Below are 69,368 nucleotides of genomic sequence, written 5' to 3' on the forward strand. Positions count from 1 at the left end.
CCTTCCCTGATTCTCTGACCTCCCCCAACCCAGGCCCTGGGGGCAGAGAAAAGGAGGAACCACTCCACACCTCACAGCACACATGCTCACATGTATACATCATGTACACATGTGCAACACAGCCACAAAAACACACACCACAGGCCAGGTGCGGTGGCTCACGCCTGTAATCACAGTACATTGGGAAGCCGAGGCGGGCGGATCTCAAGGTCAGGAGATCAAGACCATCCTGGCCAACATGGTGAAACCCTGTCTCTACTGAAAATACAGAAATTAGCTGGGCGTGGTGGTGCACGCCTGTAATCCCAGCTACTCAGGAGGCTGAGGCAGGAGAATTGGGAGAACTGCTTGAACCCAGGAGGCAGAGGTTGCAATGAGCCAAGATCGCACCACTGCACTCTAGCCTGGTAACAGAATGAGACTCTGTCTCAAAAAAAAAAAAAAAAAAGAAACCACATGTACATCTTTATGCATAGACACATGTAGAAGGTACATGCCACACACACACACACACACACACACCTGTGCACCACCTCACACACCATGACTCACAAACACACTAGTAACAGTCACCATCCACTGTGCCCTTCCTTTTTCTGTGCCAGGCTCTGTAACATGGTCTTTGCACACATCATGTCACACCACCAAAAGTGACCGCCATCTCCACTGTGATAGACAGATAAAGACCATACCCCGTCAGGAAAAATTTGGCTGCATGTAACAGAAAACTGGACCACGAGAGACTTAAACAAATAAGCATTTAATTTTCGTACAGAACCAGATGCTGGAGGGAATAGCTGTGGATGATTGTCTTGGCCTTTCCTTCATGGTAGCAAGGTGGCTGCCCCAGATCCAGCCATCACACCCACATTTACAGCAGGAAGATGGGGAGTGGGCTGCATGCAAAACCTTCCCCCAGAAACATCTCTATTGGATTTGCTTAGTTCCCTCTGGCCAGAGCTGGTCCCATGGTAGCCCCTAACAGCAAGGGAGGCTGGGAAATGAGCAAAAAGGATCATCACAATTGGCTGGGACCCATTATGCTCCATCATCTGGGCCCTGGCATGCTGAGGCTCCAAACAAAATCGGGTCCTGTTAGCAAGGGCTGGGGAGCAAGGAGCTTTGGGAGACTGGTTGGCAACAACAGCAGGTGCTGCAGACCCTGGATTCTGCCATCATTCCACCCGTGTCCCTTCAGGAACTCGGGACACAGATGAGGGAGGCAGGAGTGGGCGGCCCAGCGCTTGAGCCCCAGGGGAATGACTGAGAGACATTAGCCAGGGCCAACGGCCATGTCACTGCCTAAAGGGTTAGGACCCCTGAGCCCCAGCCCAGCTCAAGTGCCCCCTGCCCTTTTTCAATTCAGCCTCCTGAGGGAGTCTAGCCCTTGGAGCCTCTCTGGCCACCACCTGGTCCATCTGGTCCCCTGGGCTGTCTAACTCACCTCCCAGGGCCTGGGGTGCCTTCAGTGCCAATTGCCACTCAGATCCTGGGCTTGCCAACCACCCGAAGGCCCTGCCAGGGACTGCCTATCACAAGACACTTGCCAGGGACCCACAGTGCCACCTTGGGAGCCAAGGCACACCCAGAAGTCTCTGCCCAACCTTTGCCCAGCAGTTCAGGGTTCATCGGGCACCCAGCTGGGGACACCAGGGTGTATCTGGATAGACGAGACAGTGCAGGGAGCGAAACCTGCAGAGAGACCAGAAAAGGACAGGATGGTCACCCCCACTTCTGCTCTCTGCCCACTCTCCTAGGTGGACACATGCCACAGAGATGGTTTGGAGCAGGGTTTCTCTACCTCAACACCACTAACACTTAGGGCCAGAGAATTCTTTGTTGTGGAGCTGTCCTGTGCCTTGCGAGATATTTAACAGCATTCCTGGACTCTACCCACAAGATTCCAGTAGCATCTTCCTGAATCATAATAATCAAAAATGTCTCTGACATTGCCAGATGTCCCCTAGGAGACAAATCACCCCCACTTGAGAACCGCTAGTTTGGAGAAACTTCAAAAGCCAGAAAGGCCATAAAGAGACCTCAGCTGAGGCCAATCATCTAATTACATGCATCTGAATCTCTAGGTGGCTCCAGACCCATTTGGCAGTAATCTATGACTTCTAGAATCTTCGGGCTTTAAGGAAATTTAAGGAAATTAAACCTCTTGTCAGTATAGCTATGGCTTACACACTTCTGCTGATGGGAAGCTCATCCTATTAGAAGGCAGCTTCGTTCATCTTGGAATTTTGAATTTTTGTCCCTATATCAAGCCAAATTCTGTTTCCTTGTAATATCCAACTTGTTCAACGCAGCCTTGGCCGCAAGGGCCCTCAGCATCATAGGAGCCCTCTGCCCCAGGACAGGCAGCACTGAAGAACATCAGGGCCAGGGGCCCTGGTTCCTCCAAGCATCACAAGCATCCAGACAGAGCCTACAAAGGCCTTGGAGAGGCCCTTGCCATGTCCCCAACCAAATTTGACACCATTCCCTCCTCTTCTCCACATTCCGGTCACACAGTCTCCTTTTCCTACCTTGAGCAGGTCAAGGCCTGTCTCCTGCTATCGGGCCTTTGTATATGCTGTCCCCTCTGCGGGAGCGATCTGCCACCTGCTCTTCTCCTAGCGACCTCCGGCTAGCCCTTCAGGTCCTTCACGTTACCTCCTCAGAGAAGCCTTCCCCGGCCAGCCCCTACACCCCAGTCAACATCAGGGCTCTGACTTACTCTCCTATAACAGCCTATACTTGCATACTCACCCTCATCCCCTACACACACAGTGTCCTGTACTCCCCGTACCCCAGGACTCCCTCTGGACAAGTCTCTGTCACTCAAGTGGGCCCAGAGTTCACCCCATGCCCTCCTCTACTCGTTACTTCCCTGAGTCCCTGCTCAGTCCCCAAAGGCAGGAGCAGGGCTCCTTCCCCAGTTCCCAGACCCATTGCATGTCACTACAAGGAGCAGAAATGGAAATAGAAGGGTTGGGGCTAGTCCAGCTGCCCAGAGGTAGAACAGACTGCCACAGGAGGGAGGAACTCCCCGTGGCTGCAGGCATGCAAGGTGAAGCCAGCCTATCAGTTGGCAGAGATGCTGGGAGGGGGTCAAGCATCAGTTCTGGGGTTGGACTGATAGGCCCAGAGTCCATGTGTCCCCTCCCCCAACTCCTCTCCACCCCCATCCCGCCACCCCTGGCCAGAATCACAAGCCATAGCTGGGCCGGGGGCAGTGGCTCATGCCTGTAATCCTAGCACTTTGGGAGGTCGAGGCAGGCGGATCACTTGAGGTCAGGAGTTCGAAACCTGCCTGGCCAACATGGTGAAACCCCGCCTCCACTAAAAACACAAAAACTAGCCAGGCATGGTGGCAGGCGCCTGTAATCCCAGCTACTCGGAGGCTGAGGCAGGAGAATCGTTTGAACCCAGGGGGCAGAGGTTGCAGTGAGTCGAGATTGTGCCACTGCACTCCAGCCTGAGCAACAGAGTGAGACTCCATCTCAAAAAAAAAAAAAAAAAAAAAAAAAAGCCACAGCTGGCAGGTGCTGGTGTGTGGAAAGGAAGCTGCATATCACAGGCTATGCTCCAAGACTACTCTAAACCAGTCAGGAGCAGATTTGGGTGGCCCACCTCCCCGTGGCCAGTTCTGGGCAGAACTAGAAGGCATTATTCCAACCCTTTACCTGCCTAAAAGAAGCATTTAAGAGTATCAAAGAAACAATGAGTCCAAAAAAGATAAAATAAAAATTCCCCACCAGAGCCTGAAGTTCCACCATGAGAGCGTTGCCTGTGCTGAGGGAAGGCATTTCAGCCTTCCAGGGTCTCCCAAAGAACCCAAGGATTGAGGCTGGGAAAGCTCTTCAGATCCATCATGGCCAGCCTCCAGGTGTTACTAATGGGAGACTGAGTCCCAGAGAGGGCAAGACACTTGCCCAAGGTCACACAGCAAGCCAGTGGCAGGGTCAGAAACTGAAATCCACTCCCTCCACTCCTAGCTCTGTGCTGTCAGCCACCAAAGCCTGTCCCACTCCGCTCCCTCCCAGCTCCCCCATGTTTGGATGCCTGGACCCAGCCCCACTCTTCCCATCCAAGGTTCCAGTCCCCAGACCCACCTGGAGGGGTCCTCCTCTGGGGAGAAGGGGCCCTGTAGCTTAATGACGTTGAGTTTCCCCTCAAAGACACCGTAGCTGAGGGTGACCTGGGCAGGGAGACAGAAGAGTGTTGGGGCGTCACACTGGGGATCCCCACAAGGGGGCAGCATCCTGGTACAGGTGGAGGAGGGGTTTTAAGCTGCAGGGAAAGCTGCCAGGGAACCTGAAATTCCCCGCTGGTGGTGGGAGCTTCACTAAGGAGCCCACCCCACGCCCCAAGGCACTTCACAGCTGGAAGAGCACTGCCATGCCCTTAATCCCATTTGCTCCCTCGAGAGTTGAGCTCCCCTGAGAAGCTGGAACAATACCCCCATCTACAGATTTGGAAACTGAGGCTCAACAGGAAAAGGCAGCTTTCCAGGAAGCTGCATGCCTGGACTAGAATGGAGGTTTTCTGAGACTCACTGGAGGGCCTTGACACATCCCTCTTCACCCGGAGCCTCTACTCCACCAGGCAGTGACAACATGGATCATGATTTCAGCTCAGAGGCTGTAGAGCACAGTGGTTAAAGACTGTGGGCATAGGGACCACCCAGCTAGGGTTCCAGTGCCCCTCTGCCCCATATTAGCTGTGTGCCGTGGTCAGTTCAGCTCGCTGGGTCTCATTTTCCCCATCTATAGAATGGGGAGAATGTTAGTACTCACCTCATGTGAATATTGTGAGGAACCAGAAAGTTAAACAAGGGTGGCTGGGTGCGGTGGCTCATGCCTGTAATCCCAGCACTTTGGAAGGCTGAGGCAGGTGAATTACTTGAGGTCAGGAGTTCGAGACCAGCCTGGCCAACATGGTGAAACCCTGTCTCTACTAAAAATAGCCAGGCATGGTGGCGGGTGCCTGTAGTCCCACCTACTCAGGAGGCTGAGGCAGGAGAATCACTTGAACCCAGGAGGTGGAGGTTGCAGTGAGCCAAAATCGTGCCATTGTACTCCAACCTGGGCAACAGAGCAAGACTCTATCTCAAAAAATAAAAAGAAGGGAAGGATCCCAGCGTGGTGCCTGGCATTGTGGGTACTCAGGATACCCTAACCATTAGGGTGCCCTGGTTTGGGCTGCCTCAAATCTGCCTCTCTTTCCTGGTTTCAGGCCCTGCCATCCCAATGGGACCAACCTCAACACCCCAGTTCCAGGCCTAGCCAATCAACACTAACTCCAGGTGCTGGTAGGAGATGGGTCACGTGACCCAAGCCCAGTCATCAAATCAATGAACGCCAGCCCTGGGATCTGAAGAAAGGAGGCGCTCTCCTCCAATAGTGGGGGGAAAGCTGGGGCTGCCATCTTGCCAACATGAGGGCTGAGTCCGCCTGAGGATGGGCCAACTTGGGGGAGAGCTCCTCAGTTACGTGAGCCAACCATTTCCTTTTCAGGTTAGCCAGTCCATGTTGAGTTTCTGTCACACTGTTGGGCAGGAGATCCTGGGGACGCTCCCAGCCAGGACCATCTACAGCGTGAGAGGGCAGCCTCTCCGAGGCAGAGCCAGTTGGACTGTATCACCTGCCAGGTGGTGGGATGGGGTCCCCCTCCTCCCCCAGCATAACATAATGCTGAGCATCCCCCCGAAGACCCATTCCAAGCCGGTAACCTCAGGGTTGGCAGGAACAGCACTGAGCAATGGATAGGGGAGTTTTGATGAAGGAGGGGGCTCCCAACGGGTAAAACTAGAAGGGCCAGCTGGGCTCCCCGGGAGGAATGTGGGGAGGATGGAAGACTGAGTAGAAGTATGGGTGGGGAGCAGGGTGGTGGGAACCTGAAGACAAGCTCATCTCATTTGTTCAGGTCCTTCCCGGCATTTGAGGACCAGATCAAAGAATTTCAGCTTCACAAATGCTAATCCTTGAGGGTTAGAGGTGAAGGGATTGAGTCCCTGTGTACCCTTAGGGGGTCCTTTGCCACCCTAGGCCTCAGTTTCCCCATCAATAGGGAACAGCCAAGACCCATAATCTGGAGTTCCAGGTTTCTTTCAAATGCCAGGAGGGAGGGTTGGGGGGACCTCATGTTCCTTTGGTTCCCCATTCCCATTTGCCACCTGCCCCAAGGCCAGCTCACCTGTTCTGGGAGCTGCGCAGTCCTCAGCAGCTGCAGGGTCTCCAGGTGGGAGTGGAAGAGGGGGCTGGGCTGCAGGCGGCCGCCCAGCTTGCACTCAATGATATAGCCCATGGTGCAGTCATCAGGCAGCCGGATGAGAGCAGATGTGTCCATGAAACGGGAGCCACTGAGGGACAGAGCCAGACTGTAGACACTGGCCCAGGCCCTCCACACCCAGAGCCGTGGGCCACCCCACAAAGGCCCTCCACTGGGACAAGCTGGCAGAGCAGAGCACCTGCCTCCTGCATACTGTATGACCTTGAGCAAGTCAGGAACCTTGGGCAGCCTCAGCCTCAGTCTCCTGTTCTATGAAATGGGGATGCTAATGGCTGTATCTTCATGGGGTTGTTGTGAGGATTAAACAGGGAATGGGAAGGTGATGCCCTTTATAAATGTAGCCTTTCCTTCTTTCCCTGTCTTGTCATTCATTCATTCACTCATTTATTCATTGCTGGTGCCAGATACCATGCTAGGGCTGAGGAAACAGAGATAAGAAAGAAATGCTTCCTGCCCTCAACAGCAGCCGCTGTTATGGAGGGAGACAGAGCAGGTCTTTCAAAAAGTGGTGCTAAGTCAGAGGGAAGCACGCTGCCTGGGGGTATAGGGAGAATCAGGCAGGCTTCCCAGAGGAGGTGGCAGCTTTTTTGTGTTTGTTAGTTTGTTTTTGAGACTAAGTCTCCCTTCGTTGCCCAGGCTGGAGTGCAGTGGCACAATCTCGGCTCATTGCAATCTCTGCCTCCCGGGTTTAAGCGATTCTCCTGTCTCAGCCTCCCGAGTAGCTGGGACTACAGGTGCCCGCTGCCATACCCGGCTAATTTTTGTATTTTTAGTAGAGATAGGGTTTCACCATGTTGGCCAGGCTGGTCTCAAATTCCTGACCTCAAGTGATTCACCCACCTCAGCCTCCCAAAGTGCTGGGATTACAGGCATGAGCCACCTAAACAGAGTCTTGCAGGATGGGCTGGAGTCAGCCAATGCTGAGAAGAGAGAGGAACAGAGTCCCAGGCAAGGACTTCAACTGGCTGCACACACCCCATTAATGCCAGTGCCCCGAATGCCTGGCCAAGGGGCAAGTGGGTACGGAAATCCAGCCTGTACTCCCCTCCCCAGCCTGCACTCCCCTCCCCAGCCTGCACTCCCCTCCTCAGCCTGCACTCCCCTCCCCAGCCTGCGTGCCCTCAAGCTGCACCTGCAGGAGTTGGAGGGAGGGGGCTTTTTCTAATTCACACAAAGGTAATTTAAAGGTGGGCAGAAGTCTGGGTGGGGGCACCCCAGGCACACAGATGACCCTGGTCATGTGTACACACACAGTTCTGTGGACATGCCCCAGGACAATGAGCCCGCTCTTGTTCAGTATGAATCACCTGGGGGGCCCCTCCCAGCCAGGGCAAGGCAGGGCAGGCTTGGGTAGTAGCAAGGCTTGCAGACCTTGGAGCCAAACCCAGCAGCTGAGTGACCTTGAACCTGGCTGACCTCAGACTGGCTTAATCTCAGCGCCTCAGTTGCCTGAGATCTAGAAACAAGGCTAACGCCACCTTCTCCCCCAGGTGTTGTGATCCTCTTGATGGAGCACAGAACTGGCTCAGAGTCAGTCCTCGATACAAGGGAGTGGCTGCTGATGGTGCTGTTAATAATAATAACAGCCCGGAAAGACCTCCAGAGGCCAGGCCTTGCCACTTCTAGAACACCAGTGTCCCACCCCCAACCACACTTCGGCCTCCACTACCCCTGAGATCCCCTTATAATATTAGGAGTAATATTATCTCTCTTAGATGGCCCAGTGTATACTGGACTGTCCCAGCTCAAATACCACCTCTTCCTGGAAGCCTTCCCTTCTTCCTTCACCCAGAAGACCCTTCTCCCTCCTCTGAAGACCCTTACTTTTGGCCTTCACCTCCCCTATGGCATTGACCAGTCAGAAAAAGGCAGCAAATAGCAACTACCAGGGCAGCCCAGACATTTTCTCATTTAACCCTTACCACACCATTGGCCACTGTATTATCAGGTCCATGTGCAGACGGGGGGACTGGGGTTCTTGGAGATGACATGACTTGCCTGTGAGTGGCATGTCATGCACTCGGTCGTGCAGCCCCTGAGGGCAGGTGGCAGGTGGCTTGTTCACCACTAACTGCCGCTCTGTGACACACGCGAATGAGGAGCAGCTTCTCTTGAGCTCACTCTCAAAGTCCTTCCTGCTGCAAAGGCCCCTCCTGTACCCCAGCCGCCACCCCCTCCCCGCCCTCCTGCCCATCCCTGGGTCTCCGCTTACCTGGCCCACGGAGCCATCTTCAAAGCCAGTTTGCGATTGATGCAGAAGCCAGCACCCCCAGTGGCAAACCAGAACTGTACCAGCCTCTGAGGGAGAGGAGGACCAAGGGGCAGAGTGAGCCTGGTGGCAGTTGTGGGGAAAAGGGACAGCCAGGCCACCCTTCACCCCCAACCAGCATGGCTTAAAAGCCCTTTATTTTGAATCTCACGAGAGTCTTGCTACAACCTGGCATTATTGTGCCCATTCTATAGATAAGAAAACAGAGGCCCGAAGTCACATAGTTCATTATGAGTGGTGAGGTCACTGATCAGACTCAAGTCCAGCTGAATTCCAGTTAAAGGGAATAGGTGTTGTTTTACTCACCCGGCCACCGTGCCCCTTTCCCCTAAGAAAGGTCTCTACCTCACTCCATGTGGGTTGGGAGGGGCTGCCAAACATGGCACCTGCTCTCCTGGGCCACAGAGGTGGGCCTAGGTTAATGGGGCCTGAGTGTGCATAGGAAAGATATGGCTGGGAAACAAAGGTCGGGCTGTGTCCACTACAAATACACTAACACTTTTTTTTTTTTTTTAGAGACAGAGTCTTGCTCTGTTGCCCAGGCTCAAGTGCAGTGGCACCATCTCTGCTCACTGCAACCTCCGCCTCCCGGGTTCAAGCGATTCTCCAGCCTCAGCTTCCCAAATAGCTGGAACTACAGACGTGCACCACCACGCCCAACTAATTTTCGTATTTTTTTAGTAGAGACAGGGTTTAACTATTTGTTGGTCAGGCTGGTCTCAAACTCCTGACCTCAGGTGATTCACTCACCTTGGCCTCCCAAAGTGCTGGGATTACAGACATAAGCCACCGCGCCCGGCCTCAGATCACTAACACTTTCTAGTGTTGACTTCGTGCCAGGTCTCATTCCAAGGACTTGGAGAGATGACCTCATTTCATTCTTTCTTCTGTGTTCACAACCACTCTTTGAGTAGGGGCTGTTATTACCCATTTCACAGGTTAGGAAACTGAGGCACAGAGAGGTGAGGTGACCTCAATCAAGGTCACAAAACCAGGAGGTGGCAGGGCTGCCGTGTAAACCCAGGGAGTCAGGCTCCAGCGCGCAGTTCTCCACCCCAGAGGCAAACTGCTTAGGCAGAGGTGAGTGGCCAGCAGCGAAGTGGTGTGAGAGCCTGGGGGACCTCCTGGCTCCCCTGGAATCACTCATACACAGAGCCCTAGGGCCCAGAAGAATTTAATTAAGGCTCAGAGGCTGATTAGCTACTGATAATTAAGGCTGTGTGTTTTCTGCTCTTGGTTTTCCTAATGAAGCAGATGGTGACCTGGGAAGGGAGGTTGAGCCCCGCTGTGTGCCCAGCTCCTGCACCAGGCGCTGCCTCTAGAGAGGGACCTCCCGACCCGCCTTTTTCCTGGAGCCAAGGGAGCCCTAGGGCCTGGACCACTCTAACACCTGATGCCCAGGGGGCCCTGGGGACAGGGAGAGAACCATGCAATATTTGGGACATATTATACTAAAAATTTCCTCATTATTTATTGGAAAGTCAAGTTTAACTGGATGTAGTGGTTTTTGATTTATTTGTTTAATGAATCTGGCAACCCAAATCAGTGTCCATCCAGGTCAGGAACTGAGGCGGGTACAGAGCCCCCTGTTGTGCCAGGTGTCAACTCTTCAGTCACAGGCTAGTGGAGGTGTCTGGAGAGAGAGGGTGCCCAAGGAGGGGAACGTGGGGAAGGGTTCTAGGGCTCAGGCAGCAGCAATCAATCACCCAGCCCCACAGTATTCAGCAATTTTTTTTTTTTTGACGGAGGAACGGAGTCTCGCTCTGCCGCCCAGGCTGGAGTGCAGTGGCGCAATCTCAGCTCACTGCAACCTCCACCTCCCGGGTTCAAGCGATTCTCTTCTCTCAGCCTCCTGACTAGCTGGGACTACAGGCGCCTGCCATCATGCCCGGCTAATTTTTATATTTTTAGTAGAGACGGGGTTTCACCATATTGGTCAGGCTGGTCTCAAACTCTTGACCTCAGGTGAACCACCCACATCAGCCTCCCAAAGTGCTGGGATTACAGGCATGAGCCACTGCCCCTGGCCATTCCAGCATTTTAACAACCTGCACACCTACATGGTGACACCAGGTGGCTGGGAGCCCTGCTGTGGTGTGATGCAGCCTCAGCTCACCTGGATGCTCCCTGAGTGACCAGGACAAGCCGTGGTTCCTGGGGGACGGAGGCCTCACTATGTACTGTGTCTGTGCCATGACTGCATGATCTCAGTCTCCCCATTTCACAGAGGAAGAGACTGAGGGTCAAAGAGGGGAAGCTACCAGCCCAAACCCACATGGGGCCAAACCTGAAACCCAGAACCCCTCTCACCTCTCTAGCACACCCCCACCACCAGGACCGGCCCGGCCCGGCCCTGGGATCAGCAGGCCAAGGGGCAAAGGAGGAGGAGAGGGACCCACCGTGCGGTTGTGAGGCTGTGGCTCTGAGGCGTGGATGGGCCGGTTCAGGCTGGGCCTTCCCACGTAGACATCGCGGGCCAGCGGGAAGGTTCTCAGCAGCTGCAGCAGCGCCCTTGGGTTCACATAGTTGTCATCGTCCACGTGGCAGAACCACCTGTAGGGATGAAACGGGGACAGTGAACTTGTTGGGGAGGGTTCCAAGCCAGGGTCCTCAAGCACCCCCACAGTCGGTCAACAGTGACAGAATGGGGGTAGGGGTGGGAGAGGCTGACATTTAAGGTATCTGTTTTGTGCCAAGTTGCATATTGTGTAAGCTCGTGAGGAGGGTGCCCACTTCACAGTTGAGGACCAAGACTGAGAGGTTAAGACACTCGCCCTGGCCAGGTGTGGTGGCTCACGCCTGTAAGCCCAGCACTTTAGAAGGCCAAGGTGGGTGAATCACCTGAGGTCAGGAGTTCGAGACCAGCCTGGCCGACATGGTGAAACCCCGTCTCTACTAAAATTACAAAAGTCAGCCGGGCATGATGGTGGGCATCTGTCATCCCAGCTACTTGGGAGGCTGAGGCAGGAGAATCGCTTGAATCCGGGAGGCGGAGGTTGCAATGAGCCGAGACCGCACCATTTGCACTCCAGCCTGGGCAAGAAGAGCGAAACTCTGTCTCAAAAAAAAAAAAGTCATTTTCCCAAGGTCACATACCCAATCCTGAATGTCAGGACTGGAACCCAGCTGGACTTCCCGGCCATCTGCCCACGGCCTGCTAGAGGAGTGCGGGCTGAAGTCGGACCCCAGGAGGCCCAGGGGTTATTTTCACTGGGCCCAGACCACACCTATCCCCAGAGACCCAGGAACACTTACCTAAGCCCACTGGCCAAGAAGGTGTCGAACTCAGCAGCCATCTTGCAGGACAGAGCTGGGTGGCTGTGTTCCGCGGAGCAGTTGGTGACCACAAGGTGGGACCCTGGAGAAGTGAGGAGGAGTCAGGGGACCCTGCCCAGGTCCCCCCTTCATAGCCCTGAACACAGAATACAGAGCAAGGCTGGGCTACAGGGAGGCTGGAGCAGCCCACCTACTCCCATTTTACATATGGTAACACTGAGACCTGGGGAAGGCAGACCTGCCCAGGACCACAGAGCTAGTGGACAGCAGGCTGGGCTGGGACTCAGGTGTCCAGGGCCTTGTCCAGCACAGCTCCTCCCCATACCCACACCCACACCAGTTTCCAGGGAAGAGGCCCACTTCCCTCCTGGGCAAAGGGGAATCTCCACATACCAAGGGTGGGCAGCCCATTTCCTGGGAACCCTCAGGCCAGGGCACAGCCACCCCAGCTTTCCTGGGCAACAGCTAAAGTCCCCCACCCCACCCAGGCCGGGCAGAGTTACCCAGTCTCTCCTGGAGGCCTTTGTCTGGGCTGTCGGTGAAGACGAATGTCTAGGAAGGAGAAGAAGGGGTCAGGACTCACGTCGGCCCAAGGGGCACCCCAGACCAATCCACAGCCCACCACCACCAGGCCCCTGGAGGGGTCTGGACTCTGTACAGGACTCTGTACTCCTCCAGTGACAGACACACCCCTCTCATGGTCACACGCTCCTTTAGGACAACATACAACACATACAACCCAGCTTTTGTAGACACACAACTTCAGGGTGTACACAGCCCACAGTCTAAACACATACATTCACCCCCTTTCCGGAGCAGCACCACAGGGACCCAACCACAGCCACACACCTGGGCAGCATCTCACCCTCTTCTATCACACACACACACAATCACACACACACACACACACACACACACACACACAATCACAGCTGCACTCGGCTCCTCCACAATCACATAACACAACCTTAAACCCATTATCAGGACACAAACTCTATGTGAACAGACCCACGCCCACACCCTGGGACACCACGCCACTAGGGAGACGTCACACCTTCACAGCCACACAAACCCCCTGTGCAAGCCGTCTCGGAAATGCTGCCTCACAACCCAGTCCAGCTCTCCCAGGCTGGACATGTACTTTCCTCCAATGACCCTCAAACCTCACAAGGCAGGCGTTGTCATCTGTTCCCTTCCCAGACGACAAAAAGGAGGCTGAGTGATGGACCAGGATTGGCAAGTGCCAGGCTGAGATTCAAACCTGCAGGACCTGGACCTCTCCCCACTGCCTCCCAGGCAGCTAAAGCTGCTCAGCCCCTACATAATCCAAACTCAAACTCTGAATGAGAGGTAGAGGAAGTACATGGATGCGACAAAGACAAGCCAGGCTGGGGACTGGTGTCCTTCCCATTCCACGCCCAGCCCAACATGGCAGAGCTTCTCAGCTGCCCAAGTGGGTCCTCTCATCCAGTGAGCACATCAACGGCCTTTGAGGGCCTCCCCGGCCCTGGGACTGCCCGGCCCAGGACTCAGGACAATTCTGGACCCCTTCCAAGTGTCCCACCTCTTTAAAGCCCCCAGACTCTCTCAGCCCCCACTGGGGCCACACTCGTGGCTTAACCCTGTCCTCCCTTGACGCTCAGGGCCTCCAACTGCAATGCTCCCCTCTGCTTACCCACAATCCCCTCCCTCCTTTCCAGGAATTAACCCTTCAGGTCAGAACAGTCCCCGCCTTGATCCTCAGTTTACCCATCTACAAAAGGGGGATAGTAGTGACTGTGAGAATAAAACAAGATTGTGTGTAAAAGAGCAAGGAAGAGTTGACAGTGAAGTCAGGCTCAACTACTTGTATTTCAGGGGAAACTGAGGCATAGGAGGCCAGGAGGCCAGGTTTGACACAGGAAGGGGCAGGAGGGAGCCAGGCTGTCTCCCAAGGCCCGTGGCCACAGCCCTGCTTCTAAGCCACTATCACCTCTCACTGGACTATTGCTAGACTCTGCCTCATTCCCTCAGATATGTTTCCCTGCCAGGACCAGAATCGGATAACACCCACCTCCACCACCAGCCACTAACACCTTCCATGGCTCCCTACTACTCTTGGGATAAAGGCCAGCCTCCCTAAGTGTGGCCTGTGAGGGGCCACCTGGCCACCCTGCCTGATGTAGTCTGATCTCATTACTACCTGTCTACCCCTGGGGCTTCTCTGTCTCTCTGTCTCTCTCTCTCACACACACGCACGCACGCACGCGCGCACGACTCTGAGCCTCTGCACACGCTATGCCCTCTTTCCACCCTCTAGCTCCCAGCTCAGGCATCACCTCCCCCAGGAAGCCTTCCCTGACACCCCTGCAGCTACTTTAGGGGCCCCTGCTATGTGTTCCTCAGCCCTCTGTTTCTCCTGTCACTAACAGCAGTTAGCAAAACTCCCTGGTTACAGAAATTTCTCTCCCCGTCTCTTCCACCAGACGATGGCATCCTGGAGGCCACAGGCTGGGTCCAATTTGTCTCCTTGTTCCAGCACCTGGCTCTCCTCAGGAAGGCCTGGGCAGCATCCACCCTCTGAGCCTCTCTCCCTGGGGTCTGTCTCCCACCGTCAGATTTAGCGAATGCTGGAGGTCTCTGGATTTCCGCAGGGGGAAATGTTGGTGGTCCAAGCCTAGGCCCTGGTCTGCTTCTCCATGAAGCCCACTCCGTCGGTGACGCCATGCAGCCTCTCAGCTTTAAATACCATCATGGAGCTGGAGACTCGTGGACACCACCAGCCCTAGCCTCTCCCTGAGCTCCAAACTGTCAAATCCCCTGAAACCATGACGTCTCCTGGGGACTTAACACATCAAGACTGAGCCCCCATTCTCCCCAAGACCTGTTCCTCCCTCTCACTGGTTGGGACCCAAAACCTCAGACTCCCCGCTCCTCCTCTCTTCCTCTCACACCTCTCCCCGAGCCTATCATCAATTCTGCTCACCAGCTTCCAAATCGTCTGGGATGCTGCTCTTCCCTCCAGCCCGCCCGGCCACCTAGTCCCCGCCACTGTCGTCACCTGCTGCCCACTTTGCTGCAGGCCCTCCTCCCTGGCCCCCCTGCTCCCTGCCCCCACCCCAAGTCTGTTTTCAACACAGCCTCAAGGGATCCTATAAAAGAAGCCAGGCCTTTCCTGCCCTGCCCTCGACAAACTTTTGCCACCAAACAGCCACCAGATAGTGAAGCACTCTCAAGCTTGGAGCATGGCCAAATGGGCTGAGGACCATTTCCCAGTGAAGATCTAGTAAGCCTGAATAAAGCAAGAGAACAGGCACTTTGGGAGGCCAAGGCAGGTGGATCATTTGAGGCCAGGAGTTCAAGACCAGCCTGGCCAACATGGCAAAACCCCATCTCTACTAAAAATAGAAAAATTAGCCGGGCGTGGTACGCATGCCTGTAGTCCCAGCTACTCAGGAAGCTGAGGATCGCTTGAAACCAGGAGGCGGGGGTTGCAGTGAGCCAGGATCGCGCCACTGCACTCCAGCCTGGGCAACAGAGTGAGACTCTGTCTCAAAAAAACAAAACAAAACAAAACACCAGCAGCCATGAACAGAGTGAGGGAGACAGCCGAGAAGGGGAGTCCAGGTCCAGAGGGGGCGGGGGCACAGGAGAGGGCAGTGAGGCTGGTGCTTTCAGTCCCTGGGAATCCTAAGATTGGCACAGAGCGATGGGCAGAGTTTCTTCAGAGCCAAGGGCTGCATTTGACTTGTTTAAGGAGGGGACCTGACAATGGTGAAAACTTCACAGGCAGCCGCGGGAAACAAAGGGACACACAGCCTGCTGGGGCAGGGGAGGGGTGGCCGGGGACCATCTGCTGCAGAGGAGGGGAGTGGTGGGGCTGCTGCCACCTCTCCCCACAATGAGGGGACCGTAGGGAGGAGAAAGGCTCCCCTTGAGCACAAAACCCGCCTCCCCCAGCCCACCCCCTCAGCCCAGGACAAAGGCCAGCACACGAGTCCCAGCCCCTGCCACAAGGCCCACCTGCCACCCGACCGCCCTTAACCAGCCAGGCGGGCGCCCAGCGCTGCAGTTAACCAGCTCAGGCCTGGTCCAGACACTCCTGCCCTGTGCAGATGGGAAAACTGCGGGCCGAAAGGGCAGGGCCTTGGCTGAGGTCACAGAGAGAACTGAGCCAAAGGGTGAGAGACGTGGGGTAGCGAGCGAGGGCCTCCCTGTCCTCCCACCTCCTCCTCCATCTCAGCATCCTTCCTTCTTTCAACTTCAAGGACAAGATTTCTAGAGTCTGCCCCTCGCCCCTTGGGTCCGGCTGACTGGATTCATCTTCCACTTCGGCCAAACCCTGCTTAGTGTTTGCACTGTAAGGCAGGAACATCACAGCCATCACAGCCGATCTCTGGGGCTTACTGTGGGGGTGAAACAAGCAACTCGCCTGGTCTACAGCCCTGAGCGGCGGCATAGCTGCCAGCACACCCACTCCCACCCCATCGCCTGATTCACATGTGGGATCGAGCTTGGGACATGGAAGGGGTTGTTCTTGCCTGCCTCTGCTGGCCTGGTACTGCCAGGCACAGCCGCCCAGGCTGAAGGCCAAGGACCCTCTCCTGTAGCCCAGTGACCCAGGCCTCACAGGGCTCCCAAGTCTCAGCAGGGGAGAAAAGCACCCAGCCAGGAGCAACGTTCTAGGTCCCACTGGGCTCTGTCCCCTCAGGCCTTCTGCGTGACACCACGCCAGCCAGCACTTCCCCCTCTCTGGCCTCAGTTTCCTCATCCGGGGCAAGGGCGCCACCGCGGTGATGGAGACAAGACAGGAAAGGGCCGTGGGCCACGTGAGGCCACGCTCCCGGGTACACAGACGCATAAACAGGAAGGCCTGCGGGAGGGCCCGCCTTGGCGGCTTCCGCAGGAAGAACCAGGATCTCCCCAAGATGAGAAGCCGTGTGGGGCCCAGAGAAGAGCTGGGGTGCTGGGGGCCAGCTGGGGAAGAGTTAATCCCGAGTACAAGGGCAGAAATCAGGGCAGGGTGCCCCTCCCCAGGAGGGCCTGGCCTCTGCCAGCCATCCTCTCCGCCTCCTTTTGGTCTTCCAGGAGGCCTCAACTATCTCCAAAGACTCAGTCACTTCCTCCCACTGAGCCAGCCGCCAAAGAGGGGATGGGTGTGTGTGTGTGTGTGTGTGTGTGTGTGTGTGTGTGTGTGTGTGTGTGTGTGTGTGTGTGTACCCGTTCTCCACCTCCCCCATCAACGGTCCCTAACACCGACATCACTAACTTTGCTTAAGGAAGATACTGGATGCGAGGAGGGGAAGGGCTGGAAGGGACTTGGCTCGCCGGAGCCGCACAGCCATGTGACAGACATGCCTCTTGTCACACACATCTAGCACACTCCAGCTCCGTGCGTGTGAGCACACGCGCACACACACAATCCCACATGCCAGGCAGGCCTCCCCGACCTCTGGCCCACCACTGCCTCAGCCGCCACCCTCATGGCATGCGCTCTCCTTCCCTCCCTCAGAAGCAACCTGCAGGAAGCCAACGCAGGAGGCCAGACATGGCGGCCTCGGCACACCCGGGGCAACAGAGACACAGCGGCAGGGGCTATTGGGAAGGCCAAAGGGATGCCTCCCCCAAGGACAGACCCCACCTAGACATTCTCCCCCCATCCTCCATCCTCAGAGCCTGGGCAGGACAGCACCTAGGGCCTGGGTGGGACAGCCTGGCCTGGGCACGGGTCAGGGCCAGGACCTCTTGGAGGTCTCCACCCCAGCTGCCCAACACCCCCATTACCCCTGATGCCAGGCTGGGCCTGGGTGGCTAGGAGTGAAGCCCCCACGGGAGAAGCTAGGAATAGAATAATCCCCAGGAGGGACCCGGGAGCCTGGAGCAGGGGCCGAGCCTGGCCCCCAAAAGTGGTGGAGCAGTAGGACCTGGGCGCACCTGGAGTCAGGACCAGTACAGGGCACAGGCAGGGCCGCAGGCAGCCCCTAAAGCCCGGAAGAAGGAGAGAGGAAGAGGATCCCAGATTAGGCAGGTATTGGGCAGCTTTTCCCATGAGGCAGTCAGGGACCCCAGCCCAGTAGAAAGCCCTCTGAGAACCCCTTAGGCCAGGGGCCACTCCCAGGGCCCAATGTCACCCACTTGTCACCTGTTCCCTGGTCCTGGAAACCCACGTGTCAAGCAGCAGCTCCAGGCGCAAGCGGTGGAAAGCCCGGGTTGTCTTCACTGCAATGAAGACATCGTGTAGCTGTAGCTCAGGGGTCCCCAGGGTCGGCTGGCTCAGCTCGGGGGTCTCCTGTACCTGCTGCGGGGACAGGTTCAAGTGGTACCGCAGACACAGGAGCCCTATGCACAGGAGGGTGAGGAGGGCTCCAGCCAGGCCCCGCGGGAGCCGGCACTGCATTGGTTGGCCCTGGGACCCCAGACAGCTCAGCCCCCAAATCCCAACCAGATAGGGAGGGGAAGCTGGTCAGGCAGGGGCTCCAGCAGAGGCAAAAGCCTGGCAGGCATCAGGGGCTGGCAAGGAGGGAAGAGGTAGGAGCTGAGGCTCTGGACCCAGAGGCTGAGCCATGGCAGCACGATCTTGACTGCCGCCAGCCCTCCACCTGCTCCTGCGGTCCGGCCTGCCGCAGCCTCCGGGGCCGCCTGGCCCCGCCCCGCTTAGCCCGAGGGGCGGGGCCAGACTAAGGGAACCCCAGACAGAGGCGGCTGAAAGGAGGCACCAGCAGAAAGGGCAGCCCTGGCTGTGCCAGCTGCTGCGGTGGGAGGAAGTCACAACAGACCCTCCATGCCCGGTGGAAGGGAGGGTCCTCCAGCACCGTCCGGCCCATTCAACACCCATTACTTTGGTGTCCTGCTTCATCCAGCCCCCAGCTTTTGCTCACAGGTTTCCTCCGGGGTGCTCTCCCATCTTCCACCAGCCTCACCCACATTCCCTCCACTAGGCTGAATTCTATCTGGACTTCAAAGCTTAAGGGTTCCCTTCTCCAGGAAGGCTTCCGTGATAACCTCTTAACCTCTGGGGCTCCCACAGTTATTCGCCCAGTTCCTGTAGTCTTCACAACAGCACTGGGACTGTCATTCCCAGTTTACAGCTGAAGACATAAGGCACAAAGGCACAGAATGAGCAAAAACGATCCAACAACTCAGCTGCAGAGCTGGCAGAACCCAGGTCTCTGGTCCTCATCTAGTTCACAGGAGGTCCCCTGAGGGCACCTGTCCAGCTGTGCCCCAGCCCATACCCGACCTCACTCCGCAGTCTCTGGAGCTGCCTCTCTCCCAGCACCTGACCAGTGCACAGACAGAGGGCCTTCTCCAGCCACCACCTCCATCTTGTTTCGCACAAGCTCACTCACACCTCCTCCCTCCTCCGCTCAGAGCCTGCACTGGCTCCCATTTTCTTCAGAACAAAGCCAAAAAGCACACAGCAGCCATAAGGCTCTGCGTGAGCTGGCCCCCAAGTTACTCCCACCCCATCTCCTGCTACTCACCCTGCTGCACTCCAGACCCTGGGACCCCGGCTGGCCGAGGCACGTGGCGGCCGCAGGACCTTGGCACTTGCTGTTCCCACCTGGGCCCCTCCCTAGAGACCTGCACGTCTCACTCCCCACTCCCTTCTGGTCTTTACACAAAGGTCACCATCTCTGTGAGGCCTTCCCTGACCACGTTATTAACATTGCAACCCCTCACCGCCTCCTTCCCAGCCCCCCAGGCCTGTCCCTCTCAAGCCACTTCACTGTTTTCTTCATCACGCTTTTCATCTTCCAACATTCTGTATGTTTAACTTAGTTTCTTTCCTCCTCATGAGAATATCAGGGCAGGATTTATTTTTTGATCACTGAGTCCCTAATCCCCAGTGCCTAGAACAGTGACCGGCAGACAAGAACTCAATCAATGTTAATTCAACACAACAAAGTACCAGGTGGCTGGCGAAGGGAACTGGCCCTGCCAGGCTCAACCCTGCATGAGGACATCTGGGGGAGAGGAAGGGGAAACCAACCCTTTGAATGACCCTCTCATGGGCCAGCCCCTAGCCAGGCCGCTTCACAGGCCATATTCTCAGAATGGTGATGATGCCAGCCTTGGTGATGATCCCAGACTCTGTACCCCACAGACCAGGTTTAAATCCTGACTGGGGGCTGGGCGCCGTGGCTCACGCCTGTAATCCCAGCACTTCGGGAGGCCAAGGCAGGCAGATCACTTGAGGTCAGGAGTTCAAGACCAGCCTGGCCAACATGGTGAAACCCCGTCTCTACCAAAAATACAAAAATTAGCTAGGCATTGTGGAAGGCGCCTGTAATCCCAGCTCCTAGGGAGGCTGAGGCAGGAGAATCACTTGAACCCGGAAGGCAGAGGTTGCAGTGAGCCGAGATGGCGCTACTGCACTCCAGCCTAGGCAACAAGAGTGAAACTCCATCTCAAAAAAAAAAAAAAAAAAATCCCAACTGGGCCATTCACTGGCTGTGTGACTCTAGGCAAGTTACCTTCATCATTTCTAAAATGGGGACAAAAATATGACTTGGCGACGATTACAGGATGAGTGGGCTTCTCCACCCCACAGAAAGGATGCTTGACACAGGGAACAGGCAAAGGCAGCCAAGTCACAGGGCCCCTGCCTTTCCCCAGGCCAAGCACTGGGCCAGGCTCACTGTGGGGCAGGGGGAGGTTCATGTACCCAAATGCACACAGCCCAGTTTCCATGCCCAGGAAGCCACAGACATCGAGAGATAGCCACACAGACACCCTCGTCCTGCCACAAGGCAGAACATGGCACGGGCCAGGAGAAGTCCCAAGGGCTGGGAGGACCTGGTTGTGGGCTTCACGGAGGTAGTATCTCGGCCAGGCTTCAAAGCTCAGGAAGATTCAGGCAGGGAGAGCAGCCCAGGCAGGGACCACATGAGCAGAGGAGCACAGCTAAGGGTAAGTTGAAAGGCCACTGCCACTGCCCGCGGTGGGGAGGATGTGGCTGGGGGGATGGGAGGGTCAACACCTGCGAAGGCCTGGAGTAGAAAGCGGCATTGCCGCTGACGCCCATGCAGGGAGGCTGCCCTTCCCCCAGGGCACCGCCTTTGCCACTCAGGGTCCAGCTCTCCAGCCCCTACCCCAGTGGTGACAGACTGGCAGGCCTCCAGGTCCAATCTGCACCTTGTGAAAGACACCCTGTCATGGAGAGAGTGGGAAGAGCTTTTTCCCAAGCAATGGCTCAGCCCCAGCCACACGTGCTCACCCAGCCATGGCCAATCCGTACCTCCATGCTCACTCCACCATCCTGGGCCTCCACTCCACAGGGGAGGGCCATGGGCCCAGAGAGGCCATCCGAGTTGCCAGGGTCACCTGGCTGACCAGAGCTTTGGCTTTCAACCAAACTACAGTGCCCTGTGCTCCCTGCACTCCATCCTGGGAAAGGCTCTCTGGGCTCCCAGGACAGCCTGGGCCCACCGTCCACCCTGGCCTCATACCCAAGCACCGTCATCCTGCGTGGTCCAGTCTCTGAGACCCTCACCACCTCTCCCCTACACCCACTCCTTGTCTCTTCCCAGTAAAGATGGGGCTGTGGCTCCCCGATCCACACCCCAATCCCTTCTCCCAGCTTCCCCATTCCCTTCTCCACCCACCACGCCAAATCCCCAGCCCTGACCCCTTCTTAAGCATTTTTCTTGTCAAACATGGAGATCCAGACCCACCCCTGGAGGCCACACAGCCCCTCCTTCCTGTCTGCTCCTCTCTCCTCCACTGCCCCTGCCCCCCGCCCCCTACTCCAATTGGCCTCAGCCCTCTCTAAGTCAACTCCAAACCAGAACTCCCACAGCCCTGCTCCCACATCCTGAGAGGCTCCCACAGCCTCCAGGGCACAGCCCAAGCTCCTTTACGCTCCCAACCTCCTTTCTGACTCCATCCAAGGTGGCCAGATCCAACCCATGTACTGCCTCTGAGCTTTCGCCCTTGAGGCTACCCTACCTAGTTAGTACACCCACACCCCAAGCCCCAGGGGCCTGCCCAGCCTCATCACTGTGGCTGAGGACAGTCACCTGCACTTGGACACGTAGGTCCAATAAGTGGTTCTTGAAGAAAGGAATCCCAACTCCCAAGCTCAAGTGGCACCTCTTCCAGTAAGGCTGCCTGGATTGCTCCCAGTGGGAGCAACCATCCTCTCTCCAGTAGAGCTGTCTCAGGAACCTGCGTGCATACCAAGGGTTTGCTCTTGAGCTCCTGGGCTCAGCAGCCAGGCCCTTTCATTCGGAGGCCACACCCTGCCAGTTTTGGTGCCCCGCTCCGGGGAACACTCCTCTGATGATCAGCTGTGGGCAGGGCTGAGCGTTGGGGTGGCCCATCTGTGGGGCCTTCCTCTGGTCATTCAGGGGCAGGTAAGGTGACGCCAGTACAGATGGCGGGCGGCTCTGGGAAGAGGCAGGCGGGAAATCTGACCCTCCCGACGGGCAAGCGGGGACCTGAAAGGTGGTGGTATCCGCCTGAGCTGGGAGACAAATGAGGAGAGTGGCGGGGGCCCAGGCCAGGGATACAAGCAAGCAGAAGGCCACCAGCATCTATGACAAAAGTGTTTAATGTTCCATAATGTGCAGCTTCTAAGTGAAAAAGGCCCGTTAATCATCCACGGGCCGTACATTCTCATGACAGAGCAGCTGCCCTCCTCGGCCCCCTAAGAGGGAGGCATAGGCAGGGAATGGGCCCTGTGAGGCACGGTACTGTGTGTGCCCACCAGGAACGCACACGTGTTAGTGCCCACATGAAACAGGGGTGGGGCGTGACATTTACACAGGAGAGAACCACAGACACCCACGTGAGGAGACATGAGGGGCACAGGTAACCGTGGGCCAGGGAAGCCCCCAGTCCATGCATGGCTGAATCCATGAGGAGAGTGAGCTGGATGGTGGGGGTCACGCGGTAACGGGCTCGGGGCTCCTGGGAGCAGAACAGGCCCAGGTCATCAGGAGACCTCGTGCCCAGGGCAGCGGGACAGACCTGAGCCTGCCCGTGAGAACTTGAGTGTGCAAACCTGCACACAGGTGTGAGAACAGACTCCAGGGCGAGTGTTTAAGGAGAAGACACAGACACACATGAGACCCACTAGTGGGAATGTGGAGACCCCAGGACAGGTGGGGAGGCCCAGAGCAGCAAATAGAGGGGGGTGGGCGCTCTGTCCCGGGGCTCCTGCAGGCTCGGCAGGGCCAGAGACAGCCTTGGGGGTGAGAGGCCAGAGCCAAGAGCCCTGCATCTGAGAGTCCAAGGGTCTAGGAAGGCTCAGGGTGGGAGGGCCCAGCTTCACCACAGACACCAGGGTCCACGCTGGCTTGGGAAGAAGCTGCAGGTATCAGATGAGCCTCAGGCCTCACTGCTGCTGGGGCAGCCTCTGCTGCTGCCGCACTCCACCCACACGAGGCGGGCCTGCTCCTGCAGGATGCGGCCGCGCACCACCTTGGCCAGCTCCTCTGCGTGTCCCCACTCAAGGGCGGGCACCTGCACCCAGGAGCAGGGCAGCCCCCAGAGCACCTGCTCTGAGCCACGGCACTGCCGCAGCAGCTCTGAGTCCCGCCAGCCCGGCCGGCCCAGCAGACCCCTGCCAAGAGAGGAGTGGGCAGCGGTCAAAGTGGGGGACCAAGACAGACAGAGAGACAGGGAGAGAGGGACAGACAAAGGGGGAAGAGTCAGAGAGATAAGATGGACAACCAAAGAGAGACACATGGCAGAAGGAGATGGAGAGAGAGAGAGAGAGAGAGGTAGGTGAGAAGGAGAAAGGGGGGGGAGGGGGGGAGAAGGAGGGGGGAGGGAGGGAGGATGGAGGGGGAGGGGGAAGGGAAAGAGGGGGAAGGGAGACGGAGATCGGGGAAGGAAGGGGTGGCGGGGAGGGAGACTTGGGGGAGGGGGGAGGGAGAGAGGTAGGAGGAAGAGAGTGGGGAGGGAGAGAGGGGTAGAGAAGAAGGAGGGGGTAGGGAGAGAGAGGGGGCAGAGAGAGAGGAGAGGCGGGGAGAGGGAGAGAAAGGGGAGGAGGGAGAGAGAGGGGGAGGGAGAGAGGGGGGAGGGAGAGAGGGGGGAGGGAGAGAGGGGGAGGGAGGGGGGAGGGAGAGAGGGGGGGAGGGAGAGAGGGGGGAGGGAGAGAGGGGGGAGGGAGAGAGGGGGGAGGGAGAGAGGGGGGAGGGAGAGAGAGGGGTGGGGAGAATGAGAGGTGGGGAGGGAGACAGAGCGGGGAGGGAGACAGAGGGGTAGGGGAGGAGGGGGGGAGGGAGAGGGGGGAGGGAGAGAAGGGGGAGGGAGAGAAGGGGGAGGGAGAGAAGGGGGAGGGAGAGAAGGGGGAGGGAGAGAGGGGGGAGGGGAAGAGAGGGGGAGGGGAGAATGAGGGGGGGAGGGAGACAGAGCGGGGAGGGAGACAGAGGGGGTAGGGAAGGAGACGGGGGAGGGAGGGGGGAGGGAGAGAGAGATGGCGAGGAAGAGGGGTAGGGGAGGAGAGAGTGGGGAGGGAGAGAAGGGGGAGGGAGAAGGGGGAGGGAGAAGGGGGAGGGAGAAGGGGGAGGGAGGGGGAGGGAGAGAGGGGGGAGGGAAAGGGGTAGGGGAGAATGGGGGGGGAGGGAGACAGATGGGGGGAGAGAGACGGGGGAGAGAGACAGAGCGGGGAGGGAGAGAGAAGGGTAGGGGAGAAGGAGAGGTGGGGAGAGAAAGAGATGGGGGAGGGAGAGAGAGGTGGGGTAAGGGAGAAGGAGAGAGGGGGAGGGAGAGAGGGGGAGGGAGAGAGGGGGGAGGGAGTGGGGAGGGAGAGAAGGGGGAGGGAGAGAGGGGAGGAGGGAGAGAGAGGGGGGAGGGAGAGAGAGGGGGAGGGAGAGAGAGGGGGAGGGAGAGAGGGGGGAGGGAGAGAGAGGGGGAGGGAGAGAGGGGGAGGGAGAGAGAGGGGGGAGGGAGAGAGAGGGGGAGGGAGAGAGAGGGGGAGGGAGAGAGAGGGGGAGGGAGAGAGAGGGGGAGGGAGGAGAGAGAGGGGGAGGGAGAGAGGCATCCTCAAGGAGGAAGCTCTCGGGTCCGAGTGCCCTGCCCGCTGCCCCACCCACCCACCTCACCTGACTTCCCGGACATTCTTCTCAGTCACCTCCACGTGGATGACGATGGGGTAGATCTCGTTCTGCACCAGCTCCCGCACACCCCGAGCACCCAGCTCCAGCAGGCAGTGCTTCTGCTCGGAGGATCGAGGCTACATTGTACTCCCGGGCCAGCCTCCCATGCTCTGCCCCCAGACAGGTCCCCTATCACCGCCTTCCCAGATGCAAGTCCTGCCTCCCCACCCAGAGGGACCCTGGCAACGAGGAAGGAGCCCAAAAGTACAGACAAGAGGCCTGGGCTCATGGGGCAACCTGGAGATACAGACCTCCCCCTCAGGACCTAGGCCTCCCCACCGGGAGGATGGAGCTGACCCAAACCCACCCAACACCCGCCACCCTATAGCCGACTGCCAGCTCCCAGGACAGTGGCAAGTTCAAGGACAAGGATGTGTAGGTGAGCTGTGTCAGCCAAACACCTCAAGGGGGGCCCATATGCAGTCAACTGCCCCCACCCACCCAGGCGACAGGTGAGGAAACTGAGGGCCACAGGAGGGAAAGGACTTGGCCAGGGCCGCCCTGCCAGTGAGCAGCAGAGCATGGCCCGCACTCAGACGCTGGCGCTCAAGCCCAGAACAGCAGCACCCGCTCTGGGCCACCTCTGTGAGCACCCCAGGCCAGCCCCCAGCACCCACCTTCCCAACAGACTCCTGGATGGCCCGGATCCTGCTGCCTAGCCCAGGGGTTGCAGGCTGAGCCTTGGGGGCTCCAGGCGCTGAGGATGGGCACAGTTCCTCCCCGGAGAGGCTTTCTGCACAGGGAGTGGAGAGGGAGAGATGAAGGGTCCTTGGGCCCGGCCGCCCAGAGGGGCCCCCAGCCCTCCCCTCCCTGGCACATGGTCTCACCCGCTGGGCACACTTGGAAGTCCAGCCGGGAGCTGGGCAGGTCTAGCAGGTTGCGGATGAGCCGGGGCGCCAGGCATTCAGGCAATAGCACCACCGGCCGCAGGGCAGACACCAGCAGCGGCCGCACCAAACTGTAGGGTCTGAGGCTCCGCTCCGGCTCTGTGGCAGGGGAGGGGCGCAGAAGAGATAAGGGCACAGGCAGGCAGCATACCAGCTCCTCAATACCCCAAAACCCACCCCGCCACCCATCCTTTCCTAAGTCCTGCTGCTGCTCCTCCTACACATGCACGCACATACACATACACCCCACACACACACACACACACACACCCTTAGTAGGACCGACGGTGGCAGTAGGCTCCTCCCTGATTCTCCGCCTCATCCCTGCCCCCTACAGTTCATTCTCCACCCAGCAGCCAGAGAGGCTTTAAAAAGCAAATCAGATCACGTTAACTCCCCTGCTTTCAACACACCAGTGACTTCCTAGATTCTCAGGAATAAAAGCCACATAACCCACGTGGGCGACGCAGTCCTGCCTGAGAGCCTGGGAAGGCTGCCAGCCACTGACCCCACACCACCAGCCTCCACTCTCCCTTCAGCTGCCTCCAACCACAGGGCCTTTGCATGCCCTGGGGCTGCCCAAAGCCCCAGCCCTGCACCACTCAGCCCAGTTAACCCTTGCCCTCCCTTCAGAGCCTAGGCCACACCTTCCCTGGTCCCCAGACAGCAGGGCCCCTGTCATGTGCCCCACAGCCCCCAGTTCTCCTCCACTGCACACCTCACACTCTCCCATTGTGTTCATAGGTGGGATTATCTTACCCTCTACCCCCTAATTAGACAGCAAGCTCCATGAGGGCAGGGACAGTCACGTCCCCAATGCCTGACAGAGCTGGTACTCAATACTCACCTGCTGTCCCCAACACCCTCCAAGCACACCACACACAGCCATGCCTCTGTGCCTTCTGCCTGGAACGAACTCCTCTTTATCTTTGAAGGCCCCAGCGGAAACTCCCTCTCTTCCAGGAAGTCTTCCCTAACTACCCACTCCTCTTGCCCCAGATTTGCTACTCCCTCATCTGAGCTCCCCCAGCCCCTTCTCCCTGTCTGGCCTAAGGCCTCACCCTACTGCCTCCAGGAACTCCCCTGGGTCCTCACAGCACCTGCCACCACACACGTGTGAGAAGCACCACTACACACACTCTGCCAGAAAAGAACAAGCCCGTATGTGTGCAAACCCACAGTCACAGCCACGTCTGCATGCACCTCCCCGCAGGGTCTCCCTCAACCTTGGCAATCACCATGGCAGGCGGGGTGGTCTTGTCTCTCAGGCCCCCAGCATGACCCCCACTCCTGTTGGAACCCTCACAACAGGCCCTTCCAGGCCAAAGAGGCCACCCAAGCTAAAGGACACCCAGCTGCACACATCCCTGGACAACGGGAGCAACACAGGATACAGCTTTGCCCCCGTGCACTCACCTGCACAGGGCTCCAGCAGCAGCTGCTCCGGGGAGTCCCCTGCGGGCGCCCCCACGGGCTTGGGCCTCACCAGCCGCAGCTGGTCCAGGGCTCTCTTCTTCAGCTGGGAGGGTGCAGGGACAGAGGAGCATCTGAGAGCTCAGCCCCACCCCCTCAGGGAGAGGAGGAAACGGGACCCCTGGCAGAGCGGGCCCCACTGCCACTGTGGTCCAGGCTTGCCGGAAGAGCCTGGGTCAGCAAAGATGTCCTTCTCCACCAGGCCCTCCCCTGCCCCTCCCCAGCCCAGCACAGTCCCCCAGGCAGATGACAGCAGCCATCCCTGTGGCCCCAGGGAAGCCAGCCGGTCTGAGCCTGGTGGAGGAGCCTTAGGTATACTCCCCAAATTACAGATGGGGAGACTGAGGCCCAGAGACCAAGAGGAACCAAATGTCACATATGAGGCAAACCTTATGGTCTCTTCCAATGAATTAGCAATGTGACCTTGGTAGGAAAATTAATGAAACCAATAAAGATGGCACTGATTTTACCAATACCTGACAGGTCTCAAATACCTACAACATGACAGACACTCACTAAGCCCCTGAGGGGCACTAACTCACAGAAGTCATCCCCCGCCATGCACAGCCTGAGAGGCAGTACAACCCCCCCATTTTACAGATGAGGCAACAAGCCTCAAGGAAGGTTCAGGTGATGGTCCAAAGTCACACAGCTGATAGGTGGCAGAGCTGGGGTCCAATGCAGGCTGCCTGGCTGGGGCCCTCGCTCTTCCTTTATCTGATGGCTCTGAGCCTCACTTGCCCATGTGCACAGCAGCACTGGCCACAAAGCCCAGCCACCATCCAGGCGTTGGAAAAGGTGACGTGACTGCTGGGGTTTTTTTGTTTGTTTTTTTGAGACGGAGTCTCGCCCTGTCGCCCAGGCTGGAGTGCAGTGGCGCGATCTTGGCTCACTGCAAGCTCCGCCTCCCGAGTTCACTTCATTCTCCCACCTCAGCCTCCCGAGTAGCTGGGACTACAGGCTCCCACCACCACGCCTGGCTAATTTTGTTTTTGTATTTTTAGTAGAGACGGGGTTTCCCCGTGTTAGCCAGGATGGTCTCGATCTCCTGACCTTGTGATCCGCCCACCTCGGCCTCCCAAAGTGCTGGGATTACAGGCATGAGCCACTGCGCCCGGCCTGTCAAATGTTTATTACATACCAGGGGTACTCCTGCGTACTAGGCACGCTTTACCTCATTTCATCTCTAAACTACCCTGGACGGTGAGCTCTGCTGTTCTGTTTGCTGGGCACATAGTAGATGACCAATTAAATCACCAGGGAAAGAGGGAGGGAGTGTCTTCCTAGGTTGCCAGAGAACAGAGCCTGCTAGCTCCCTTTTGGACCCCACCCTTGGGGCCCCCCAACCACTGCCCACCCAGCCGTGCTCACATTACTGCGGGGGCCTCGGTGCCGGCTGGAGGGCAGGCATTTCTCCTGAACTTCTAGGAGCTGCTGGGCTCTGTGGGAGGGAGTGACATCACGTGTGTAGGAAGAAGGAAAGCTCCTCATTTCTCCTCGAATCCCCCGCCCTGTCCCAGAGGATGGTGACGGAATGCGGGAGGAGGGAAGAGCACCCCCATCTGGGCCCTGGCTCCCAGCGGGACCCCATCCCCAGCTCCTGGCTCTGCATCACCTCTGATAATTGGGCACGGTGCCCCGGTCCAGGTCCCGCAGAGTGAGGGGGTCAACCCGGGTGCAGAACCATTCCTGTCTCCGCTTGTATGCCGGGTCCACCAGTCGAAGGATCTCTTGGGCTTTCACGCAAAGGGCATGGGGATCTGCCCTCTCAGGCAGGGTGAGGTTGGCACGAATGTAGAAGGGCTCGGCACCTGGCCCCTTTGCCCAGGCTTCTAGGGCCTCGTGGAAGGACTGGCAGGCTGGGCATGGATGGGGCAGGGGGCAGCAAGGAGGATGAGAGGAGGATGGTGAGGTCCAGGATCGGCCTTGGTGGGGCCACAAACATGGCCCTCTCGAGGCCTGAGCTCCCAGGACCCCACCTTCACCTTCTTAGAATGACTTAGGTCCAGAGGGGGCAGGGACTTGCCCAAGGCCAGTGCCTTCTAGAAACAGAGCCAGGACTCAAATCCAGGTCTCTGGACTCCTAATGTAGTGCTCCTTTCACTGTAAGCTGCTTACAGAGGGAGGCATAGAAAAAGGGCACAAGGACAGACAGAAGGAGGCATCAGCAGGTGGGGAGCCAGGAGAAGGGCAATTGGGGCAAGGCTGGTCCCTTCTCAGGTCCTTGGTCCCCCCCCCACCCCATGCACCACGGGTTAGAGGACCCCTCTGGGGCCATCAGCTCCGACTCCCAAGCCAGACTTACCCTTCGAGTCCATCAGGGAAGGGAGTGTGGACCCCTGGTTCCAGAGCAAGGTTCTCTGCTGGGCCTCGGCTTCCAGGCATGCCCCCTCCAGACCAGCAGCTTCCACCCTTTGCTGGGAGAAAACCCAGGCAGGGAGGGAAAGAAGTGAGCTTCTGAGAGCAGAGCAGCCCAGAGGCTAGAGGAAGACCGGGTGTGGGGGTGATCATGCCTCACAGTTCAGATAGCGCCCCCTCAGAAACTGCCATGCCCAGACTGGTCAGACCCGCCCCCATCCACAGCACGCCCCCATCCACAGGACTCCCCAACCCGCCCAGCTCATCCAGGTCTTTCCCGACTTGAAGCGCAGGAATGTAACGCGCTGTCAGTTGGCTCCACCTCCCAGTCCCTGCCCAATCAGACTTCAATTAACCCTGGCTGAGCGGGTAACCACAGCTAATCACTGAGCCTGCTTCGGCTTTGGCCAATCCCCAGAAGCTCCGCCCGGTGATCTTGATCCACCAACTAGGGGATGTCCAGCCTGGGCCAAAGCACTGACCCCACCCCCCCAGCTCAGGAGGCGGGGCCTCACCTCTCTTGGTTCCATCCTGGCCGACCCAGGCCCAGACAGCACCCTGCGCACCACAGCCCCAGACCATCTGTCCCCATAAAATGACAGTCCATCTGGTCCCTTGTCCTGCGGCTCTGGGCCCCCTGGGGGGCTCCGGCCAGACACCCGAATAGCCAGAGACCTGAGAAGGGAGAAAGGAGATGATAACTGAGTCCAATCAGTACTTGGATTCAGTTCAGCATTCTTGGAAAACCACAGTGATTTCATTTCGCAAGTATGCCATGACTCCCACCCCCAGGCCTCTCCAACTTCTGTGCTCTCTTCCTTGCCTTCTCCACCTGGGAAATGCTGATCATCCTTCAAAGCTCAAGTCACAAGCGGCCTCTCCCCTGGACCTGGGCACACGGTGCAGTGGAGCCTGCGTGCCACAGGAGCACTCCAACTTTGCCTTGCCACGGCCCTTTCATTTCCTCCATCAGAACGAACACCTTCAGGACCAAACTTCTATACTGTTCCGCTCTGTAGCCCTGGCACCAAACCCAGTGTCTGGCACATAGCAGATGACTAATAAAAGCTTGTTATATAGCCAAGGGCAGTGGCTCACGCCTGTAATCCCAGCACTTTGGGAGGCTGAGGTGGGTGGATCATGAGGTCAGGAGTTCGAGACCAGCCTGGCCAACATAGTGAAACCCCATCTCTACTAAAAATACAAAAAAATTAGCCGGGCGTGGTGGCGAGCGCCTGTAATTCCAGCTACTCGGGAGGCCAAGGCAGGAGAATTGCTTGAACCCAGGAGGCAGAGGTTGCAGTGAGCTGAGATCGAGCCACTGCACTCCAGCCTAGGCAACAAGAGTGAAACTCCGTCTCAAAAAAAAAAAAAAAAGCTTGTTATGCTCACAGTCTGAGGAGGGAGGTCACCATTAGCACGTGGCACAGATCCAAAGGTGGTTACAACCAGCTGTGGAAGCAGAGAGAGGCTTCCCACGGAAGAAGTACCTGGGCTACACACTGGTGAAGAACAGACGCGCTTTGGTGACAGACAGAGGAAACAGAGTTCCAGGCTGAAGGAATATATCAGAGCAAAGGTGTGGAGGACAGAACACAGGATGTGTGGAAGAATTTAATAACAACAATAGCAGCGAACACTTCCTGGGTGCTTTCCATGTGCCAGACACCATGCTGAGCTCCTTGCCCTAATTCTTATTTTACATCCTGGGAAGCAGCTCCCAGGAAAGGCAAGCTGGAGCCACCCTTTGGAGGGCGTGGAACAGAGGCGTCTGGTTTTCCTCCCATGGGCAGGAGGACCACTGACAATTAAGACGTCACTAAAATCCCCATCATGGTAGGGTTCTGCCTGTCCCTGGATGAGAAAAGGTGAGGCCTTCCTTGTGGCCAGGCTCAGAGACAAATGGACCCCAAGTCCCCTGCCAGACACCTCTCCAGACTGGAGAGGCAGCGGGGCGAAGCATCTCCCATCCACCCCAGCAGCTGCAGCCCAGACACAGCTGCACTGCCCCCTGCTGCCAGCCTGGGGAGGGCGAGGCTGCAAGGACCTCCGCCCAATCAGCACTGCTGGGGAGCAGCCCCGCCCTCTCAGGTAAGACACAGAGCCAGGCTGGGAGGCTGGACAGATGCAGGCATGGGAGGCATCATTCAGTGCCGTGTGTCCTGGCCGCATCGAGGTGGCATGGAAAGGGGGCAGGCCTGAGACCCGGCCTGGCTATGCTGGCCCTGGCTTTGTGGCTGGAGCACACGGTCCGCTCCAAACCCCAGGGCAAACTGCACCCTAGCCTGGGCAAATGAGCCAGTTGCTGAGCGTCAGTTACCGCATGCATAACACAAAGCTGACAATGGCACCCCCTGCCGTCTGTGGGTGTGGGGAGGTGGGCACATGAATAAAAGATAATGCAGGGAAAGGTGGAAACCAGAGGACTCTGGGGCCTCCAAACTGCAGGCCTGGCCCTTAGTGGGTGGTGACATTCACTGGGTTGTGACTGGCACAGCTGGATAATGCGAAGGAATAGAAAGTACAAGGCTATCCCCCACCCGCCTCCCGCCACCCCAGGTAAATCCAATTATTATCTCATGATCTTTTTGTTCCAGGCATGTGTACCGGGTTTCTCTCACTGTGGGTTGTGGTCAGATGGTCTGAGAAGCACAGCACGCAGGGCGCCAGCAGGAACTCTGGGGTCAAACGGCCCAGCTGCTCAGCTGCTGAGCCTCAGCTCCACCCACCTCCCTGGCTACTCGCTGAGTTTAGACATGGGCAGCTCTCAGAACAGGGCCCAGGAGACACTAAGTGCTCTGTCAAAACTAGACATTTACTGGCATCAGGTGTGATTCATAACAAATCACCTCTCGCTTGCCTCAGTTTCCCCACCTGTTTCAAACCCACAGACGACTGACCATCATGGCTCTCCAGACCAGAGCCCAGTGAGCAGCCGGCATCCAGGCTCTTCCGCCAACCCTACCAACCCTACCCACCCCACCCACCTCTACTCGCTCCCTCCCCCACACCCCTCCCCTCTGCAATGCAAGCATCGAGGCTGACCTCAGCCTTGACTTCAGGTTTTTCAGGCTCTTCTTGACAACTCCTGCAGCTCCCTGAAGACCCAGCTCAGGTGCCCCCTCCTCCAGGACGCCCTTGCCAACCTCCTCAAAGGACCAGTGACTTCTCTGAGCCTCCGCAGACCAGGAATACCCGCTCCCAGCACTCGCACTCCTCGGAGTCTGCAGAGCCCACAGGGGGCTTGCCCAGAGCGGGGTCCAGATAGGGTTCCTCCCAGCCCCCCGCCTCAGCAGACAAGCAGGAGGGGTAGAGAAAGGACACAGCAGGGAGAGGGGCTGCCTGCTCCTCGCTCCTGGGACTGGCTGACCAGCTGGCTGCCTGTGGGGTACTAGGAAGCACAGTGTCCTTAGCCACCAGCTCCCGGCCCCCTCCCCAGTCAGGTCAGGTCACAGGCAGACAGGAACGGGGCAAGTCTGCCAGCTCTGCCAGCTCTGAGCAATGACAGGCCACATGGCCTCAATGAATGTCCCCCAGGGCCCCGTGGGAAGATCTCTGAGTAGTCTGCGTGCCTGGTTGGTACCAGGTCAGGGACCTGATGCTGAGACTGAAGCATGCCATACAGATCACCTCAGCCAATCCTCCTGACAACCCGATGGTTGAGATAAGGGAAACTGAGGCACAGGAAAGTTAACTTGCCAAGAATGGGCACAGCTAGTGGGCCGTGAAGCCAGGCAATGACTTATGGGAACCCTCTCTTTGCAAGGACAGAAGGTGCCAGAGATCCCCTGGGGCCACGTGAGCGAGCTGGGGCAGTGGTGAGGCTATGCTGGGGAGACGGCACCCCGAAACCCTCCAGTGCTCTCCATGCTCTGCCTCCCTCACCCAGCACCTCACTTGCCCCATGAGCTCTCCCTTGCTGTCCCCAACCTGACTATCTGTCAGCCCATCCCCCAGTCTGCCCCAGCCCCCGACTATCCACCATCCCCTCCCGGCACCCAGGCTCCAGGAGCTGGGAAGGGCAGGGCAGAGAGGCTGAGGGCAAGAGATGGGCAGGAAGTGGGAAAGAGGAGAGAAAATGCCCAAGATGGTGCCCAGTACACAGTGGGCACACAACACAGATGTGAGATCTCCAGCAGCTGAGACAGCGGGGAGGCACATCGGCATCTCCAACCAGCTCCGAGGGGCCTGTGACTTGGGACTGATTTCTAACTGTCTCTGCACTTCAGTGTCCTGGTCTGTGTAATGAGGTTAAAATTCCAGCCTTGCAGAGCTGCTCTGGGGATTAAACAACAATGGCGACAATAATCATAGCTAACCGCGAGCATATGCTGACATCCACTGTGAGTGTGCTAAGCATTCTAGAAGGGATACTCAAACCCCCACAGTGACCCTAAGGGACAGACACTATGTGAGCCCATTTTACAGAACAGGAAACTGAGGCACTGGGAAATTCAGAGATGTGCCCAAGGTCCCACAGTAGCAAGTGCTGGCACCAAAGCCGGCTCTTCCCACCTCGCCATAACACAATCCCAGGAGACATGCAAGTTGCCCCGACCTGGGACCTGTCCGGGCCCTCATCTCCCTCTCCCTCTCCGCCTGTCCGCCTCTCTCTCTCTCTCTCTGTCTACCACCTCTGCATCCTCCCCAGCCTGTGTTCTTCCCCAGGAACCTCTCTCCTCCCCAGGAACCTCTCTCCTCCCCAGGAACAGCATGGGCAGCAGAAGTGGCCCCATGTGATTGTGGGGCCTGGGCGGGGCTGGGACAGAGGCTCCTGCTCCCTGGCTGCATCCTGGCGCCCCCTGGACAACAGCCAGGACCCCTGCTGCAGCCCAAACTGGAGGAAGGGAGGAAGGGCCGAGGCGAGCAGGAAGGGAGGCGCCTCCACCCCTTCCCCGAGAAGCACGTCCTGCACAGGCAAAAACAATGTCTCGCTGGGCCCACTGCCGGGGGCCAGGTGGGGGCAGGGCCTGGACACTGGCTGACCAAGCCGCTCCGGAGGCCAGAGGCCCTGGTCCTATGCTGTACCGATCTGCTGCGTGACCCGTCCCTCTGCACCCAACACCTCCACATTCCAGTGCTGACAGTCCATGTTTCCTATGCCCTTTCCAAAACCCAAATCTGATCAGGTCCCTATGAACCCAGACCTGGTACTTCCCAACTGTGGGACCCTGGGCAAGTTGCTTAACCTCTCTGAGCCCCAGTTACCTCCTCTATGGAACAGAGATAATCGTCATTATGCCTGCTCCCTGGACAAAGAGCATGTTGTAAAACAGCCAGCAGCTGGCCTTGCAGTTAATAACTAAACCCTCCCACATTTCCCAGAGTGTACAAGCCAAAGTCCACACTTTCCCAGCCTGACTCAGGAAGGCTTGACTTTCGCCCTTCCCCCTCGCTCCTCCTCCACAGTCACCGGATGCTCTCCCTACCTGCCCTCTCCTCACAGCTGAGTTCCAAGACCACAATGGCAGTGCAGCCCCCGCTGTGCCCCACCCCTCCCTTAGATACACTGGCAAGTGTGAACAGCGGCGACGCACCGGCCACACTAACAGCACGTCGCCTACAGTGCACTCTGCACTAATGGACTTTGTGACTCCTGTTATGGACCTGTGGCTGGCCCGGTCACAGGGGCTCCTGAGGTGACCCAAGCCCACCCACAGCATGAAACTTTGCTGGGTGGCTCAGTCCCAGGGACTCAGAGCCAAGGGACCGACAGGCAGGACATTGGGACAAGGACAGCTTGTAAGTGACAACTATTACTAAGCACCTGCTACATGCCTGGCAGAGCTGGGTGCTTTGCTTCTGCGAGCAGAGCCCTCAAAAGACCTCCGTGAAAAAAGAGTCATCATCTCCCTTTAGCTACTGAGGAAACGGAGGCCCAGAGAGGTGAAGGGACCAGCCCAAGTCACAGGGACGATCAAGAGCGGCAGCGGGATTGGAATCCAGGGGCTGCCAGTGTCTACAGATCTTAATCTTCCAACAGTTGCATAAAACAGGGGTGAGGCAATTGCTCCTCCCACCTCACTCCTGTTCCCCTCTCAAGCAATCACCCCAGCTCCACCCACCGCAGGCAGCTACAGTACCTGTTGAGGAAGTCCAGGCCACTGCCCCGAGCCAGGAGGCCTTCCGGCTTTCCCAAAGGCCACACGCTGTCAGAGGACGAGGACGAAGAGAGGCCAGGGGACCAGGGCTTAAGGGTCACACTCCCTGGGGAAAAAGAATAAAAGGTTCAGTGGTCTGGGACTGGGAAACAGGGATGGCCAGGGTCCACGACCGGGACTGACCCCCCTCCAGCCCAGGACCCGAGGGGCCTTGGCAGGTTTGAGGCCCCAGGAGCACATCAGACCCACTGGGCTCAGAGATAGGTCAGGGCCCACCAGGCTGACCCCGCAGTTTCCCAGAAGAGGGTGAAAGGTGGCCCAGAACTGAAAGAGCCTCGTACATCACAGCCAGGAACAGGAGTGAGGCCCAGGACTGGGCTCGGGGTGAGAGGCTGGAACCAAAGCCTCCAGGGGCCTCCCAAGCACAACCTTCCCGCCTGGCAGGGGCCATGGCGGGGCTTCAGGGAAGCGGATGCAGGCCAAGGGTAGCGCAGGTGCTGCAGGCTTCAGGTGGGCTGCAAAGCCACCTCCCCTCACCGGAGGAGCCCTCCCCACAGAACTCAAGGGCTGTTACCTGTGATGTCTGACATGCTGCTGAAGGATCTGGGCAGAGAGAGAGCAGGGAGGGGCAGGAGGTGAGGCACGGTGGGCACTCTGCCCTCCTCCCTCCTCCTGCCCCCACGCCAGATAAAGGTCTCACAGCCCCCAAGCAAATGCAGGCTAGACTCAAGGCGGGGTCCCAGGTACAGGGCACCCGTGCCACCTGGCTCTCCTAAACTCCCAGGGCAAGAAGTTAATGTCCTGGCCTCTGTCCAATGTTGTTCCACCTAGAATGCGCTGGCATGCCCTTCAAAGCCAGCTCTTTCAATGCCACCTCCTCCTGGAAGCCACCCCTGATCTCTCACCCCTCACCTCACCCTCACTTGCCATCTTTGTGGTTTGTGACTCCCAGGTACGCCTCCTCATCAGACGCTTCCTTGGGACAGATTCACACAGATCAAGGCCATACTGATCCCAGCCTCCCAGGGCCCAGCCTCTCACCAGTAAAGGAATAAATCAAGGGCTGCTTACAGAGGAAAAGCAGTGACAGGGATTGCGCCCCAGGAGGCAGGCTATCTCCCGCCCTTGGTCTTGCCACCAGAGGGTGCGCCTTGGTTTTTCTGGTCCCTATTTGCTGCTGATGCCCAAACCTGGGGCCTGGCTTTCTTGCCCGAGGTCCCTGATACCTTGAAACATTCTCCACGCCCCCTAGTCCTGAACCATCAAGCTTCTCCTTGGGTATAGGATCTTCAAGGCTTGACCCCCAGGGACTCTCCTGCCAGGATGCTTGGCTAGGACTGAGTTCACTCTGCCCATCGGCCTTGTCTTAACCCTGATCTTGGTCGCCCCTGTGACTCACAGGACCTGGGTTTCCAGAGCTCCAGCCATCTGAGAGCAACTAAGGGAAGTGACTGCCTGGACCTGACTTTGGCATTGCAGATTCTGGGAGGTGGCTGTTCAGGAAACCGCAGCCCCACCTCCCTGGGTGTCTACTGCTATCCCCAGCCATCTCACCTCTTAGGGGGTGCAGGGTCCTCCTCACGCTGCCGGCGGAGGATGGAGCCAGCACTGGGGGGGAAGGGCAGGATGGAGAGCCGGTTGATCTCCTTTTCACAGTCTGTGGCTTCCTCCTGCAATGCCATGACAGGGCCTGGGTCACCCCCACTGCCCAGCACCATCCCAGTCCTCAGCACACCTGGTATGTGCCCATTCCACAGATGAGAAGTAGGGCCCAGAGTAGAAGAGTGGGCTCTGCAAGATTATAGTGTGCGGGTGGCTCTCCAGGCCTCCTGGCACCTATGCCTGGCAAGGAAATGGTTCTGGGTGAGCTTCAGTAAAGTACTTGGCCTCCCTGCGCCTCAGTGTCCTCACCTGTGAAATGGATCCTTCAGAAAGCACTCTCTACATTAGGAATAATGCTATAGCAGTGTCCCCCTTATTTGGGATGGGGCAGTTGTCTTACCGAGTTGTGAGGCTCAGGTCCCCCCATGACAGTGGCCTCCCCAGTTGCTTCTGGGCCTCCCAGAGGGGAGGGGAACTCGCTCAGGCTCCAAGTGCTGCTGAGGTTGGAGCACAGGGAATGGGAGGAGGCACAGGCCTGGAAGAGGGAGAGGAGAGGATGGAGGTGAGCAGTGCTAGGCCCATGCCAGCCACAGTCCTTTACTGAGCACCTGCCATGTGCCAGCACAGGGACAGATCCCTGTCCTCAGGGAGCTCACAGCCTAGAGGGGGAGAAAAACTGTAAACCAGCAGACATGTGAACAAAATAGCCCCAAGCTGAGACAATAACAGAAGGAAGGTGCCCGGGGCATGGAAAATACACAAAGACCCCACCCAGCCTGGGAGTCCAAGTACTCTCCAAAGAAACTGTGGTTTGAACTGAGAACTCAAGGGTATATAGGCGCTAAGTAGGTCAAGCTGAGATGGCCCAGGCAGATCAACAGCATGTGCAAAGGCCCTGAGGCAGGACTGTGATGCATTCCAGTTGAAAGACTGGAACCCACAGAACCAGGCGAGAGGACAAGAGGAACCCCATCCGCAGGGCCTCTTGGCCATGAAAAGGGACTCTGTCTTTACCAAACAGCAAAAAAGCCACTGGGGGTTAAAAAAAAAAAAAAAGTCATGGATTAATGCCGACTTTTCCTATATTCCTCCAAGCCCCAGTGCTTCAAACACCAGGCCTGCAGAGCTCACTGTCAGGCAACTCAAAATAAGAAAACACAGGCTGGGCGTTCGCGCCTTTAATCCCAGCACTTTTGGGAGGCTGAAGCAGAAGGATCCCTTGAGATCAGGAGTTTGAAACCAGCCTGGCCAACATGGTGAAACCCCCATCCCTACTGAAAATACAAAAAAAAAAACTTAGCTGGGTATGGTGGCAGACACCTGTAATCCCAGCTACTAGGGAGGCTAAGGCACGAGAATAACTTGAACCTGGGATCCAGCCTGGGCGACACAGCAAGATTCTGTCTCAAAAAAAAAAGGAAAAAGCAGAGCTCCCGGCAGCAGCCTGAGGACCACGAACCAATTTACAATGGGTCTGGGACTCCAGCTCCAGTGCCAGCTGGCTGTGTGGCCTTGGGCAAACCCCTGACCCTCTCTGGGCCCTGTGCGATGAGAGGATTAGACCAGCTGGTCTCTGAGGGATGCTTAGGCCCATGTTAGTCCTGACTAGCTGGTCTCTGAGGCCCAGGTTTTGCATTCTAACATGCACACAGGCACTCAGGCAGCCAGCCTTCCCCAGTTAAATGCAAAGACCAGCTCCAAACTATTCTTAGTGTCCCAGAAGTAACCCCAGAAACTCAGAGACCAACATGCCCCGCCCCGCCTGCTCACCAGCCCACACCCAGCCCAGCCAGGGTTCAAGTTCCCACCCCTAACTGAGGGCTCTTCCCACTTCCCCCAAGCTTCCTCCCCTGGCTGAGGTCTCCCACCAGGGCCGGCACGTTCCCAGCCCTGGCCAAGAGCTCCTGCCAGGATCCCCACAATCTTGACCTGCTCACCTTGAGGCAGGTGCCACCCTGGGCCCGCTGCAGCTGCACCTCCAGCAGAGCCTTGGTGCCCTCCAGGCTGGTGAGTGTCGTCAGCAGCTCATCCCGCTCCGCCTCCAGGCCCCGCACCTGCTTGCGGTACTGGTCCTTCTCGATGAGGCTCTGTGAGTACTGCAACTGGATCCGGTCACGGCTCTGGATGGCCTAGGGTTGGGGGAGGGGAGGCAGCAGCTGAAGGAGCCACCTTGGCCCAGCTTTCCTGGTTTATGACTTGGAGAATGGGGACAGTAAGGAGAACGGCAGCTATCACTTACTGAGCACTGTGTGCCGGGCCCTGAGCTAAATTCTCAGCTCATTTAAATATCTTCACACTAACTGGCTAAGTTAGATACTATTAATATCATTATTCTCATTCTGCAGATTGGGGAAACCAAGCCAGGAGGGACAGAGCTGGGATTCAAATCGGGCAGTCCACTTGCAGAATCCAGGCTCTCACCATTTCACCAAGAACTGAAAACTTTTCCACGAGACCTGCTATGTGCCAGGGGCTTCACTCCCAGCATCCCAGTCAGTGGAGAAGCCAGTAGTCAAACCCAGCCCACTGCATCCACAGTGAAGACCAGGGGCTCCAGAGCTGGGCCCATGGTCCAAACCTGTCACCCATGCCTCAGAGACAGCCGGGGGCAGCCCCATAAAATGCAGATTCCTGGGGCCTACCCCAGACCACCTGAATCAGAATGTCCAGAGAATGAAGCCCCAAATTTGCACTTTCAAGCTTCCCAGGGGATTCTGAGGGCATTTCTAATATGCAGACTTCGGCTGGGCATGGGAGCTCATGCCTTTAATCTCAGCACTTTGGGAGGCTGAGGGAGGTGGATCAGTTGAGCCCGGGAGTTCAAGACCAGCTTAGTCAATATGGTGAAACCCTGTCTCTACTAAAGATACAAAAATTAGCCGGGAATGGTGGCGTGCCTGTAATACCAGCTACTTGGAAGGCTGAGGCAGGAGAATCACTTGAATCTGAGAGGCCTCAGTGAGCTGAGATTGCACCACTGCACTCCAACCTGGGCAACAGAACTAGACTCAGTCTCAAAAAGTAATAATAACAATAATATGTAGACTTCAACTCCTCTAGTGGGATTCACACTTGGTTAAGGACAAAAACCTCCTGCCCTTCCCCGCTGCACATGGAACCTCACACAGGGAGGCTCGGGGGCCTGGTGGCACTGGCTGGAGGTCCTCAGCCCACCCCACAACCTTGGCAGGAGACAAGGGTCATAGTGCCCAGGGACTGAAAGCCAAAACTTCTGAGAATTTCTTCATCGGCTTCTACTTGTAAGCACCTCCTCTGTGCTGGCCTTGTCTTTGAGATGGAGAGAACGAGGGATTCAGAAATGAAGACACCAGGACCAGCTTCTGTAACTGCCACAGGAGCTCAGATGAGGCCAGCGGGTCCAGGGTGTAAGGTTGGTATCTCAAGGGCTCCAGGTCCCATCTGGTTCCCCCAGCCTTTGTGCCCCATCCTAACCCACCAGGGAGCTGCTAACGTCTCTTTCTACCATTCTAGTCCCCTCCATTGCTCCTTGTCTCCTCCCATATGAGAAGCAGCAACTGGCCCAGGGCCTCGTACACGCAGGCTGGGCTCACCTGGTCTCGCTCCTTCTCAATCTCCTCCAGTTGTGCCAGGACAGTGGCCATGCGGTGCTTGTACAGGTCACAGTCCTTCTGCAGGGTGCGGTGCTTGAGCCGCAGGTCTTCCATCTCCTGCAGGTACTGAGGGTGGCACGGGGCGGGGTCAGACCACAAGGCTGGGGACCACAAGAAAGCTAACCAACAGGCGTCCAGGAGGGCCAGTGAGAGACGCTCACCAACAGTCTGAGACCCAATAACAAGTCCCCTCCTGCCCAGTGGAGTGGTCTGAGCCACTGACTTTACCTCACAGGCCCTCAACTGCCTAATCTGTAAAATGAGAAGAATGGTCATCATTTCACCCATCCGGCCACCCTTGGCCTCCCCACTCAAACTGCAACCGGTCCCTTCCCCAGCTCTGCGTCTCCCATGGCGCTCATCGCCTTTGACTACATGAAATAGCTGACATGGGACTGTGTATCTCACATACTGCCGGTCTCCCCTGCTGGAGTTCCCCCTTAAGGAAAAGGCACCTTTGTTTTGCTCACTGCGGCGTCTCAAGCGCCTAGAAGGGTGCCTCCGTCAACATCTGAGAGCGAATGAATGCATTTCTCAGCACGGCACCTGCGTCAAGCAGATGCTCAGGGAAGGTGTGAGCATACTGGCCCTGCCTGACACCCTCCCCCACAAGGGGCAGGGCACGGGCAGGGCCCCACCTGGTCGCGCAGCTCCTCGGCCCACTGCAGCTCCCCCTGCACGGCATGCAGCTTCTGGCACAGCTCCTGCCTGCTGTCCTGCGCCTCCCGCCAGTCATGCTCTAGGATGTCCAGCAGGATGCGCTCGGAGCCCGGGGCCCCTGGCCGGCTCGCCTCCTGGGGATCACAGGGCAGGGCCACCTCAGGGTCTGGCTAGAGGCCCACCCTGGGTGTGGGAAGGAAGGGGACATGCAGCTCTCAGCCCTCCAAACCCACCTGACCAACTCTGCCATGCTGGCCCGGGGCCTCAACCCTCTCTGGATCTGTCTCCCCATCGGCAGAGTGGGTGTGGCCCCACAAGCCCTACCCACGCTCCAGGGAGCATCTGGGGTACAAGTAAGCTAATAAGCTAAGTGGATGAGGGTGTGACTGGACAAGTTCAGCCAGGATTATTCCTAAACAAGCACCGGGCACATACTCGTGCTCTGGCCCTCACCCACCATCCAGGGCAGCAGACGGCAGCCATTTCCAAGGCCTATTCCCACCCCTATGACTAGGGATCTTCAAGGGGCTGAGCCTGGCCCATACAGGTAGACCCTGGGCCCAAGATCTTGCCCCCAGACCCACACCCCAGCCAAGTGCCCCAATCCCATGAAACGCACTGGCTCCCATCCCCCACTTCCTGTGTGGAACAATGGCCAGGAGGCAGGCCCATGCAGCCGCTGACCTGCCACTGACCTGCCGCAGGACACTAAGCAAGCCCTGGGGCCACCAGGCCACACCCTCTACAAATCAAATTAAAGCTGGGGCCCTTTCCCCAGAAAAATGCTCACACTCAAAATCAGGGGGACAGTTTTAGGGAGTCTGGGGACGTTCTGGAGGCTGCTCACACACCCTAGACCAGACAACCAGGGACAGCCACGTGCTAAGGGCCCTCAGCTCAGAGCTTCAGGCAAGAGGCTAGCGGGACTCCATCCAGATCTCAGATCACTGGTTCTGAAATCCTCAACTTCCCAGGCCTTGGGAGAATAAGCAAACAGCAAGAGGGCCTGTTTTCCGGGTCTGACCCCCGCCCCCATTCCATGTCCACGAACCCCGGCCCTAGTAACTGCTGCAGGCCCTCCTGACCTCCCCCCAGCCTGTGCCCATGAGCCCTGGCCCTGGTACCTGCTGCAGGCCCTCCTGACCCCCACTCAAGCCCCATGCCCACGAGCCCCAGCCCTGGTAACTGCTGCAGGTCCTTCTGATCTCCCCCAACCCCCATGCCCATGGGCCCCAGCCCTGGTACCTGCTGCAGGTCCTCCTGACCTCCCCCAGCCTGTGCCCACGAACCCCGGCCCTGGTACCTGCTGCAGGCCCTCCTGACCTCCCCCAGCCTGTGCCCACGAACCCCGGCCCTGGTACCTGCTGCAGGCCCTCCTGACCACCCCCCAGCCTGTGCCCACAAGCCCTGGCCCTGGTACCTGCTGCAGGCCCTCCTGCAACTCCCGCAGTGACGCCGTCAGCCGCTGGTTCTCAGCACGCAGCTCAGAGACGAGGTCCACATTGTCTGGCTCCTTCTCCTTCTCCTTCTCCTCTGTCCCAGGGGGCGGCCCCCTGGCCCTTCGAAGCAGTGCACACTCTTCCTCCAGCCGACTCACCTTGAGCTTGAGCTGATCCACCTGGAGCCCAAGACATGGGTCAGCCCAGAGGGGGACACACTGGGAGCCACAGGTTACAGGGGTGGGAAGACCTGCTCCCTCACTCCTGGGTGCCTCCCAGATTCCCAGAGAAGCCGAAGCAGGAGTCCTCCCCAGGCTTGTCTATGAAAACAGGACAGGTTGGACAGATAGAAAACAAACAGGGCTGAGGAAGGAGCAGTGGGTAGCAAGGCCAAGGACACCCTCCCAGGGGAATCCACTCTAAGAACTTGTGGGCGGATGTGCTGCATCACGACACACTGTCTGTCCCGCAGTTCTGACACTGACTCCCGTCAATTGAGCCCAGTATTCTTATGGCAGAAAAGGAGGAGGGCTGATCAAGAAGAAGGGGGGCCAGGCACAGTGGCTCACGCCTGTAATCCCAGCACTTTGGGAGGCTGAGGCGGGCCCTCAGCGGATCACCTGAGGTCAGGAGTTTGAGACCAGCCTGACCAACATGGTGAAACCCCGTCTCTACTAAAAATACAAAAATGAGCTGGGCGTGGGGGCACATGCCTATAGTCCCAGCTACTAGGGAGGTTGAGGCACGAGAATCATTTGAACCCAGGAGATGGAGGTTACAGTGAGCCAAGATTGCGCCACTACACTCCAGCCTGGGCAACAGAGCAAGACTCTGTCTCAAAAAAAAAAAGGGAAACCAGGCCAGGTGCGGTGTTCACACCTGTAATCCTAACACTTTAGGAGGCCGAGGCGGGCGGATGGAGACTAGCCTAGTTAACACAGTGAGACCTCGTCTCGACAAAAAAAATTTAAAACATTAGTTGGGTGTGGTGGTGCGCGCCTATTATCCCAGCTACTCAGGAGGCTGACGCGGGAGAATCACTTGAGCTTTGGGAGGTTGAGGCTGCAATGAACCATGATCGTGCCACTGCACTCCAGCCTGGGCAACAGAGCGAGACCCTGTCTCAAAAAAAAGAAGAAGAAAAAGAGAGGAGGAGGGAGGGGGAGGAGGGAGGGGGAGGAGGGAGGGGGAGGAGGGAAGGGGAGGAGAAGGGAGGGGGAAGATGGAGGAGGACAAAAAGGAGGAGGAGAAGGAGGAGGCGGGACGAGGGCAGAGGAGGAGGAGGAAAGAAGGAAGAAGAAAGAAACAAGGAGAAAAAAAAACAGGGTCAGACCCCAGCTCTGTCTCTAGCTCAGTGTGACCCTGGGCAAGTCATGGCCCCCCTCTGTGCCTCAATCATCTCATCTGTACCAGGGGTGTGAGGGGAGAGGAGACGGCAATGGTTTTGAGAATTGAGGGTCTTATCTAGTCCAGGAACCAGATGCTCCCCCCAACAAGCCAACATCTCACCTCAACACACTCTCAGAGACTCAGACTTGGTCTGGTCCACCTTGAAATGAATTCCTAACACAGCCTCCACTCCAGAAGATTTGGCTGTTGGTTCATGTCCCTCAAGAGCTCCACGTCCAGGGTTCAGGTTTCAATTTTGCTACTTCTAGGCTCTGTCATCCTGAGCAAGTCACTTACCTCCTCTGGGCCTCAGTTTCCTCATCAGTAAAATGGGCCCAGTCAATCCCCTGGCCCCATCATTTGCCTCCCAAAGGTGTTGCAAGAATCAAACAAGACAGCAAGTGGGCAGAGGCCTCTAAACTGTGAAGCGCTACAGAGCTGCCACAGTGTGACCGTGGCTGTCTTCACAGCTTCAAATAAAATCCCATGCCCCTAACCAATCACCAGTTAGGAGTGTGCAGCCAGAAGTTGGCCTGGTATGGTGGGTGGGCAGCTGTGGGGTGACCACCAAGCTGGGAGCAGACGTGCATGGCCAGTTTGCTGGACTATGAGTGCACTCAGCCAAGCGTGATGCATGTGGGGTCTGAGGTGGCCAGACAGTGACAAGAGTGGCAGCAGGTGGCAGGACACAAAATGAAGTCATTGTTGGGAAAAGGTCACAATGACTTCTGGTGCTACAGTCAGGCATGCAATATTTGGTGCCCCAGGAGTCCCCTGGCCTCTCTTGGAAAGTGACTTGCTAGTCCCCCAGCCTTGAGAGGTTAGAATGGTATCCCCCCTCCACACACACACACATACACACATACACACACATACACACACTGGTCTGGAGGCTGGGTCAGGCAATTCTACAAATTAACAGTCCACTCCTCCTCCTCCACAAGAGACTCAGAAAGAAATTCATGACTCCCGCATTCCTTTCCACTCACAAAACATGCTTTGTGAACAGCCAGAGAAAGACAGCTCATTACAAGGACAACTGTGGTCACACCCTCTCAGCAAACCACAGCCACACACCAGGGCCTCCTGCCTGACCCCTGGCCGGCCGGCTTCCCTGATGAGCTCAGAGGACAGGACACCTGGGAGTCTCCGACGAGCAACAGGAAATATGGATGCATTTAATCCCAGCGTACAAACTCACTGAGCACAAAATTATAGCGTTCGTTCCTTCAGTTTATGTTGCTTAGAAATAACAGCTCATTAAATTTGCACCTTATAAAACAGGGTATTAAATCCCAGCCGCCACACACCTGTCCATGGGAGGTGGGGACGCAAGCTGCCAAGCCAGGCACGATCAGCTGCTCTGTTCAGATCCATCTGCAACACCTTTGTTAATTTTGGAGCAGAAAAGCTCCAAACATAAATTATAAATCAAGGTAAATTTATAGTAGCTAAGTTTAATTTCACTTCTTTTTTTTTTTTTTTTGAGACAGAGTCTCGCTGTGTCGCCCAAGCTGGAGCGCAGTGGCTCAATCTCGGCTCACTGCAACCTCCACCTCCCGGGTTCAAGCAATTCTCCTGCCTCAGCCTCCCGAGTCCCTGAGACCACAGGTGCATGCCACCACGCCCAGCTAATTTTTTGTATTTTTAGTAGAGACGGGGTTTCATCACGTTAGCCAGGATGGTCTCAATCTCCTGACCTCATGATCCACCCACCTCAGCCTCCCAAAGCACTGGGATTACAGGCATGAGCCACTGTGCCCGGCCAATTTCACTTCTTAGGTCCCTAAAATAGGAAAAAGCAGCCACTCTGCCTAGAGGCAGATAACCTGCAGACTACAGAGGCACCTCCAACCATCTCTTTTCCATCCCCCTCCCCTGTCCCAGCAGCCCCCAGATGGCCACACACACAGGACATCTCCCAATCCCATCGCACCCAACCCAAAGGTAGGACAAGCCGTGCGGGCTGCAGCCCCTCCCAGTACCCCCAGCCCGCAGCCCTCACACCGTCCTCTCTAAGCAGCAAATTATTTCTTCTGAGAAAACCCTACAGCAAGCCCCATGTCTGTTTCAGAAAAAAGGGGAAGCCCTCTGGGTAAAGAAAGGGGAGCACGCCTACCTGCCCGCCACCGCCCCTCTGCAGTGCTGACAGCCAACTCAGAAATCCTTCAATCCGGCCAAACACAGTGGCTCATGCCTGTAATACCAGCACTTTGGGAGGCTGAGGCGGGCAGATCACCTGAGGTCAGGACTTTGAGACCAGCCTGGCTAACATGGTAAAACCCCATCTCTACTAAAAATACAAAAAAAAAAAAATTAGCCAGGCATGGTGGCACACACCTGTAATCCCAGCTACTCAGGAGGCTGAGGCAGGAGAATCGCTTGAACCTGGGAGGCGGAGGTTACAGATCTCACCACTGCACTCAAGCCTGGGTAATAGAGCAAGACTCCATCTCAAAAAAAAAAAAAAAAATCCTTCAATCCCGGGACATTGGGAAAGTGCTCTAACCAACTTCTCTGTGCCTCAGTTTCCTCCTCTAGAAATGGGGAAGATAGTGTTGTCCACCCCAGCGTAGGGTGGCTGGAAAATTAAAGGGGTCTGTGCGTGGCAAGCACTGAGGATGGTATCTATAAAACACAAGGGCGTTTTATAATTGTTATGTCATCCTTAAATGTGATGAGGATGAGGAAACTGAGGCACAGAAAGGAAAGCCCTCCCCATGCCACGTGGTTTTTCGCAGTAGAGCAGGCCTGGGACCTGTGTCCCTGTCCCTGCCCACCACTCGTCAGAAAGCCTCCGTCTCCTGCCACACACCAACCAGGCCCTCAAACGATAGCCTCAAGGTCATTTCACAACCTCAAACCAGCCACCTACATCCTCAAGCAGGACCAGCGGCCTGGACCCTTCAACTGGTGGCCTCAACACCCCCATCAGGGCTCACCTCCCCAAGATATCGACCCACCTGGCGTGCACAAACCGAGGACTGGCACACCAGTGCACCCACATCTACAGCCTCACAGCCACCTGCAATGCTGTAGCCACGGCCCAAGGCTCCTGGGGTAGGGAGGCTTCAAACTCCACGGTCAGAACCCACTGTGCAGCCTCGAGCAACATGGCTGGAGAGAGCCTCCTGCGTGCCGTGCAGCTGGCACTGCTAAGCCCTTGACGTGGATCAGCTCATTAAATCCTTGGAACAACGCCCTGTGGCAGTCAAATACCAGTATCATCCCCTTGCTAAGTCCCAGTCAGAAACCAAGAAAGTGAGATGCAGTAGGAGGCACGGCCTCGCGTGCTGCTGGAGGGAGTCAGGTGAGACTTCCCCACACAGGGAGTAGGCGGAACAGCAGCGTGGGAAGGGGGCTGGCACTGGAGCCAGCCGCACCCGGTTCAAATCCAGGCTGTGCCGCTTCCTGGCTCTGTGACCTTGAGCAAGTCCTTTCACTAATCTGAGTCTCAGAGTCTGTATTTGCAAATGAGGACTTGGTGTATGGTGCTTTGGGGAGGATTAGAAGACATGATGTTTACAACCTGTGTGGCTCTTGATAACAATATCAACAACGGCTACTGATGACACAAGTTGTGAGCAGTGTGCTAGGGACTGTACATGTTTGAAACTGTGTCTTAAACTCACCGGGCCAGGTACGGTGGCTCACGGCTGTAATCCCAGCACTTTGGGAGGCCCAGGCAGGCAGATCACCTGAGGTCAGGAGTTCAAGACCAGCCAGGTCAACATGGTGAAACCCCATCTCTACTAAAAATACAAAAATTAGCTGGGTGTGGTGGCTCAAGCCTGTAATCCCAGCTACCCAGGAAGCTGAGGCAGGAGAATCGCTGGAACCCGGGAGGCAGAGGCTGCAAGGAGCCGAGATCACATCACTGCACTCCAGCCTGGGCAACAAGGGTGAGACTCCATCTCAAAAAAAAAAAAAAAAAAAAAAACAACTCACCAAATCCTCATAACCCAACATTTCTCGGCCCCAGCCCTACCAACGTTTTAGGGTAGGTAATTCTTTGTTGGGGACTGTCCTGTGCCCTGCAAGGCGTTTGACAGCATCCCTGGCCTCTACACACCAGATGCCAATAAATCCCCACTAATTGTGACAACCAGAAATGTTTTCCAGACATGGCCAAATGTTTCTAGGGGGTCAAAATCACCCCCCATTGAGAACCACAGTCAGAACCCAATGAAGTAGGTACACCAAGCACTAAAAGGACTTATCCATGTCAAAGAGCCAGCAATGGTGGCTCTGGGACACAGGCTGGCTGGCTACTATATTGCAAAAGCTGACCCTTCCCTTTCCTCCCCGACCCATCTCCCCAAGGCCTACCGCCAGCTGCAGGTCACGGCTGCGAAGTACAGCCGAGTTCTTCTCCTCACTGAGCTGTGCCAGCCGCATGGCGATCATGTAGTTCTCATCCTTGAGCCGCAGCAGCTCCAGGCTGCCCGCCTCCCAGTCCTCCCGCAGCCGTTGACAGCGCTCCTGAGCCTGCTGCTGGTCCCGCAGCCGCTGCTCCAGCCCTGCCCTCTCCTCCTCGAGCACCCGGCCCCGGGCCTGCAGTTGCTGCTCCCGCTGCAGCTGGCTCTTGCGAGCTTCCCGCAGCCGTCGCACCTCTGTCATCAAGAACTGGGTCAGGCCCTCAGGCCCCTCCTCATCTGCCAGGACAGAACAAGGGACAGAATAGGCAGCTCAGGCAAGTAAAATCCAGGAGATAACATACTGTGTCAAAAAACTCAAACCATAAAAACACTAGAGGGAAATTCTGGAATATATTTGTAGAATTTGGGAGAAGGGGAGGTCTTCCTAAACAACACACAAAATCCAGGAGTTATAAGAGAAAAAAGATGGACAAATCCATATAAAAATGTTTAAACCTTTGAAAAATGAAAGATGTAACAAAGTTAATAAGCAACAGAGTGGGAGAAAATATAACAAGAACTCAGAGCCATAATATATAAAGAGCTCCTACAAATCAATAAGATCAACAACCAAATAAAAATATGGACAAAAACTATCAATAGGCAAGTCCCGAAATAAAAATAGTTAATAAATACAGGAAGATATGCACCAACCTATCAACAATAATTATAGTAGCTACTAATATTTGTTAACTTCATTCTTTGTGCTAGACACATCTTAATCTTTATGACAACACTATAAGGTAGGTACTATTATCGTACCCATCTTAAAGACAGAAAAACTAAAGCACAGATCAGTTATTTACCCAAGGTTTAATAACTAGTAACCTGTGAACTGTATCACTCAATGAAATATAAACTTAAAACAATAACATTATTTTTTACATATCAGAATGGCAAAAATGTTTAAACATGATCCCCAGAATTCAAATGGGCCCTTATACACTCCTGGTAGGAGGTATGTTGATTTAACAGTTAAAATACACAGACTCTTTGAGAAATTCTTCTCAGAACCTCTTCGCCTGAGACGCATTTGCACAAGGACGCACATACAAGGATGTTCCCACATCGTTGTAATAATACAAAACTGGAAACCTAGGTATCCATCAACTGGAAATGGGTTAAATGAATTATGTCCTAACTTCACTAATGAACAGTATGCAGTCACTTAAAACAAGTGTATGTAACAGAGGTGAAAGAATCACTAAAATCAGCTGTTCTAAGAAAAAGCAAAATACACATGTAGGCGTGTGTGTGTGTGTATGTGTGTGTGTTTTTTATATAAAAAAATTCAGCTGGGTGCAGTGGTTCACGCCTGTAATCCCAGCACTTTGGGAGGCCGAGGCAGGCGGATCACGAGGTCAGGAAATCAAGACCATCCTGGCCAACATGATGAAACCCCATCTCTATTAAAAATAAAAATACAAAAATTAGCGGGGCGTGGTGGCTCATGCCTGTAATCCCAGCTACTCAGGAGGCTGAGGCAGGAGAATCGCTTGAACCTGGGAGGCAGAGGTTGCAGTGAGCCGAGATCGCACCACTGCACTCCAGCCTGGTGACAGAGCAACACTCTGTCTCAAAAAAAAAAAATTCAAAGTCACCTGGAGCCTCTGTATTTTTTTACATAAAAAAACTATACATCTGTGTATGACAGACATATGTCTGAAAACTATCAGGAAGAAAGAGCCATCTTAAGCATGTGGCTCTGAACTTGGAATAACAGCACTAGCAACCAGCCCCACCCTCAGCCTACCATGGGGCCCTGGGCAAGCCCCTTCAGCCTCTCCATGCCTCAGTTTCCCTTACTGTTCAACAGGCATAGTGGGAGCGCCTCCCTAACAGGGATGGGGAAAGGAGCCTGTGCACTGGAGTCCGAGGTGCCAGCATCCACCGCAGATCCACTCACCGAGGATCATGGAGCAGCGCTGGGCGGGTTCCTGGCCCGTGAGCAGCGTGAAGTGTTCGGGGTAGTAGAACTCCAGGGCTTCCAGGAAGGCCTCATAGCCCCTCTTGCCACGGCAGCGCAAGATGTCCATCAGGCGCCCTAGAGAGTAGTGGGGGGATGTACCCAGGGTCTAGGGGAGGGCCTCCCCAAGTGCCTGGTTGCTTCTGCCCCCACCATGCTCCAGGCCCACGTTCCCCAGATTTTTGAGCCAGTGACACACACAGAGGCCTGTCCCAACACATCAGGGAAGAGAAGAGAGCCATTCTGCCACAGCCAGGGGAGCACATTGCCTCATGACTCCTGGGCTCCCAGAGCTCCCCAACACCCGCCATAGACACAGACGCCGGCCCGCAAATGCAGCCGGCCTTTTCAATGGCACAGAGAAGCCCCCTCTATCCCCAGAAGCAAAGAAAATACTTCTCCCATTGGCCATGCCTGAAATTCCACCATTAAAGACCATTCCATCACGCCTTTGTGAGCTCTGGTTCAAAGGCACACCCTGTGGGAGAGGGGACCCTCGTAAAGCTGAGACGGGTCTTGACACTTGAAAAAGGACTCCCCCAGAAGTGTATGGTGCACAGAGGAAGGGACAGACAGAACTCGGAGATCAAAGAGCGCAGGAAAGGTGCCAAGTCCACCGGCTGTGACCGGGAGGTCCCAGGCCCAGCCGGCCCTGGCAGCCACATCCAACCCTCTGCTCTAATGTGGACCCAGGAAGTGGGAGAGAACCCCAAGAGACAAAACTCTGACCCCGGTGTGGGCAACGCGGACCGCCAGGGCGCAGTGGTGGTTGGGGAGGAGGCAAGGCTGGTGGGCATATCCAGCCGGCCCACTCTACTGATGGCGGGGACCGAGCCCCAGGGCAGCAGAGCCCTAGCTTCGCGCTCCACGGCTGTGGGCGCTGCGCCCAAGGGCACGGTCGGCCCAGGTCGTGGCCCACTCGGGAACCGCGGCTCACCGGTGCGGTTGACGCGGCACGGGAAGCGGTAGGTGCTCAGCACCTCCTCCTCGTCCTGCTCGTCGATGACCCGGCACTGGCGCAGATACGGCGTGAGCTTGGCCGGGTTCAGGGCGCGAGCCAGCCGGTGCCGGACGCCCTCGATCCGCTCCCACAGCGCGTCCTCCTCCGCCTCGGACCCCGAGCCGGCCCCGGCCTCCTCCTCGGCCTCCCCCGCCTCCGCCCGGCCCGGCATGGCCGTGTCCTCAGGGTCTGCGGGCAAGAGGCGCACGGGGGTCGACCAGGGCGCCCTAGGGCTAGATGTGCGGCCAAGCACCCTCTGGGGCGTAGTCCGCAGACCCGCCGTCAGGGGCGCGCCCCTAGCTCCCCGCGACTCACCCCGCACGCTACAGCCGCCTCCGGCTCCCGGGTCCGCGCTCGGGCGGCGGCTCCGCCGGCGCAGGGGGGCGGTGCCCGTGGCGCCCACGGCTCCGCCCCCGTCCCCGCAGCCTCCTGGGCTGCCCGGGCCTCCCCACATCGCCGCCCGCCCCGGGTCGTGCGTCCGGCCCCCGGCCACCCCGCGCGTCCGTCCGCACGCCCTCCCTCCCGGCCGTCCGGCTGCGCCTCCCCCTGCTTCCTGTTTCCCGCCGGCTCTCCAGCCCGGCTCGGCGGGGTCCTGGCCGCCCGCCCACACCTGCCCGGCCTCTGGGCGGGGCGGGGGCGGGCAGGCGCGCTCACACCCCCCGCGCGCCGCGACACACCTTCCCCGGGCCACGCGCATCGTCTCCCCACGCTCACAGCGCGCCCGCCCGCGCGGGGCTAGCCGCTCACGCCTGGCGCAGCCCGCGGGCACACAACCTGGGCTTGCCCTTCCCGGGTCCCCACATACACTGCAAGCGCCGGAGCTTCCCTGGAGCGCGAGACAGCCCCGGGGGGGACAGCAATGGGCAGAGGTCATGGGGGCCTTCTGCAAGATGGGGGTCTGAACCTGCAGGGCGGCACTGCCAGCTCCCCTCCTACGCAAACTCCCGTGGCACTTGGGGACCAGGGACCCCACAATTCTCAAAGGGTATTCCTCCAGGTGTTGGTCCCAGAGATGCTGGGGGCGGGCTGTGACTAGCCATCCATACTCCCGCTCCCGCCTGGGAGGCCGGTGGTCTCTTACCATGATACTGGCCGAGTCTACAGAGTATCTGCTGGTGCATGCGATAATAGTCTCGCCATGCATTAGAAGCTGCCAGGTATCTGCTGCCAGGGAAGAACAGAGGAGGCACAACCGGTACAGGAAAGAGATGTGAGCTCCCTAAACGCCTTCCACAACTTCTGAATTAGATGCCGTGGACATATGTATTACTTATCCAAAGAATTAAGGTTTCAATCAATAAAGGCTCTGAAAAGCCTTGCTTAAATTAAGGCCGGGGGCGGTGGCTCATGCCTAGAATCCCGACACTTTGGGAGACCGAGGCGAGTGGATCACCTGAGGTCAGGAGTTCGAGACCAGCCTGACCAATATGGCGAAACCCCATCTCTACTAAAAATATAAAAATTAGCCGGGCGTGGTGGTGCGCGTCTGTAATCCCAGCTACTAGGGAGGCTGAGGCACGAGAATCGCTTGAACCCAGGAGGTGGAGGTTGCAGTGATATCGTGCCACGGCACTCCAACAGCCCGGGCAACAGAGTGAGACTCCCCCTCAAAAAAAAAAAAAAGGCCCAGCAGTAAAGAAACAGATTTAACTTTATATATCCTGGTGTCCTTTTCCAAACTTAATTAACCACAGCCTTTTTTTGGTTAGGTTTGTTGTACATTTGTTTTTGCTTTGGGTGTCACCCGTTTACATGCAGAAGAAATGCTTTGGGAGAATTGAATTCTAGTGCAAATTCCTCAATTCACAAAGGAGGAAGCAGAGCTGAGAGAGGGCAAGGAACTTGCCCAAATTCACACAGGGAGGCCACAGTGGGAACAGCCCGGAGCCCAGCCCCCCAGCCTCTGTCTTCTCCAAGCCCGGAGTCCAGGCACACACCAGGCCTCCCTTTCAATACGTCCTTTCCCTCTCTGTGGCCTTGGTTGCCCTTCCACGCAGAGCGGCAGCTCCTCCCACCAGCAGCCCTACTCCTCGTGAATATTTTTAACTTGGCCAGCAGAGCAGGATGGACGCCTTGGAAAATGAGGCTATGGTTAATTATTTTTTCATCAAGAAGCTAAGCAGGGCCTAAAGATAAGGCACAGAAGCCAAGAGGTCTCTGCAGATAAGTGGACAGAGAAGTGAGGGCACAGTGGGTCTGAACAGGCAGGTAGCTAGGTACACTGAGCGCCCCTGGTGCCCGGCATTCCAGGGGAAGCGACAGAGTTCCTGTGGGTACCACTCCCACATTCACATGTACAATTATACAGACATGCACACGCACCATCACATACACATGCACACATACACACTCACCCACTGTGGGCATCAAGCCAGGCAGGAGGCAGACAGGGGCGTACCCACTTCCCCACAAACATCTGAGCCTCCTCATCTTTCCCCTGTCCCTGGGCGTCCATAACACCGAGTGTGCAAGCGTGTGATTAGGAACCACGTTCATTATTGTCCTCTTGTGAGTTCTGCTACATTCATTTTCTCTCTATAGCTATGCCAGGAAGGCGGGCGGGGACTACAGCAGGGACACAGAGAATCTAGACTTTGTACCAAGAGCCCTGGGTTCTATCGCGGGCTCACCACTATGAGTATTGTTCTTCTTTGAGTCTCCATTTCCCTGTCTGCAAAAGGCAGGCGGTGAGTAGTCCCAGCCACACCTACAAAGGCAGACAGTCCAGGAGCGGAGAGTGCCCTGGAGACCAACATTCAGCCTTAGCTGCATCTACTGGTACAAATTCCTCCCCCTCTCAACTTCTACATCTGAAAAATGGACAATAGTCCCCCATGTGCAGGGACTGCCTCTGAGTTGCAGTCTCTCCATATGTGAAGTGGGTACAGGAATGTCAGTCCTCTTCCCAACTCATCAAAAGGCATGCCTCCATGTTTCAAACCAGTCTGCGTCCTACTGCCTGTAGCCCCACTGGTCCAAGCCACACACGCCCCCACAAACTCCCACCCACAGTGCTCTGGGCTATGGTATGTTCTCCACTCTGCGGCCTTAATGATGTTTGTTTGGTTTGGGAGGTTTTTCTGAGACAAGGTCTGGCTCTGTCACCCAGCCTAGAGTGCAGCAGCCCAATCATAGCTCACTGCAGCCTTGAACTCCTGGGCTCAAGCAATCCTTCCACCTCAGCCTCCCACATAGCTGGGACTACACATATGCACCACCATGCCCGGCTACTTTTTTTACTCTTGGTAGAGAGGGGTCTTGCCACGTTGCCTAAGTTGGAAAGAATGATGGTTTTAAAAACAGAACAGGTTTTTCTCTGGCTTAAAACCTCTTAATGGTTTCCACCAAACTGGAATAAAATGCAAACTGCCTCCAGACCCTGCCGGCTCCCCCGCCTCCCACTTCCCACTGCCCCACTCGCTCACCAGCCTCATTCTGTTCCTGGAACCTGTCAGCTTTTTCCACGTCAAGGCCCTTGTCCAGCCTGTTGCCTCTGCTGGGACTGCTTGTCCCTCCACTCCTGGTATGGAGGGTTCCTTCTAGCTTTTCAGGTCTCAGATTAAATTTCCCCTCCCTTGATTCAGGAGCACCCCCCCCCCCCAGCAGGGAGTTCCTTACACCCCATCCAAGCCATTCTGTGCTACGTAGGGGCCAAAAGACAGCTTCTCCTTCTCCCTCTAAAGGTTTGCCGGAAATGCACTGACAATAGGCAGATAAATAGAAGAAAAAAAGCATAAAAAATGTATTTAACATGCATAGCACAGGGGAAGCATAGGAGAATGATTACCCCGTAATCCATTGAGGTCCAGACGTTTATATCTGCTTCTTCGCTGGGGAAGGGGAGACGGGGCTGTAGGAGTGAATGATTGTTAGGAGGCATTAATGGGCCTGGGAGGCAGACATTATCTCACAGATGATTTTCTTTGGAAATTGAATGGGACCGAAGAAGAAACACTCATTTGGGACAAAGTTTGTCTGGACTCTAGATGTGGTGTTTAATTTTCTCTTCCTCTGTGATATGAATTTTACTCTCCGGTTAATGAAATTTCAGGGAAGAGATCGAAAGCAATCGTGTTCCTCTTTGGGGGTGTAGTTTCTAGTAGATAAGGGAACTTCAGAGAACAGCCTCCTCCTGTGCTTTGGGAGAGACAGAGGATTGACAGGATGGGGGAAAGGTTGGCAGAGAGACCTCGAGGTTGCGTCTTTATTCGGCCTGTCAAAGCGCCTTATTTGGCAGGTATCACTTTCTGAGCCCCGAGAGCTATTTCCTCTCTATCTGACATTTTCCTGGTGCTTGCTTTGCTGCACCAGGAAAATGTCAGCAACCTGTGTGTTGCCTACTTCCATCCCAAGAACAGAGCCATCCTTGGCTAGCAGGAGTGAGCTGGAATGTTCCAAGAGTGGTGAGGATGAGGAGTGGAGCAGGGGAGGAGAGGAGATTGAAGGAGGATTGGAAGCAGGGCAGACAGAGCAAAGGCCTTGAAGGTCATTATGAGGACTTTGGCCTTCACTTTTCTCGGTAGTAATACTCTGCTATCATTCTCTTCCACAAATCAGCCACAAAGGCCATGGAAGCAGGGATCCACCTTTTTGTTCATTCCTTCAAGGATGCCCCTGGCCCAAGCAACCCTTCCGTTCATCTTTGTTGCCTCTGATTGCATCCAGAAATGTGGGTCTGGAGTTATCTAGTCCATAAGTCTGGATGCCTAGTGAACCTGTGCTCCCTGACCCAAGCCCCCAGCCCCCAGTCCCATCTCACCTCCTCTGGCCATCTCTTTACTAGGATCAGGGTCTGGGCCGCATGGATCCCAGCACAGGATGTGGCACTCAGGTGTTCAGCAGGAGATGAGTGAGTGGGCCCAAGAGTGGGGAGAATTCCTTTGATGAGCTGCACTACACCACAGCCAGAACACCCAGGGTTCAAATTCCAGGACAACGTGTGCCTGTGATCTTGGTCAAGTTCCTAAACGTTTCTCTACCCCTCATCTGAAGGGCTCTAGCACAGCCTGAGCACAAGACAGATGCTAAATGCCCATCCTCAATTGATGTCACTTCCCCTCCCCATTGCCCAGTGTCCCCTGGGGCACCTTTACATAGCAGCCTTCCCTAGGTCCTATTCTTTTTTTTTTTTTCTTTTTTTTGAGACGGAGTCTTGCCCTGTCGCCCACGCAGGAATGCTGTGGCGTGATCTTGGCTCACTGCAAACTCTGATCCCTGAGTTCAAGCAATTCTCCTGCCTCAGCCACCCTAGTAGCTGGAATTACAGGCGCCTGCCACCACGCCCACCTAATTTATGTATTTTTAGTAGAGATGGGGTTCCACCATATTGGCCAGGCTGCTCTCGAACTCCTGACCTTGTGATCTGCCCGCCTTGGCCTCCCAAAGTGCTGGGATTACAAGCGTAAGCCACCGTGCCCGGCTCCCTAGGTCCTACTCTATGGGACTGGGGAGAGAAGGGGCTGGGGAGGCTATTGTGCCCAATCACAAGAGTCTAGGCTGAAAGGGTCCTTAAGACCTTTATTTTATAGCTGGGCCCGGTAGCTCACACCTGTAATCCCAGCACTTTGGGAAGCCAAGATGGGCAGATCACTTGAGGTCAGGAATTCGAGACCAGCCTGGCCAATATGGTGAAACCCCATCTCCACTAAAAATACAAAAATCAGCCGGGTGTGATGGCGGGCGCCTGTAATCCCAGTTACTTGGGAGGCTGAGGCAGGAGAATCGCTTGAACCCGGGAGCCAAAGGTTGCAGTGAGCCGAGATGATGCCACTGCATTCCAGCCTGGGCAACAGAGCGAGACTCTGTCTCAAAAAAAAAAAAAAACTATTATTTTATACATATTGGGGAAACTGAGGTTGCAGTGGCCCAAGTGAGCCCTGGGTTCCTCAAGGCAGGGAAAGCAGAGCACAAGGAAGCGAGATAGGAACAGCCAAAGGGATGGTGCTGGCCCTCCAGTATCAGGTGACTGCATCTCCCTGAGAACCGGGGACTCCTGCAGGGGCCAGAGGAAGGGTGGCCCTGTCCCCACCTTCCCTTTTTCCCGTGGCCGCCCCCAGCAGCCTTGACAGCAAGGAGTAGAAATGCTGACCCACCCTCACCCTAATTCAGACCAATTATGGAGATGTGTGCCTACTGCCTGGCCTTGGGCTGGGCAAGGAGCTGGGTTAGGCTGGGGATATCCAGGGATGGGGCAGGAAGCTGTGCCAGGAGGTGAGAGATGGGGCTGGGGCAGGCTGGGAAAAGACAGAGAAAACTGAAGCTGGGCTCCCCAGAGCTGGCTCCCATCTCTGAGTCTGTGCCATCCAGCCCCGTCCCTGCCCCTCTCTGTGCCTCAGTTTGCCCCTCTGCACCACAAGGTGGTTGGAGGGAGATGCTCACCCTAGCAAGCCGCCTGCATCTGAGAGAAGCTCCCAGGGGGCCACAGGACACAGCCAAGGGCGGCCATGGGAGCTCAAGCCACCCACCAGCATCTCCATGGAGGAGCGCTGCCTGGGGCCCTGAATTCCAGAGAAGAGCCTGTGGAATCACTGGGGCTGAGTCAGAGGAAAGGGCGGGCCAGGGGAGCCACGGCTCTGAGTCACTGGGGCTCCACGGGCTGGCGTGCCTTCCTCTGCCGCCCACCCAACCACAGAGTCCCAACCATGGAATCATCCTGACCTGGATTCAAATCCCAGATCAGTGAGGTTGTGAGGTCATAACCCTGGACAGGACTGATGTGTAGAGACAACCATGGTTGTGTCTGATTAAATGAATGACTTTATGTAAAGTGCTTGGCACAAAGTTGGCACTCAGTGACAAACACTTCGCTCAGTAGTAAACAGTTTTGAGCACTTAACTACGCACCCAACATATGATGTACAAGCATTTTCCAGGGTTAGCTCCTTAAATCTTCCTAATAAACCCAGGAGGTAAATCCTCCTATTCTCCACACTTTTCAGGTGATGGAACAAGTTTGGTGAGGTCCTACAGTGGGCACGTGTGGACCTGAAAGGGAATTATCACAGATGTTAAGTGTGGGGTAAGGGCCTGCCTTGCCCTGCCCCTCACCCTGCAGCCCAGGTTGTGACATTCCCCCACCTGCCAGCACAGTCCCCTGCCAGTCTCTGTGCCCAGCCCTGTTTGTTGCCCTGAGGACCCAAATGAATGGACCAACCCAAGCACTGCTTTGAGGAAGCAGGTTCATATCCAACCACTTTAAGTTGCTGGCAGCGATGAGAGAAGGAAATCCTCGACTCTGCCCAGGGGCATCAAACATTAAAGCAGAAGAAGAGGCAAAAGAGGAAAGGTGCTCCAGGCAGGAGGAACGGTCAGTGCAAGGGCCCAGAGCCCAGAAGTCTCATGCCAGGCTCCCACAGGGATCCTCGTCCTTCGCTTGCTTTAACTTGCACCGTTTCAGTCCTGTTCGTCCTTGTTCCCATGACTCAGGCGCCCCCCGCACAGGGGAGGAGGAGCTGGTGAGTGGGCCATCCCTGCCTGGAAGGCTGGTGAATAATTGTCCCACCGGGGTTCACACTATGGACTGTGCCAGGTGCCGAACTCATTCCATCTCACGCTACCCCAGGGGGCGGGGCCTGTGACTACCCCAGGTCCAAGTGAGGAGGCCCAGGCTCAGGTAAGGCCACTAGCAGAGCGCCCCGGTCCCAGCCAGCCACCTACGTCAGCCTCAACGCACTCTTGGGAGAATGAGCAGCCTCTGAGGCTGTGGAAACCCAAGTTGAAATCCCTACTCTGCCCCTCTTTTGTTACTGGACTTTGGGGAGTTGACACCTCCTTTCTTGGCCCCATTTTCCATCCCTGTGCAGTGGGGGCAGCCTGAATGAAAGGGAATGCAGCATAGCCTGGGGTCAGGAGCACGGGCTCTGGAGCCGGAGCGCCTGCATTCACACCCTCTCTCTGGGCCTCAGTCTCCTTAAGGGGAGGATAGGAGCAGTGTCAAATGACAACACGCTTAGTTTAAAGATCTAACTGGCTTTTAGGGCTGGGTGCAGTGGCTCACACCTGTAGTCCCAGCACTTTGGGAGGCCGAGGCAGGTGGATTGCTTGAGGTCAGGAGTTCGAGGCCAGCCTGGCCAACATGGTGAAACCTCGTCTCTACTACAATACAAAAATTTAGCCGGGTGTGGTGGCAGGTGCCTGTAATCCCAGCTGCTAGGGAGGCTGAGGCAGGAGAATTGCTTGAACCCGGGAGGTGGATGTTGCAGTGAGCTGAGATTGCACCACCGCACTCCAGCCGGGGCAACAGAGTGAGACTCCATCTCAAAAAAAAAATAAAAAAAAAAAAAAGATCTAATTGCCTTTTATTTGCAATTCTAGAATCAGGCAACACCTCCCTCTGTGAAGTAGAAGGGAGATTCCAATAAGCTGAACAGAGGATGTTAGCTTTTTTATAGGCAGAGAGGTGCTAAAGAGGGCAGAGACAGAGAACGAAAAACGGAATGGTTGTTTCACAGTTGCTTTCCTTGTAAAGGGTTAGAGCAGAAAGGACTTCCTTAGGCCAGTGACTCAGGTTGACTGGAAGCTCCTGTTCTCTAGAGAAACAGACCCATTTCAAAGTTCAGTTTGAGTACGGAGCTCTTAGCACAAGTGACTCCTTTCTGATTTGGTCTGGTAGGATGGGCCTAGTACAGGAGGCTAGTCTGAAACAACGGCCTCCCATGCGTTTTATTTAACAGCACCTACCGGATAGGGTTGTTCTGAGGACAGAATGAGTTAATACACATAAATAGCTTAGCACAGTGGCCTCCACATAGTAGGTGTTCAGCATAGTGTTGGCTGTTGTCATCTATGAGTATCTTATCTGCTGGGACAACCCATGACCAGCAATCAAGGCGGCAGCAAATTCTGCTCATTCCCCCCACCCCCCACCCCGCCACTCCCGTGCCCATCCTGGCCTAATTCCCGCACACCTGGCCCCAAAGACACCTCTGGACTAGCTCCACCCCTCTGTCTGGAATGCTTTTCCCTCCCCTTTCCTCATGCCCGGCTCCGAAACACCCTTTGGTTCTCTGCTCACAGGTCCTCTCCTCAGGGAGGTCTCCCTGCCCACCCAGTAGAAAGGAGGTCCTCCAATTATTTTATTTTATTTTATCTTATTTTATTTTATGAGACGGAGTTTCACTCTTGTTGTCCAGACTGGAGTGCAATGGTGCGATTTCGGCTCACTGCAACCTCCACCTCCCAGGTCCAAGCGATTCTCCTGCCTCGGCCTCCCGAGTAGCTGGGATTATAGGCACCCGCCACCACGCCCGGCTAATTTTTTGTATTTTTGGTAGAGATGGGGTTTCACCATGCTGGCCAGGCTGGTCTCAAACTCCTGACCTCAGGTGATTCACCCACCTGGGCCTCCCCAAGTGCTGAGATTACAGGCGTGAGCCACCATGCCTAGCCCTCCAATTAGCTTTTTTGTCTCCAGCCCCTATTTTTCACTTTGGTACTCTCATCAAAATCTCTCAACTCTTTTATGTATTTGTCCACTTCTGTCTCTATAGAATGTAAACCCCTGAGGGCAGAGGTGGTGTTCGCACCTCCATCGCTGCATCCCTAGAGCCTAGCTCAGTGCCGGGCGCGCAGCTGGTACTCCAGAGATATAGGTAGAATCAATGAATGAATAGTATGTAGTAGGTTCCTAGTAAATCCCTCACACTAAGCCTAGCTCATCAGTGACTGGCATACAGGTGCTCTCAAGAGATATGTGTAAAATGAATTAATTAATAGTATGAATTCGGTTCCCAATGAGTGGGCTCCCAGAGCGCAGGATAGGACCCTAGTGCCTGGGGCAATATAATAATTGCCAACATTATGGCTGGGTGAGGTGGCTCATGGCTGTAATCCCAGCACTTTGAGAGGCCAAGGCAGGTAAATCACTCAAGCCCAGGAGTCTGAGACCAGCCTGGGCAACATGATGAAATCCTGTATCTACAAGAAAAGTACAAAAATTAGCTGGGTGTGGTGGCACATGCCCATAGTCCCAGCTACTTGGGGGGTGCTGAGGTGGAAGGATGGCCTGACCCTCAGAAGCGGAGCCGAGATTGCGCCACTGCACTTGGGGCTGGGTGACACAGCAAGACCCTGTCTCATAAAATAATAATAATAGGCCAGGCTTGGTGGCTCATGCCTGTAATCCCAGCACTTTGAGAGGCCAAGGTGGGCGGATCACCTGGGGTCAGGAGTTTGAGACCAGCCTGTCCAACACAGTGAAACCTCGTCTCCACCAAAAATACAAAAATTAGTCAGGCGTGGTGGTACATCCCTGTAATCCCAGCTACTTGGGAGGCTGAGGCAGGAGAATCCCTTGAACCCAGGAGGCAAAGGTTCCAGTGAGCCGAGATCGCACCATTGCCCTCCAGCCTGGACAACAAGAGTGAAACTCTGTCTCAAATAATAATAATAATAATTGCCAACATTATGGAATGCTTGTTACATGCTAAGGAGCGTTCTGAGCACCTTTCCTCCCCACAATGAACTTGTGAAGCAGTCACTATTTATATTTATATATATATATTTTTTTTTTTTTTTTTTTTTTTTGAGACTGAGTCTCACTCTTGTCACCCAGGCTGGAGTGCAGTGGCGTGATCTCGGCTTACTGCAACCTCCACCTCCTGGGTTCAAGCGATTCTCCTGCCTCAGCCTCCTGAGTAGCTGGGATTACAGGTGCACCCCACCACGCCTGGCTAATTTTTGTGTTTTTAGTAGAGACGGGGTTTCACCGTGTTGGCCAAGCTGGTCTCAAACTCCTGACCTCAGGTAATCCACCCGCCTCGGCCTCCGAAAGTGCTGGGATTACAGGTGTGAGCCACCGTGCCCGGCTAGCAGCCACAATTTCTATCCACATTTTATGGATGAGGAAACTGAGGCTCAGAGGCAAGTAACTCGCCCCAGGGCACCCAGCTATGTGACCTGGAATTTGAACCTAGACACACTCTGGTTCATAAAGTTGGCTTGCTTTGCAACACTGCCCACTACTGCAAGCAGGAAGGCTTCCTGGAGGAGATGTGGCAGAAGCTGGGCCTGGGAGAGTGGAACAGATTCCTACAATAGGGAACTGAGTCGCTGGGTGCAGCAGCTGGCAGGAGTGGAGCGGAGAGGGCACTGGGGAATAAGGTTGGCAGGTGTTTCAGTTATCTATTGCTGATAGGAATCCACCCAAAAACATGGCAGCATTGACTTAGCAACAACCATATACTTAACTCAGGAATCTGCAACTGGCGGGACTCAGCAGGGACAGCTCATCTCTGCTCACATGACATCGGTCCTCTGTGGTCTCACTACCTGGCCTCTACAACATGGTGGCAGCAGGGCAGCCAGCTTCCTGCATGGTGGTTTCAAAGACACATGTCAAGAGACAGCCAGAGGAAGCCATCGCCTTTTATGATCTGGCCTTGGAAGTCAGCCAGTGTCACTTCTGTTATATTATATTAGTCAAAATATAAGTCTGCCCAGGTTCAGAGGAAAGGGGAGGACTGGGTATAGCCTGTTTTATACAGTCTGATAGATAGTTCTGGAGGCTGAGAAGTCCCAGATCAAGGAGTCAGGAGATTTGGGTCTGGTGAGGGCCCACTTTCTGGTTCATTGATGGTGCCTTCTTATTGTGTCTTCATGATGGAAGGGGTGAGGGGTCTCTCAAAGATCTCTTTTATAAGGACACTAATCCCACTCGTGAGGGCTCCACCCTCGTGATCTAATCACCTCCCCAAAGCCCCACCTCCTATTTTTTTTTTTTTTTTTTTGAGACAGAGTCTCGCTGTCTTGCCCAGGCTGGAGTGCAATGGCGCGATCTCTGCTCACTGCAACCTCTGCCTCCTGGGTTCAAGCAATTCTCCTGCCTCAGCCTCCCAAGTAGCGGGGATTACAGGTGTCTGCCACCACACCCAGCTAATTTTTTGTATTTTTAGTAGAGACAGGGTTTCATCATGTTCGCCAGGCTAGTCTCGAACTCCTGACCTCAAGTGATCCTCTCGCCTCAGCCTCCCAAAGTGCTGGGATTACAGTCATGAGCCACCGCACCTGGACGCCCTACCTCCTAATACCATCACCTTGAAGGTTAGGATTTCAACATATGAATTTTAGGAAGAAACAAACATTCAGACTATAGCATGATGAAAAAACAGCATTTAAGTGTTATAAACCCTGAGAAAGCAAAAATAACATCAACAATAATAGTAGGAGGGGAAATAGGAAAAAATATAAAAGAGCTTTCACCTTTTGTTACAAAGAACCAATTCACACTGATTAAATTGAAACATGTAGTTCTTTTTTTAATTATTCCAAATATTCCAAATAAAAGATAAGACTATCAGGATGAATAAAAGTAACAAACTCCACTATATGCTACTTACAAGATATATGATTTAAATATAAGAACACAGAGGGCCAGGCGCGGTAGCTCACGCCAGGCAGGTGGATCACGAGGTCAGGAGTTCAAAACCAGCCTGGCTAAGATGGTGAAACCCCATCTCTACTAAAAATACAAAAATTAGCTGGTGGGGGTGGCGGGCACCTGTAATCCCAGCTGCTCAGGAGGCTGAGGCAGAGAATTGCTTGAACTTGGGAGGCGGAGGTTGCAATGAGCCGAGATCACGCCACTGTACTCCAGCCTGGGAGACAGAGCAAGACTCCGTCTCAAAAAAAAAAAGAAAAGAACACAGAATGGCTGCAAATTTAAAGATGGAAAGAGATCTATCACCCAAACAATAACCACAAAAAATCTGCTGTACCTGTCCCAAAGTTAAAGAGTAGAATTTAAGGTAGGAAGCATGAGCAGAAACTTCATTTCAGTTAGGAAGGTATCAGAATCCCAAGTCTGTATACATCCAATAGCAGAGATTCAAAATACAAGTAAAGTCTAATGGAACTAACAGGAGAAATGGGCAAGTCTAGTCATGGAAGGAGACTTAAACACACATCTCTAAAAAACTTATGTGGATTTAACAAAGTCACTAGATATGGGGTCAACAGCTAACATCAACTATATCTCTGTCTACTAGCCACAAATATAAACAAAGTTTTTTGTTTGTTTGTTTGTTTGTTTTAGATGGAGTCTCGCTCTGTCGCCCAGTCTGGAGTGCAGTGGCACAATCTCAGCTCACTGCAAGCTCCGCCTGCCAGGTTCACGCCATTCTCCTGCCTCAGCCTCCCGAGTGGCTGGGACTACAGGCACCTGCCACCATGCCTGGCTAATTTTTTTGTATTTTTAGTAGAGACGGGGTTTCACCGTGTTAGCCAGGATGGTTTCGATCTCCTGACCTCATGATCCGCCCGCCTCGGCCTCCCAAAGTGCTGGGATTACAGGCGTGAGCCACAGCGCCCGGTCTATAAACAAAGTTTTTTAAATGAACCCACTAAACTCCTAGCAGATAATATGGAAGAAAATCTAGATGACCTTGGGTTTGGCAATGACTTTTTTTTTATTTTTCTTTTTTTGTTGTTGTTGCTGTTTTTGGTTTTGTTTTTGGAGACAGGGTCTTGCATTGTCACCCAGGCTGGAGTGCAGTGGCACAATCATGGTTCATTGCGGCCTCAACCCTCTGGGCTCAAGCAACCCTCCTGCCTCAGCCTCCCGAAGTACTGGAATTACACGTGTGAGCCACCACACCCAGCCTTATTTTTCTTTTCATTTTTTTCCTTCTGGTTTGTCACGGGCTCAGAAAGAGGGCAATGACTTTTTAGATAAAACTGCAAAGCCACGATCCATAAAAGAAATAATTGATGAGGCCAGGTGCAGTGGCTCACGCCTGTAATCCCAGCACTTTGGGAGGCGCCAAGATGGGCGGATCATGAGGTCAGGAGATCGAAACTATCCTGGCTAACACGGTGAAACCCCGTCTCTACTAAAAATACAAAAAATTAGCTGGGCGTGGTGGCGGGTGCCTGTAGTCCCAGATACTCAGGAGGGTGAGGCAGGAGAATGGTGTGAACCCGGGAGGCAGAGCTTGCAGTGAGCCAAGATCCTGCCACTGCACTCCAGCCTGGACGACAGAGCGAGACTCAGTCTGAAAAAAAAGAAAGAAAGAAAGAAAGAATTGATGAGTTGGGCTTCGTTAAAATTTAAAACCTGTGCTCTGAGAAAGACACCGTCAAGAGAATAAAAAGGTAAGACCAGGAGAAAATATTTGCAAAAGACATATCTGATAAAAGACTGTTGGCCAAAATATATGAAACTCTTAAAATTCAACAATAAGAAAATGAACAGTGGAACGTGCCTATAGTCCCAGCTACTCAGGAGTCTGAGGCAAAAGGATCACTTGAGCCCAGGATTTCAAGACCAGCCTGGGCAACACAGGGAGACCCCCATCTCTTAAAAAAAAAAAAAAGAAAAGAAAAGAAGGCAGGGCACAGTGGCTCGCGCCTATAATCCCAGCACTTTGGGAGGCTGAGGCAGGTGGATCACCTAAGGTAGGAGTTCGAGACCAGCCTGACCAATATGGTGAAACTCCATCTCTACTAAAACTACAAAAATTAGCTGGGCATGGTGGCATGCGCCTGTAGTCCCAGCTACTCGGGAGGCTGAGACAGAAGAATTCCTTGAACCCAGGAGGTGGAGGTGGTAGTGAGCCAAGATCGTGCCACTGCCCTCCAGCCTAGGTGACAGAGTGAGACTCTGTCATTAAAAAAAAAGAAAAGAAAGAAAGAAAGAAAGAAAAAAGAAAAAAAAGAAAGCAAATGAAAACAACCTGATTAAAAAATGGGCAAAAGATCTAAACAGACACCTTCCCAAAGAAGATGAATAGATGGCAAATAAGCACATGAAAAGATGCTCCACATCATGTGTCGTTAAGGAAATGCAAATTAAAGCAGCAAAATACCAGTACACACCTTTTAGAATGTCCAAAATCTAAAACATTGAAAACATCAAATGCTGACAAGGATGTGGAGTAACAGAAACTCTCATTCGTTGTTGGCGGGAATGCAAAATGATACAGCCACATTGGAAGACAGTTGACAAGACAGTAAAGTTTCTCACAAAAATAAATATTGGCTGGGTGCAGTAGCTCGTCTGTAATCCCAGCAGTTTGGGAGGCCAAGGTGGGAGAATCACCTGAGCCCAGGAGCTCAAGACCAGCTTGGGCAACATAGTAAGACCCCATCTCTACCAAAAAAAAAAAGTTTTAAAAATTAGCCAGGTGTGGTAGCATGTGCCTGTGGTCCTAGCTACTCGGGAAGCTGAGGTGGGAGGATCACCTGAGTCCAGGAGGTCGAGACTGCAGTGAACTGTAATCATGCCACTGCACTCCAGCCTGGCTGACAGAACAAGATCTTGTCTCAAAAATTAAATAAATAAATAAATAAATAAATAAATAAATAAATAAATACACTCTTACCATACAAACCAGCAATCATTGTACTCTTTGATACTTATCCAAAAAAGTTGAAAACTTACATCCACACAAAACCTGCATATATATGTTTACTGCAGCTTTCTTCGTAATTACAAAACTTGAGAGCAACTCAGATGTCCTTTGGAAGGTGAGCAGATAAACTGTGGTATGTCCAGACGGTGAAATATTATTCAGTACTAAAAAGAAATGAGGCCGTGTACGGTGGCTCACTCCTGCAATCCCAGCACTTTGGGAGGCCAAGGCGGGTGGATCACCTGAGGTCAGGACTTTGAGACCAGGCTGGCCAACATGGTGAAACCCTGTCTCTACTAAAAATACAAAAATTAGCCAGGTGTGGTGGTGCACGCCTGTAGTCTCAGCTACTCAGGAGGTTGAGGCAGAATTGCTTGAACCCATGAGGTCGAGGTTGCAGTGAGCCAAGATCACACCACTGCACTCCAGCCTGGGTGACAGAGTGAGACTCCATCTCAAAAAAAAAAAAAAAAGAAAGAAAGAAATGCATTATCAGGCCATGAAAAGACATGGAGGAAGCTTAACTGCATATTGCCAAGTGAAAAAAACCAGTGTGAGCAGGCTACATACTGTGTGATTTCAACTATATGATATTCCGGGAAAGGCAAAACTATGGAGATGGCAAAAGGATCAGTGTTTGCCAGGGGCCCAGGGGAGGGAGGGGATGATTAGGTGGAGCACAGAAGATTTTTAGGGCAGTGAAACTGTTGACTATCATACTATAATGGTGGATACATGTCATTATAATTTGTAAATTCCATAGAATGTACACCAAGCATTTACAATGAAACTTATGTCAACTATAGGCGCTGGGTGGTAAAGATGTATCTATCCATGTAACTTCACTGATTATAGCAAATGTGCCACTCTGGTGTGTGATGTTCATGGAGAATTCTGAGTTAGAAGGGTGGGTGTTACATGGGAAATCTCTGTACTTTCAGCTCAATTTTACTATGAACCTAAAACTGCTCTAAAAAATAAAGAAAGTCTATTTTTAAAATGAAGCCATTTATGGAAGCATCAAAAACATCAACTTGGTAGGAATAAACCAAACAAAAGATGTGCAAGATCTGTACACTGAAAACTACAGAACGTCGTTATGTATGAGTCACTAGGAAAAGCAGATCCAAACCACAATTCGATACCACTTCGCACCCACTCAGATGGCCGTAATCAAAAAGACAAACAAAACAAGCGTTCGCCAGAAGGTGGGGAAATTAGCTCCCTCACACATTGCTAGTGCGAATGTACGATGGCACGGTTGCTTTGGGAAACGGTTTAGCAGTTCCTCAAAAAGTTAAATATAGAGTTACCATATGACCCAGCCACTTCACTCCTAGGTATAAAATACCCAAGAGAATTGAAAATACATGCCCACACATGACGTTCATTACACATGATGTTTATAGCAGCACGATTCATAATAGAACAAAAGTGTCAATGATCCAAATATACATGCATGGGTGAGTGGATAATAAATGCATCATTCCAGCCATAAAAATAAATAAAGTTCCGATATGTGCTACCACATGGATGAACCTTGAAAACGTTACACTAAGTGAAAGAAGTCAGACACAAAAGGCCACAGATTGTATGATCCCATTTATATGGAAAGTCCAAAACAGGCACATCCATAGAGACAAAAAGTAATTAGTGGTTGCTAGGGACTAGGGGAAGGGGAAACAGAGAATGACAAGAATGGAGGGTGACCGGAATGGAGGGTGTATGGCGTTTTGGCGGGAGTGAAAACATATCCGGAAATTAGGTAGTGGTGATGATTGCACAACTTTTTAAATACACTAAAAACCTGGACAGGCGCAGTGGCTCACACCTGTAATTCCAGCACTTTGGGAGGCCGAGGTGGGGTGGATCACAAGGTCAGGAGTTCGAGATCAGCCTGACCAACATGGTGAAACCCCGTCTCTGCTAAAAATACAAAATTAGCTGGGCATGATGGCAGGTGCCTGTAATCCCAGCTACTTGGGAGGCTAAGTCAGGAGAATCGCTTGAACCCCAGGAGGTGAAGGTTGCAGTGAGCTGAGATCGTGCCATTGCACTCCAGCCTGGGCAACAAGACCCAAACTCCATCTCAATAAATAAATAAATAAACAAACAAACAAAAAACCCACTAAACTGTACACTTTAAAACAGGTGAATTCTATTGTATGTGAGTTATATCTCAAT

General features: G+C 55.1%; 2 protein-coding genes across 5 annotated transcripts; both read right to left on the reverse strand.

Annotated features, from left to right (window-relative positions):
• Window positions 1-739: 739 nt before the first annotated feature.
• MFNG (MFNG O-fucosylpeptide 3-beta-N-acetylglucosaminyltransferase) lies at window positions 740-18,433 on the reverse strand. 2 transcript variants are annotated; one of them, XM_054470101.1, is made up of 9 exons: window positions 17,946-18,433; window positions 12,328-12,376; window positions 11,804-11,906; window positions 10,948-11,101; window positions 8,492-8,577; window positions 6,184-6,349; window positions 4,101-4,186; window positions 1,605-1,692; window positions 750-994 (listed from the first exon to the last, which is right to left on the reverse strand). In XM_054470101.1, exons 1-8 carry the CDS (start codon window positions 18,198-18,200, stop codon window positions 1,626-1,628), a joined length of 966 nt encoding a protein of 321 aa, XP_054326076.1. In that variant the 5' UTR covers window positions 18,201-18,433; the 3' UTR covers window positions 750-994; window positions 1,605-1,625. The 2 variants fall into 2 exon arrangements, with proteins under 2 accessions (XP_054326075.1, XP_054326076.1); XM_054470100.1 differs by having other exon boundaries at window positions 740-1,692; window positions 17,946-18,432.
• Window positions 18,434-22,342: 3,909 nt separating this feature from the next.
• On the reverse strand, window positions 22,343-53,157 carry CARD10 (caspase recruitment domain family member 10). Of its 3 annotated transcripts, none has more exons than XM_054469861.2 (21): window positions 52,919-53,157; window positions 51,775-52,026; window positions 50,778-50,915; window positions 48,783-49,108; window positions 43,046-43,243; window positions 41,604-41,759; window positions 40,906-41,031; window positions 39,271-39,462; window positions 37,734-37,868; window positions 37,286-37,401; window positions 36,306-36,334; window positions 35,714-35,837; window positions 30,146-30,305; window positions 29,578-29,689; window positions 28,888-29,131; window positions 28,644-28,713; window positions 27,216-27,318; window positions 25,740-25,898; window positions 25,530-25,645; window positions 24,859-24,971; window positions 22,343-23,372 (listed from the first exon to the last, which is right to left on the reverse strand). In XM_054469861.2, the coding sequence occupies exons 1-21, from the start codon at window positions 52,956-52,958 to the stop codon at window positions 23,138-23,140; spliced, it is 3,144 nt and encodes a 1,047-aa protein (XP_054325836.2). In that variant the 5' UTR covers window positions 52,959-53,157; the 3' UTR covers window positions 22,343-23,137. The 3 variants fall into 3 exon arrangements, with proteins under 3 accessions (XP_054325836.2, XP_054325834.2, XP_054325833.2); XM_054469859.2 differs by lacking the exon at window positions 52,919-53,157 and adding an exon at window positions 52,153-52,351; XM_054469858.2 differs by lacking the exon at window positions 52,919-53,157 and having other exon boundaries at window positions 51,775-52,351.
• Between the last annotated feature and the right edge of the window lie 16,211 nt (window positions 53,158-69,368).

This window comes from Pongo pygmaeus, chromosome 23, assembly GCF_028885625.2.
Source record: "Pongo pygmaeus isolate AG05252 chromosome 23, NHGRI_mPonPyg2-v2.0_pri, whole genome shotgun sequence".
NCBI classification, from domain to species: Eukaryota; Metazoa; Chordata; class Mammalia; order Primates; family Hominidae; genus Pongo; species Pongo pygmaeus.

Coding starts and splice junctions, on each gene's coding strand:
- MFNG (XM_054470100.1), bottom strand. CDS start 18,200: ATGCAGTGCCGGCTCCCGCGGGGCCTGGCTGGAGCCCTCCTCACCCTC. Junction 11,907..12,327: donor AGGCCTCCAGGAGAGACTGG/GTAACTCTGCCC, acceptor TCACTTCTCCAG/GGTCCCACCTTGTGGTCACC. Junction 4,187..6,183: donor CTGCGCAGCTCCCAGAACAG/GTGAGCTGGCCT, acceptor CTCCCTGCCCAG/GTCACCCTCAGCTACGGTGT.
- CARD10 (XM_054469858.2), bottom strand. CDS start 52,291: ATGTGGGGAGGCCCGGGCAGCCCAGGAGGCTGCGGGGACGGGGGCGGA. Junction 39,463..40,905: donor TTGAGAAGGAGCGAGACCAG/GTGAGCCCAGCC, acceptor CCCCAACCCTAG/GCCATCCAGAGCCGTGACCG. Junction 24,972..25,529: donor TCCAGGAGTCTGTTGGGAAG/GTGGGTGCTGGG, acceptor TCCTCCGAGCAG/AAGCACTGCCTGCTGGAGCT.